The sequence below is a fragment of the Bos javanicus genome, chromosome 9, assembly GCF_032452875.1.
Source record: "Bos javanicus breed banteng chromosome 9, ARS-OSU_banteng_1.0, whole genome shotgun sequence".
NCBI lineage: Eukaryota > Metazoa > Chordata > Mammalia > Artiodactyla > Bovidae > Bos > Bos javanicus.
This window is the reverse complement of record NC_083876.1, coordinates 88,485,809-88,548,002: the sequence shown is the minus strand read 5'-3', so window position 1 is coordinate 88,548,002 and position 62,194 is coordinate 88,485,809. Positions and strand designations below refer to the sequence as shown.

The 62,194-nt window shown below is 40.7% G+C and overlaps 2 protein-coding genes across 11 annotated transcripts; one reads left to right on the top strand and one right to left on the bottom strand.

The window, feature by feature from the left end:
- Positions 1-1,555: 1,555 nt before the first annotated feature.
- On the bottom strand, positions 1,556-21,461 carry ARMT1 (acidic residue methyltransferase 1). 3 transcript variants are annotated; one of them, XM_061428312.1, is made up of 5 exons: positions 21,168-21,461; positions 17,344-17,449; positions 16,643-16,887; positions 10,156-10,321; positions 1,556-2,186 (listed from the first exon to the last, which is right to left on the bottom strand). In XM_061428312.1, the coding sequence occupies exons 1-5, from the start codon at positions 21,206-21,208 to the stop codon at positions 2,184-2,186; spliced, it is 561 nt and encodes a 186-aa protein (XP_061284296.1). In that variant the 5' UTR covers positions 21,209-21,461; the 3' UTR covers positions 1,556-2,183. The 3 variants fall into 3 exon arrangements, with proteins under 3 accessions (XP_061284296.1, XP_061284295.1, XP_061284297.1); XM_061428311.1 differs by lacking the exon at positions 1,556-2,186 and adding an exon at positions 7,964-9,409; XM_061428313.1 differs by lacking the exons at positions 1,556-2,186; positions 21,168-21,461 and adding exons at positions 7,964-9,409; positions 20,094-20,263.
- RMND1 (required for meiotic nuclear division 1 homolog) lies at positions 21,462-55,833 on the top strand. Of its 8 annotated transcripts, none has more exons than XM_061428318.1 (13): positions 21,462-21,751; positions 25,381-25,434; positions 26,564-27,078; positions 34,526-34,634; positions 36,512-36,587; positions 39,140-39,179; positions 41,176-41,276; positions 43,189-43,295; positions 44,226-44,290; positions 45,021-45,097; positions 47,453-47,573; positions 54,990-55,106; positions 55,595-55,833. In XM_061428318.1, exons 3-13 carry the CDS (start codon positions 26,572-26,574, stop codon positions 55,634-55,636), a joined length of 1,362 nt encoding a protein of 453 aa, XP_061284302.1. In that variant the 5' UTR covers positions 21,462-21,751; positions 25,381-25,434; positions 26,564-26,571; the 3' UTR covers positions 55,637-55,833. The 8 variants fall into 8 exon arrangements, with proteins under 8 accessions (XP_061284302.1, XP_061284303.1, XP_061284307.1 ...); XM_061428320.1 differs by having other exon boundaries at positions 21,625-21,751; positions 26,750-27,078; XM_061428319.1 differs by lacking the exon at positions 25,381-25,434 and having other exon boundaries at positions 21,607-21,751.
- Positions 55,834-62,194: the final 6,361 nt, after the last annotated feature.

The following is a 62,194-nucleotide window of genomic DNA, read 5'->3' as shown; positions in this document are numbered from 1 at the left end:
GAACCCCAAGCGCTCTCAGAAGCACAGGTTGAGAACTATGGTCAATAGAACAAAGTCTAACTTTTGGGGAGACACTTCTGATCTCTGAGAAACCTCACTATTGTCCTAAAGAATTTATGGGACCATACAAAGAACAGGAGACTTTAGAGCTTTTGGGTTCAAGCCCCAATCCAGACACTTACTAGCTGTGCTGAACCTTGTTGAACCTCTTTCACCCTTCGATCAAGTTAAGGTAATAATAACCTATCTCATAACACTCTTATGTTGATGTGGCATAGTATGTGAATTCTTTGGTAAAGTAAAAAGTGCTTTGTAAAATGTATGAGTAAATGTACTGTAATGAGCAAAATGTGGAGCATTATTATTATGAGAGGCAGTGTACGTGGTGGCGAAAAGTATGGATTTGGGCCTATCTACCTTGTTCAAATGCAGGTCCTGTTACTTGCTACCACTGGCAAATTTCTTATTCTCTCAGAATCTTTTATCTGTGTGTAAAATTAAACATTTATAGCATCACTTCCAGACATGAAAATCTCCAGAGGAAGACAAGGGCTACTTCCTTCCTTAAGCCCCCTTTTAAGCACAATCATTGGAAAAGGGAGTGGTACCAATACAGCAAAGGTTCAAATAAGAAGATGACTGTGCCAGGAAAAAGGAAGGGAAAATGACTTTTGTACTGTCTTTCAACAGTCTCAGCTTCAGTTTCTACTTCTGGAATCCTGTTGCTAAGTCAGACTTCTCAATGTAGAAAAATATTCCTTCATTCCATAAAGAATTTCTGTCTATAGTGCCAGCAGTCTACATAAGGGAATTTTTCAATCAATTCTTTTAACTGAAAATAAATTGCATCCTTCAGTTCTTGCTCATCAACATATTTAATTATATTCTCATGATTTGTCTTAAATTTCCAAAATGGTTAAGCTTGCAAAAGCACTTTGTCATATTCAGTAGGTAATTGACCTGCCTGATATGGAGGTGGGAGTTAACCATCTTACAGACAGGGATCAAAGGGAAGTTAGTCAGTCTTTCAATGGGTTATACAGAAATTAATAGAAAAAGAGTTTTCCATGAAGAAAAAAATGACATATATATTAACAAGTAGGAAGAAGGACCCTTGAAAGTATTTTGCACAGCAAGGAGATCAAACCAGTCAATCCTAAAGGAAATCAACTCTGAATATGTATTGGAAGGACTGATGCTGAAGCTGAAACTTCCAATAATTTGGCCACCTGATGTCAAGAGCCCACTCCTTGGAAAAGACCCTGATGCTGGGAAAGATTGAAGGCAGAAGGAGAAGGGGCCAACAGAGAATGAGATGGTTGTATGGCATCATCAACTCAATGGACATGAGTTTGTGCAAACTCTGGGAAATAGTGAAGGATAGGGAAGTCTGTCATCCTGCAGTCCATGGGATCACAAAGAGTCAGATATGACTAAACAACGAAGAAAGAAAGAAGTAGAATTTTCCACAAAGGTAAAATGCCAGTGTCTGTGCAAGAGTAAATAGGATTATCCTGCTTTGGTGTATGGCAGAAAAAACAATTAGATCAGAAAATCATGGAGCTAAAAGCAAGTTTATTGCTTATATTTTAGAACATTAAGTAACAGAATAATTGAGTGCCAGCTAAGAACTACATAATTAATTAGTAACAGAACTGGGACTGAAATTCAGATTTCTTGTCCAAGTTACCTTCTCTGAACAAGAACCCAACTCAATAAGGAAAGGTATCTGATGTGTCTCCTCTCAGATCATCATTATTAGGGTTTCAGCGGTTCAAATACCACTCCATTTGGGAACTGATGAGAAAGGAAATAGAAATAATCAAGGCATAATCTTACAGGTTGATATAAAACTATGGTTCGCTTAATTTTAAACAACTTGTCCATAATGCTATCAAAGATGAGGCAAGAGTTGGAATAGTTTATCCGAACAGATTTGGGATTTCACCAAGACAGCAAAACAGTTTTTATATCATCCCTTTGGTTGAAAGAATAAGCCAGTTCATTCTCGATAAATCACTTCCATCTGGTCACAAGAATAATTTCCCTTCAAAAGAACTACCCACTGGTTTTCAGCTGGTTGGTGGCCTGAAACATGAGAGGCATCCTTTTCATCACTGGATTTGCTGATGTTCAGCTCTTTGCACCAAGAGAAGGCTTCCTTTCTCAATGTGGTGTTCAGCCTACTGTAAAATTCCATGAATTCATAAGCATCGAAATGATACAAAATATAATGATACAGGAAAACAATCCCCATTCCCACCCACCCTCGTTTTAGATGATTATTTAAAAACATTATCTTTCACTGGATTTTTTCCTTTTCCTCCCGAGACTTCAACATATTAATAACTCACAACGTGGCTGATCATCCACACAATCTCCTGGCTCAAATTGTCACTGATGGTATATATTTACTCATTTTTAAAAAGAATTTAATTACATGGTTACAAATTACGGGAAAGGCATAGTAACCTGAAATAAAAGCCATACTTGACTTGTGGAGCCCAATAGATCAGAGCTTAAATTTTGTCTCTGCCATTGACTAGTTGAGCAGCCTTGTGCCCAGTTACTTGAAATCACTGAGACCTGGTGGTCCTATATAAATAATGGAATAAAAATCTTTGCCTCTGGGATTTTTATGAAGATATCATGCCACATTATGAGTAAAGCACTTAATCCTGTGCCTAGAACATAGTGCTCCATAAATGGTATCTTTTTTTGATTATGGGCTTCCCTGATGGCTTAGAGAAGGCAATGGCACCCCACTCCAGTACTCTTGCCTGGAAAATCCCATGGATGGAGGAGTCTGGTAGGCTGCAGTCCATGGGGTCACTAAGAGTCGGACACGACTGAGCGACTTCACTTTCACTTTTCACATTCATGCATTGGAGAAGGAAATGGCAACCCACTCCAGTGTTCTTGCCTGGAGAATCCCAGGGACGGGGGAGCCTGTTGGGCTGCCGTCTATGGGGTCACACAGAGTTGGACACGACTGAAGTGACTTAGCAGCTGGTAGCTCAGATGGTAAAGCATCTGCCTGCAATGTGAGAGACCTGGATTCGATCCCGAGGTTGGAAAGATCCCCTGGAGAAGCAAATGGCAATCCACTCCACTATTCTTGTCTGGAAAATCCCATGGAAGGAGAAGCCTGGTAAGCTACAGTCCATGGGGTCACAAAGGGTCAAACAAGACTGAGCAACTTCACTTTCATCTATAACATGCTTGCTATTCGCTGATTGTCAGTAATTATTATAAAATTGGGAATATATGTCAAAGAAATTTTGTTGAATTCTGCTTCTTGCTTCATATTTTAAACAGCTCTTTCTGATTTCTGATTTTTAAGACCTGTAAAACATTTTAAGACGAGTTCTAAATAGGAAAACATTTCAAATACTTTTTCATTTTTTTTAATTAAAAAAAATCAAACCCACACACACACACACACAAAAGCCCTGTAGTGATAGATTAAGGATGAGTCATTCCATGTGCAAATGTGAAATCTTTTCTTTCTCATTAAGGACCCCTGGAAGAAATCAAGCTGGACAATAGAAGAATTATATTAAGTGAAGTCTGAAATGGAAAGAAAAAACACAGTATGATGTATCTCCTCTTCACTTCAAAAACAAAATCATGAAAATAAACCCAGTCATGTCTTTCACCAACTTTATGAAAAAGAAAGAAAACTGAAGGAAAAGTTAAAAAAAAAAACGAGAGCATGTATTGTTAACTTTTTTGGGTCATGAACTTCTCCAAATAAAACATCTAAATTTTCGATGTAATAATAAGGCAATAATTCAAGATAGTGGGAGCAACCACAATGTAATATGGAAGGACTTGTGATTTTTGCAGGTGACAGGAACACAGATACTGCAAATATTGCTGAAATTTATGGCCAATAATCAATACTGAAGGAAATACGACTTTTCAATTAGAGATTAATAAAAAGAAAGATGAAAATTTTTTTTCACCCAAACTTATAGGTCACCTGAATTCTATCCCTGAAACCCTTGAATCCCAGTTGCAGAATTTCTGCATTGGGGATATACCAAGCCCAATGTTTATCTTCTTAAATGTAAGATAGAATTGAAATATTAGCTCCTTTAAATTTTCTGAATTATGGTGAAAATTAACTTGCTGTTACAGTTAAGAAAACCAGTACAGTTTTGCTTTTTCAAGCAAAGTTTAAGTGAAATGAAAAGCAATTATTTTTATTCTCTTACAAAGTTTTTTCTAGTGTGATTTTTCTATGTTGTTGCTGCTGCTGCTGCTGCTAAGTCGCTTCAGTCGTGTCCGACTCTGTGAGACCCCATAGATGGCAGCCCACCAGGCTCCCGTCCCTGGGATTCTCCAGGCAAGAACAATGAGACACTATTTCTTTTCTCCACTTTTTCAGAATTTTATTTTCAAATTCACCTATGTTGATATACTTCTATGATTAACCACGGTAACATATGGTTACAAACATTACATGTAACAGAAAATTTTAGCCAAGAAAGGAATGAGGATACAGTTTTGTTGTCATTGACCTTACTGTGTTTTACCAAATCCTTGTTCCAGGATAATGATTTTAAAGTTGAAACCACAAGAATGTGTGTAGTCAACAATGAAAATTATACTCTGCCAGTTTTTCTTGCTGAAATCTCTGTACTAAATAGTACAGAAGAAAAATCCAGCCACTTTCCAGTGCTAATGGATCTCCCCCTTGTGCCTAAACTTTGTACTGAACTCAAGCAGGATTGAAAGTCATCAGCATATATTGTGAATTTTTTTTTTTAAAGAAAGGCAAAAAGTGACTTTGCTTCTCATATAAAGCAATTACTCAATGTTGAGAGTTTGGGCCTAAAAGCCAAATACAAGCCTAATAGAAGCAATTATTTCAAAGGACTAGAATAATTGGGTGGCTTCAAGCAATTCTCAGTAACTGAAGACTTGCAAATCTTCGTACTGGTTGTCTGAAGATGTTCCTATCAGCTTCCTTAATGATAGCAAAGATTTTGGACAATCTATATAGCAAAATAAAATACAATCTAGCTATATCATGAAATGTTTACAGTCATTAAAAATCACATTTTGAAGAATTAACAAATGGGAAACTGGGCACAATATAATATTGAAGGTATAAAGCAGTATTCAAAGATGCATCAGATCAGATCAGATCAGTCGCTCAGTCGTGTCCGACTCTGCGACCCCATGAATCGTAGCACGCCAGGCCTCCCTGTCCTTGTGCAAAACTCCCAATTATATGACATAGATTTCTTTATTCATTTAACAAGTACTAATTGATTTCATCGATTAGACTTTCAAGTAGACCCATTTCATCCTTCAGATTGCAATTTAAATAGCATCACATCAGGGAGATAAGAAAATTACTTCAAAGGCTAGAATTTGTCACCTACCAGCCACTCACTGAACAGCTACCCCGTGCTCAGTATTCTGTGTGAGGGGAAACACGGCGGACACAGTCAGTGGCTGCCCCTCAAAAATGTACAACTAATGGAAATCAACATTTTAGAAGTGTCTTCCATAAGAACAGATTTTCCTTTCTATATTTTAAAAGGTCTGAGAGTGGGGAAAATGTGACCCAGCAAAGAAAAGCAGGAAGGTAGGAGAACAAGGTCAACGGTGGTCTCTGATGAGATGGCTGAGAGTACTCAAGGCTCCTTGTAATTTAAAGATGAAGGGAAGAGGTCAGGGTTCATGGAATATTCAGACGGCCTCTAGGGGGTGCCAGACTGTTGATAGCGTTCAGCATGACTCCCCAGGGAATCTGGCTTTGCGATTGAATGTAGTTCAAGTTGACCAGAAATAACTTCTCCTTTTCCAGTAAAATTGTGAGAATGTGACTTAGGTCATGGATTTAATAGGAGACCAAGGATTGTAAATCAAATATTTATGAGTCCCAGATCACTATTGATCAATATGAGTCCCAGGTCATCCTATCCAAAAGTCTTCCATTCCTCTACCAGGAAAAAATTATGACAAACGAGGGCTTCCCTGGTGGCTCAGAGAAAAAGAATCTGCCTGCAGTGCAGGAGACTGAGGTTCACACTCTGGGTCAGGAAGATGCCCTAAAGAAGGACATGGGAACCCACTTCAGTATTCTTGCCTAGAGAATACCACGGACAGAGGAGCCTGGTGGGCTATAGGCCATGGGGCCACAAAGAATCGGACATAACTGAGTGACTGAACACAATATCAATTATTTAAAAACGGAAGAAAAAAATTTTTTAAACAGTACAAACTTGCTTTTTCTTAGAAATGTAAAAAATATGTCTAGGCATGGAGAAACACCAAAATCTTAACAGGAGTACTGGTGGTGGTGGAATAATGTCATCATTTTTCTCATTTTCCCCCCGCCTTACTCACTTTCTATAATGTCAAGGTATCATATCAAGTATCAAGGCATCATACTGTGAGTGTCAGACACTGCATGGGCACTTTACCAAGGTAATAAAGCACACATGTGTAGAAGTAGTCACTCCTAGACGCCCCACACCCCAACTCAGTCCAGCAAAAATAGTCAAGAGTAGAGGGGAGAAAGTTTTGTGGAGTTAGAGGCTTGAGAACAAGACTCAGTGAGGGCTTGGGCAGAGAGAGCTATTAGGAAAATGAGCAGGAGAAGGAATTTTAATAAATCTAACTCTGAATTGTATTTTCCATTCACCCTAGGATTTTCTTAAAACCTAAGTAGAGTTTGAACTACATTGGTGTTGCCTTTTGCAGTGGGAATTTCTTTTCTAGAAATTAAACTTTGAGGTTGAATAACATGGATTCTGGCCATTAAAGAGTTCAAAAGGATTACTGCATTTGTATCAAACACCAAAATGCCACCTCAAATCCGGGAGGTGGGTCATCCCAAGAAATCTTGTTCATTTGCTGTTTAATCAAAAAGTAACATAAATCCATGGAGTATGTGTGTGCGTGAGTGCTCCTCTGTACCTATGCCAAACACACAGATGCTCAGTTGTGTCTGACTCTGCGACCCCATGGACTAGGACCTGCCAGGCTTCTCTGTCCATGGAGTTTTCCAGGTAAGAATACTGGAATGGGTTGCCATTTCCTGCTCCAGGGGAATCTTCCCAGCCCAGGGATCAAACCTGTTTCCTGTCTCCTTCATTGGCAGATGGACTCTACCACTGGCCCATGTGTGGTATAACCACCATTTTCTACCTATTTACCTACCCTTCTTACACATTTTTATTATAATATACCTACAAGATACTGGATCTATGTCTTGTAATATACCTGTAAGATACTGGATCTATATCTTGCTGAAAAAGTGCTGCATGAAATTTACAGACTGCTTTATCCAGGAGTTACTTCATCCTTAACCAAGTATGTTACTGTTAAGCAGTGGAAGCAATTGAAGATGCTATTTCGGGAATGTTTTCCAAGACCACTGAGCTCTTCAGTGGAAAATTCACCCTCAGTTGACCTCAGAGCCTCAGCCTCCTCCTACATGCTCCTCTGTACCTATGCCAAACACACAGAGGCCAAACTTGCTGGGGCAGAAACAGGTGGGGGACCGGGAGAAGACTCTAGGCAGAGCCCTGTCTTTTAGGCCGGATGAAGATGGTCTGAAAGTAGATTGTGGTCATGGTGGCATAACTGTGAAAATAGTAAATCTTAACAGGAACACTGGGGGTGGTGTACTGGGAGTACACTTTATAGAGTTCACCTTTAATCTTCCCTTCTTGCCCTTCCTCCACTGAAAGATAAAACCGATGAGATTTTTGATACACTTTACAATTCATTTTATTATTCTGGTGCAAGAAAACACGTCCAGATTTATTTTCAATTTCAGGTGCAAAACAAACTGACCTGAAATTTATAGTGATCGGCAATAAATGTGCAAGATTATAAAAAGTGAATTAAATCGTTGGTAGTACAAAGTGTACACAGAAGAATCTTTCCTATCTAATGGATTTTTTTTTAAGACTGCACAGCAATTCTGTTCATTTAAAACACATATGTGTTAAAATAATGTATTTCAGCTGATTATGGATAGCACAAACAGAATGTAAAGATATTACCTTTCCTCAAGTACTAATTGTTTTATTCTGTTCAATTTTGAGTTTCCAACCACCCTTTCCACAGATCAAAATACAAACGCGTGCAAATGATAGATATGGAAATGAAAGAAAACCCAGTAACAAAATTAAAAATTATAATAACTTATGAGGTAAATTTTACTTTCACGTGTTCAGATATCAGTTAAGAAATGCCTCTCTTTACAAAGCATACTTAAGATGTATATTATATTATCACTGAGCCCTTAGAGCCCCAAATCAAGTAAAATTTCACGCCTCCTAGAATATTAAATACCATGCAGCATAGTATTTTTTAAAATGTTAACTTATAAAGCAGAATTGACTTCTATTTCTGCCTAATTAAGTTCATTAAAACCATCTGAAATGATACCTTTGACTTGAAATAAGTTACTGAAATTCCAACATCAGTGTTAACTTATCTGTAACCAGTGCACCTAGCCCCAAAACAATGTAGTGGGGCTAAGCGTTCAAACGAGAAAGCATCAGAGAGTGTACAAATCACCACCGAGAAGCCAAGCTTCCCAGAGGTTTGTTGGGGCTGCCGAGTGTCGGTCAGATCTTTCTACACAACTGAAAGTTCCTACACCAAGTCAGAGTGGACCATCAAACTGAAATACTCCGTATTTCCCAGCGGTCAGCCAGTTGGGCTCAGAAGCTGTGAGCTGTTCACCTTGCCCGGGCTGCAGACCAACCTGAACCTCAGCCTTTAATGTTCTGATGCTGCACAGAGGTGCAGGGTGGAAGCCACTCAACGCCTCATGAAACGGAACGGTAAACTCCCATCTTCTGTCACCCGTCAGCTTCCTATAATTCAAGTCACCCTTGAAGAAAATTAAATGAGCCTTTTGTAGTGCAGCATGTAAATCAGGAGCGACCTGAGACATTGCACTGAATTCATGAGGCAAAGTCCAAAATATATGATCAAGGTAAACCCATCTGCCCGTTTTAACATGGTCTTCCCAGTCAACCCCACATTGGGACACCCACTTATTATTAGAATGCTTTAGTTGTTTGATTATCCAATTAAAATCGTGTAGAGTAGTATCAGAAACAAACCATGGAATCGTTTTCCCATAAAAATGGATCTTAGTTGCCAGTTTAGAGGACAACAAGAAGTCAGCTAATACTAAGTCTGTAATAAGTTCAAACCCAGAATTATCCAGAACAATATCCACTCGAGTAACAGATTCTTTTTCTCTTGTTTTCTTGCAATTGCTTAGCAATGACCAAAGACGATCCATGTCGTTCACTAAAATGAAAGGTTTTAGGTCTTCCAATGAATTCATTATATTGGTCTTCTGAGAAATATGTTCCCCACCTGATAGAGACAGATCACACTTATTTCCCCACAGTGAAATCTGAAAAAGAAAAAGCACAATACATGTACCCTTCTTTTGAATAACCAATTAAAAAAAACTCTATTACGTAGGACATAATGGGAGGATGCTAAAAATGTTCATAAAATTCATTTCTACAAAACTCAATATAAAATGTCCATCCAATCTACATTTTCTCTAATAATGCTGCATAAAAAAGCTGTGGCCTCTACTTTCAAAGCATATCCAGAATCTGGTAACCTGTACTACCAGCTTGGTCCAGACCTGAGTCGTTTCAGTAACAGAACTACCTATTTCTACCCTTGTGCCTTCAGTCTATTCGCAGAAGTAATTCTTGACCTAAGTCATGTTATGTTACTCCTCTGATCAAAACCTTCTAACAGCTTCTCATTTCAGCATGAGTAAAAACCAAAGTCCTTGTCTTTGCTTCAATGCACCCTGGCTTCTATGGGGGGTCCCTGCAGCCCCTCTCCTCTCTGCTCCTCATTTCCTGAAGCCTCTTCCCCCACAGTGTCTCCCTGCTGTTAAATGTATACCAGTTTACTTTTCAACAATTTAAATAAACAAACAGACTCAGGAGAGTTACATTTTTCTTAGGTCAATATTATTTGATCTCTCATTAAACAACATGAATATGTAGCCACGGAACATACATCACCACTGGTCAAAGTCAACTTGAGAGTAAAAGTTGCTAAGAAATTAGAAATCTACACATAAATGATCAAAATTTGTCATTAGAATATTAGAATAATATAAATTATATTTACCTGAAGAACTTTAAAAAATTCATTTTTCAGTTGATTTTCATCTAGGTCTTCAATAGTTTTCCTCAACTCTTGCAGATGAGTACATAAGGCAATGATAGATTCCTGAGATTCAAAGAAATTTTGGTCTTTCAATTCTTTAAATATATCAAAGTCATCGATTGGTGGACTAAAATAGGAAAAAAATAATAAGTGAAACATTTCTATAACTCTGTACCTTTTTTTAAACATTTGAGTAATTGCAGTTTTTTAAAGGAAAGAGAATAGTAGCAACCCATCCAAAAAATTAGTGGTGATTTTTATTAGGTATAACACAGACAAGTTACACAAAAATAATCAATTTACACTAACTAAATAAAATTAAGTAAGTTATGCAAAAATAAATACCCAAACTCATTTTAATTAGTTGTCAAATATACCGGAAGTATTAAATAATTATAGGGACTGTATCCATAATTATTTATCCAGTGGGTTTTTAGGAAAAAGGGGAAAGAGAAACAGAATTTCATGACAGTTTAACAAACATTTTTTCGGGTGCTCAGTGTGGCTCAGGCTCCAAATAACATATGGATATAAACAGAATAGTTGAATATAATATAGTAATTGTAAAGGAGTCAAACACAGAATATTACAGGAACCCAATGACTACTTGCTATAAAGCAGACAGCACTAATGTAAATCTTATTGTAATGATGACTTTTGATCATTTATGTGTAATTTCTAATTTTTTAGCAACTTTTACTCCCAAGTTGACTTTGACCAACGGTGATGTATGTTCCATGTCTACATATTCATGTTGTCTAATGAGAGATCAAATAATATTGACATAAGAAAAACGTAACTCAGAAGGTATACATACATACTAGCATAACAGACTTTACAGAATCTGATCTTCAAAATTAGCTACTTTTTCCAGGGGTCTCCTACCTTAGGATAAAAAGGCAATATTGCAGATGCAACGGGATTCATTAAAATCAAAATCAAAAACATGCCAGAATTTACACACCCCAGTGATGGCTGCCTCCCTCCAGTCAGTGAGGCGGCCTGGAAAGCTACACCTTAGCCCAAGAGCGCTGCCACTGCTCAAAGCACTTTCGGAATGCCTCTTTGGGGATTTTCCTCAGAACCTGTTATTAAATGTCCTGTCAGCGTCGAGTACTGCTCAAAGCACTTTCGGAATGCCTCTTTGGGGATTTTCCTCAGAACCTGTTATTAAGTGTCCTGTCAGCGTCCAGTATTTTCATGCTTTGGAGTTAACTTGTTTTTGGAAACAGCCAAAAGTCACTCACAGCAATTTCAGTAGAATGAAGCGTGTAGATCAAATGGAATAAAACATTTTTGGTCAAAAATGAGGAGTGACTAAATAATAATGAGACTAATCTCGTTTTGAGGTTTGTTAACTGGCTCTGAAAGAAGTTTCAAAGAATTAAAAGACTTTTGTAGCAATGGCAGCATTGCTGAAATGAATCAGTCTCTCAAGGTGAGGTAAAGGGATCAATGTATTTGGATGCATGGGTTCCACTGTGGTGGTCAGCAAACTGCAGCTTGCAGGCCCTCTCTGGCCCACTACCTGTTCTGTATGATCTGCAAGCTCAGAATGGCTTTTTTGAAGAGTTGAAAAAAAATTGAAAAAGATTTTGTGATACACGAAATTCAAAGTTCAGGGTCCATAACTCTGCTGTTCCTTCGGAACACAACCACATTCACCTACATACTGCCTGTGGCTGCTCTGGCACCGCTAAAGCTGAGGCGTCTGAGAGCCTAGAATACTGACCGACTGGCCCTTTACAGGAAAACCTGCAGATCCTCGTTTGGCCTTGTGGCACTGATTGTGGGATTTCCGCTCCCCAGCCAGGAACTGAACCTGGGCCCCTGCATTGGAAGTGCAGAGGCTTAACCAGTGGACTGCTGGGGAAACCCCTTGAGACTTGCTCCTTACACTTTAAGAGAGCAAACTCCATAGCTATAAATGATTTCAGAGAACTTAAAATGTTTGCCACTTTAGAATCTACTAGAGCTGTATGCATTGGCAACCCACTCCAGTGTTCCTGCCCGGAGAATCCCAGGGACAAGGGAGCCTGGTGGGCTTCCGTCTATGGGGTCGCACAGAGTCGGACACGACTGAAGCGACTTAGCAGCAGCAGAGCTGTATATGTGTACACACTTGACCCAGGGGTTCACTCCTAAGTATACACCCAACAGAAATACACACAGATGTTCACCAAGAATACGTGTTTGAATGTTTGGGATCCAAAGGCAGCGTGTGAGGGCCTAAAGTTCTGCCTTTTGATCTGACCACTAGGGACACAGCATGTTCCGGTAAAGACTGCTGAATACTTAAGAAATATGTACTATTCAGCATGTATATCACACTTTAATGAAAGCTTAAAAATGTCTGCCATTTTCTCCGTATTTTCATTTTTCAGTATCTGAAGCATATTTAAATTTTACATATGGCTAAAACTTTGAATCTTAATTTAGATTTGCAGACTATTCAACCACTTAACTCTAAAAAACCCAAACTATACATCTTGACAAAGAAAATTCAAAATATGTTTCAGTGTAAGGGGCAAAGTCACCAGAAACATATCTTAAAGCTAACATGTGCTTTCTGTGCATGTGTGCTAAGTTCCTTGAGTGGTGCCTGACTTTTTTTGATCCTATGGATTATAGCCCACTAGGCTCCTCTGTCCATGAATTCTCCAGGCAAGAATCCTGGAATGGGTTGCCATTTCCTCCTCCATGGGATCTTCCCGACCAGGGATCGAAGCTTCACCTCTTACATCTCCTTCATAGGCAGGTGGGTTCTTTACCACTAGTGCCACCTGGGAAGCCCCTATGTGTGCTTTGGGATCCTGTAAAAGCCAGAAAGATACCCTGGTGCCTCAGAGGTTAAAGCGTCTGCCTGGAATGCGGGAGACCCGGGTTTGATCCCTGGGTCGGGAAGATCCCCTGGAGAAGGAAATGGTAACCCACTCCAGTACTCCTGCCTGGAGAATCCCATGGAGGGAAGAGCCTGGTAGGCTACAGTCCATGGCGTCGCCAAGAGCTGGACACGACTGAGCGACTTTCCTTTCCTTTGGTTACTCTGGATGGGTCACTGACCCAGGATAGGAATTCTTCATATAAGAAACCTAACAAGTTGGACACTTAAAAACTACTTCAAGGGCAGGGATAAATTAGGAGTATTTGTATGCAGGTCAAGAAGCAACAGTTAGAACTGGACATGGAACAACAGACTGGTTCCAAATAGGAAAAGGAATACGTCAAGGCTGTATATTGTCACCCTGCTTATTTAACTTATATGCAGAGTATATCATGAGAAATGCTGGACTGGAAGAAACACAGGCTGGAATCAAGATTGCCGGGAGAAATATCAATCACCTCAGATATGCAGATGACACCACCCTTATGGCAGAAAGTGAAGAGGAACTCAAAAGCCTCTTGATGAAAGTGAAAGAGGAGAGTGAAAAAGTTGGCTTAAAGCTCAACATTCAGAAAACGAAGATCATGGCATCCAGTCCCATCACTTCATGGGAAATAGATAGGGAAACAATGGAAACAGTGTCAGACTTATTTTTTGGGGCTCCAAAATCACTGCAGATGGTGACTGCAGCCATGAAATTAAAAGACGCTTACTCCTTGGAAGGAAAGTTATGATCAACCTAGATAGCATATTCAAAAGCAGAGACATTACTTTGCCAACAAAGGTTCGTCCAGTCAAGGCTATGGTTTTTCCAGTAGTCATGTATGGATGTGAGAGTTGGACTGTGAAGAAGGCTGAGTGCCGAAGAATTGATGCTTTTGAACTGTGGTGTTGGAGAAGACTCTTGAGAGTCCCTTGGACTGCAAGGAGATCCAACCAGTCCATTCTAAAGGACATCAGCCCTGGGATTTCTTTGGAAGGAATGATGCTAAAGCTGAAACTCCAGTACTTTGGCCACCTCATGCGAAGAGTTGACTCATTAGAAAAGACTCTGATGCTGGGAGGGATTGGGGGCAGGAGGAGAAGGGGACAACAGAGGATGAGATGGCTGGATGGCATCACTGACTCGATGGACGTGAGTCTGGGTGAACTCCAGAAGTTGGTGATGGACAGGGAGGCCTGGCGTGCTGTGATTCATGGGGTCGCAAAAAGTCAGACACGACTGAGCGACTGAACTGAACTGACTGATGTGATGATGATGCCAGCTTTTGTCTCTCTAGATAAGAACTTTGTCCTGATTTTCACACTGACCTAGACAGCTGAGTGGTGTGAAGGGGATACATACAGGATTTGAGCAAAATAGACTTGGATTCAAATACAGGCTCTCCTGAGTGACTTGAGCTACTTGATTAAACTTGAGTCGGACTGAGCGACTGAACTGAACTGAACTGATGGGATTAACAGATACTACTACTATACATAGAACAGATAAGCAACAAGGATTTACAGTATAGCACAGGGAACTATAGTCAATATCTTATAATAACCTATAATGGAAAATAATCTAATATATGTATATACATATACACACACACATACACACAGATATATCTGAATCACTTTGCTGTATACCTGAAACTAACACAATATTATAAACCACTGTACTTTGATTAAAAAAAACTACTTCAGTGCTAGCTCTGCTGTAGGACAGCCCTTCTTTGTACTACCTATAACCTGAGTATCAGACAAATACCTAGATCTTCAAATATTTGCCTAAGAAATTCCCTTAGGAGAGTTTCACACCCCTGACTCACTAATATTCTCGTTTCTGAACTTCAAGCTGAATGTTGCCTTTTATCTATCCCTTTTATCAAGCTATTCCTGGACCAATGGTTAGCAGCACAGGCTGGGCAGAATCTCCCCGGGGCGTGGAAAGAAAAATCTATGTACAGGCCCCACCATGGACAAATAACACCATTAGGATTTAATATAACAATTTCAAAATGTGCATATTTAAAACCAAACCAAAAAACTTTTGCCCAACTGGGTGATAAGCAGCTGGGTTTGTAAGCTTCTGTCCTAGATTTTTCACTCTGAACTGGGCCCACTCCAGAAACAGAAACAGCATTGCTTTTACTTCTCTAGGGTTCGAACTCCTCCAAGCCTATTCAGGGCGCCACTCAGTGTTTCAACACTTCGGCAGCTTTGTCTGATACATGCGTATTTTCGAGAGTTATGAAACCATCACCCCGAACACCAGACTAACCTCAGTCCTGAAAAGATATCCAAATGCACTACTTGTTTGAGGAGGGGGCTTATCTGATTTGCACAGACCAGGCTCCAGTACTGGCTCTACCAGTTACTCACCACGCAGCCTCGGAAAAGATACTAATCTCTCTGAGCCTCAGTTTCCTCCACTGTAAAATGGAAACCACAGCACCTATGTCACTGGGTTGCAAAACAACGAGAACTGAGCCGGTATTCAGTACCTGACAGAGTCCAGTGCTTGCTAGTCTTTTGCTTGGCTCTGGGTGCCAGGTAATATGCTGTATTTTTAGTGAGTGTATTCTGCTTTTAAAGCACAAGACCTAAAACACACTTATTCAGCAAATACTAAAAAAAGTGTGACCTTATAATAATTTATAAAGATTAAAACAGAAAAAAAAATAGACTCAAGTTTACGCATGTTTCCCTAAGTAATCTTTTTATTTTACTTTCAGCGCTGGTTTAAGTGTCTTCAAGTATCCTACGCTATGTTGAGGAATGGACACCAAAGGATTCCTCTTACTCAGCAAATCTGTATTTCTGTAACCTGTGAGCTAAAAGTATGATCCACATTACATTTTCTTCTATTCTGTAAGGCAGTTCTCTATCATAATTTTCCTAGGGAAAAATTAATTAGTGTAAATAACCATAAAAAGTTATTCTGGAACATGTATTTAACTTTGAGTCCTTTTCTAATCTAGCCATTAAAAACAAGAGTGGAAAATTAAGATAGTGCATCAGAACAATGCAGTTCTATTGACTGTTCTGTTGACTTCCTTTAGCAAATTAATTCTGACATATTATCTATTTTTAAAAACAAAACATATGCTTACTTTGTCCATCTTCACTTTTTACATAAATAATTATTTCAAATTAACATTTTTTTGCTTATTAAGAACAATTTGTTGTATTCTTCAAATTAAATTTGAAGAATAATTTATTTTTATATAACTTCTAACTAATTAAAAGTTCTTATAAGAACTTTTTTATAATAAAATTTTAAATTTAATTATAAAAATTAAAAATTATAATTTATAAATTATTGATTATAAAAAATTAAACTTTTTATAATTAGTTTCTACTTCAGATATTCAATCTTAGGTCTATTCTAAGCAAGTGGATAATAACTGCCAATAATCAATTACAACAATAACATTTGCAGAAATATCTAATAACACCATTAATATCTGCTGAACTGAATTCAGGCTTCATTTGGCTTTTATTTTAAAAATTACCATTTTATAATTTTAAAGAAAGCATAAATTATCTACATTTGTTATTTGATGGTTACAAACTTACCTTTGGATAATTGCTTCATGAATTCTACGATACATGTAGCATTCTACAAATAGCCACGGTGAGAGAAACCACCTTGGTTTCCCATCACTTTCATTTAAAAGACTCTGTTGATATTCTAGGTACTGATTCCATATGTCAGTATCAACAAACTTTTCAACCAAAGGAACAATCGGTTTATCTGTTTGCAATTCATTCCGTAATTTCGAAAGAAGAGAAATTGCTTTCTTTTCAGCTTCCAGGCCTTTCTGTAAAAATATGGGTGGGGGGCAGTTTATATATATATATATAATATATATACACACGTGTATGAATAGTCTACACTAAAATCAGTTTATATGTAGTTATCTTATCTATAACTATAAATATATATATATGTACACACATATATGCATAATTCCTCTAGGGTAACAAATTTTTATGGATCTAAATTTAAGAAGGAAAAAATAAAACATTTCAAAACTACAATTTATGTCTTTCACAAACGAATAAACATTTAAATTTAGAATTCTTAAGTTGAAAAATCAAAGAACACAAACAGATCTCATTTCGACATTATCTTGCCTTAGCTAGTCTGCCTTTTTTTGAAGTTTCATGTCATGAACTTATCTCCAGGTGAAATGACCATTACCACATACGGAAATCTGCTTATTGTGTTTGTTAAACTTAACCACAAAAGAATTACGTAAAAACACAATTCTTACCTCTCCATGTTTCTCGAAAAATTCACTTTTATGTCGATGCAATGTATCAATAGCTTTGGTTAAGATCTGAGGTGATCTGTCTTTAACTGAAAGATATGCAAATGATCTAGAAAAGAGTCACACACACAGCAGATTATTCAGTAGCATTCACACTAGAAGACTGTCATCTTTCAGTTTTTGGAACATCTCATCTAAATTTAAATTCTTTTGCAAACAACTCCTGTAAAGTAAACCAGCATTGCCCAACTCCTGGAGCAACTCAAGAAAATCGGAAAACCTCTCTGAGAGTGTTAGTTGCTCAGTTGTGTCTGATTCTTTGCAACCCCATGGACTGTAGGCTCTGTCCATGAGATTCTCCAGGCAAGAATACTGGAGTGGTTAAGCCATTCCCTTCTCCAGGGGATCTTACCCACCCAGGGATCAAACCTGGGTCTCCTGCATTGCAGCCAGATTCTTTACCATCTGAGCCACCAGGGAAGCCTGGAAAACCTCTCTGGTGTATCATAAAAACTAAGCATGGTTTGTGCCTCAAATCTCAGACTATTCCCTAGAGTGTTTAATCATTCTTATCCTTCTTATTGTATTCCTTTTCTTCTCCTTAACCAGAAACTAGTCTAACAAAGTGGTAAGACAGAACCAGAATTATCCTAAAAGTCAAATAGGCTTTCCTCCTAGGTTTATTATTTACTAAATGACCTTTCCTACCTAGAAAGGTGAGGCAATGGATGTAAAAATGCCTGAAACACTTTACAGTGCAGAAGTATGTAGGGCAAGACATTTACACCCCTGCTTCTCTTTGTCTATATTCCCAGCCAACATTAATTGTTTTCAAAGGTTTTTCTTGCTGCCTTCTTTGCTTTCCCAGTAACTCCTTTCTTCCTCTCTGACCCTAAGCAAAATTAAGGCAAGTTACCATCTTGCTTTCCCAACCAGAAAATGAGAGATTTTTTAGAAGTGTCAGAGAATGAAGAAAGCTGGAGATGAGGAAAAATCTGAGTATACCTGAATCAAAAATTAAATATATTCTTGATTTTAGCCATACAAAAATCAAGATTTACAGATTATCATTGAATGTATTATTAGTTTAAGGAAATATATAGTCCGGATAGAAAAAAAATTTAGCACTGTTAAGTTTTTAAATAGAAAGCACAAAACAACTTATCAGTTCATTTATGTCTTCAGATCACCAGAGACAATGTAAAAACAGACAGCTGCAATACTTCTGTCCAACTTTCCTATGCTAACTTAAATCTGAGATCATCACACTTATAAAAACTCAAATATCTTATTCCAATTTTCAAAAATAGGATTATATGTCCTGAGTATTTCTTCAAGAGCCTTCCTCAAATGTGAACCATAAAGCTTAAAGGAAAAAAATTGCAAAAATGTTTTCTGATTCTGTGGGTTTTACAGTGAACAGGTTTTAATATCCATGAAATGAAATGAAGTCGCTTCAGTCATGTCCTACTCTCTCCGACCCCATGGACTGTAGCCTGCCAGGCTCTTCTGCCCATGGGATTTTCCAGGCAAGAATACTGGAGTGGTTGCCATTTCCTTCTCCATTGGATCTTCCACACCCAGGGATTGAACCTAGGTCTCTCATATTGCAGGCAGACTCTTTACCATCTGAGCCACCAGGGAATAGTAACTGCTCTGATCAGAATTTAACTTTTAACAATTACTACTGCTGCTGCTGCTCCTAAGTCACTTCAGTCGTGTCCGACTCTGTGCGACCCCATAGACAGCAGCCCACCAGGGGCCCACGTCCCTGGGATTCTCCAGGCGAGAACACTGGAGTGGGTTTCCATTTCCTTCTCCAATGTATGAAAGTGAAAAGTGAAAGTGAAGTTGCTCAGTAGTGTCCTACTCTTCGGGACCCCATGGACTGCAGCCTCCCAGGCTCCTGTGTCCATGGGATTTTCCAGGCAAGAGTACTGGAGTGGGTTGCCATTGCCTTCTTGGAACAATTACTACTAAGTCTTTGGAAAAACAGAAAGAACACTAAATCAATTGACATTTGAATTTTCCAAAGCAGCAGATACAAAAAGTGACAGTTCTTTGAGATTTTACTTAGTTAGGTGTTAAGTAACTCAGTCGTGTCTGACTCTGCTACCCCATAAACTAGGCTCCTCTGTCCATGGACTTCTTCAGGCAAGAATACTAGAGTGGGTGCCATTCCCTTCTCCATGCTGCTGCTGCTGCTAAGTCGCTTCAGTCGAGTCCGACTCTGTGCAACCCCATAGACGGCAGCCCACCAGGCTCCCCCGTCCCTGGGATTCTCCAGGCAGGAACACTGGAGTGGGTTGCCATTTCTTTCTCCAATGTATGAAAGTGAAAAGAGAAAGTGAAGTCGCTCAGTCGTGTCCGACTCTTCGCAACCCCATGGACTGCAGCCCACCAGGCTCCTCCATCCATGGAATTTTCCAGGCAAGAGTACTGGAGTGCGGTGCCATCGCCTTCTCCGCCCTTCTCCATGGGATCTTCCCAATTCAAACCCAGATCTCCTGCATTGCAGGCGGATTCTTCACCATCTGAGCCACCAGGGAAACAACTTAACTAGAAAGTATTGCTGTTTTTCTAGCTGCTACATTTCCTCATAGGTTTATATCTCCAAGAGTAACGTCTCAGGTCCAGGGACTTGGATGAAGGCAGATATACCTAGGACTCAAAATTTAACGATGCAGACACTCCCTATATTTGCCTGAAGCTGAGTAAAATCTTAAATTCAGGGCCTAAGGTGCTTCTCTAACCTCAATCCATTGCTGGTACGGTCAATTTTTTCCAAGTGTTCTTGAGTTATGCAATATTTTGCAGTAAGGACACAACTCAAATCTAAATTGGGCCTTCCAATTTGTATTAACAGGTATATCTGTATGCAATCTGTGACTTTTAAAAAAGCAAGACGGTACAGTCGTGTCCGACTCTTTGCGACCCCATGGACGGTAACCTACCAAGCTCCGCGGTCCATGGGATTTTCTAGGCAAGAATACTGGAGTGGGCTGCCATTTCCTTCTCCAGGGTATCTTCCCAACCCAGGGATCGAACCCGGGTCTCCTGCATTGCAGACAGACGCTTTACCGTCTGAGCCACTAGTTAAAAAGTATATTTGTATGCAATCTATGACTTTTAACAAAGCAAGACGGTACAGGTACAATGGGATTACAAATTATAATGGGATTACAAATTAATCCGATTAGCGAAAGGAAGAAACCTATTTCTCTATAGATCTCAGATCCCTAACTTTTGCAGAGAGCTTTAAGCATCCCCCTCAAAAGGTAGGTTTATTAAATATGGTTAGAGTCACGCGCTGCTACACTTCTGAAAGGGGGCATAACACGCTCAAGACAGTCATGCGTGAGTTAAAAAACAATAATAATAAACAGTATCGAACCACTTTAAAGACGCAGTAACTGTTCGATACAAATTAATGCAAGGCAACCAACATCCCTGAACCATCACTTGTAGAGAGAGGTAGGGGTAAACCGAGATTTCCAGTCGGGATTCGCAGTCCGTTCCCGTGTAGGCAGGCAAGAAGCCACGAATCACACAGCAAGGAAGCTGCAAAGACAGTCCGAGCCTGGAGCCCGGCGAGCGGCCGCCTAGCCCTCGCCTCCCCGTGAGCCGTTAGAAACCGAGCCATAGCCCCTAGGGAAGCGGAACCCGGCGGCGGACTGGAACTCGATGGCGGCGGCGGAGCAGGCGCCTCCAGCCCGCCTCCGCTTCCCTCCCCCAGTACCCACAGGTTCCCCACGAGGCTCAGCTTTCCGCTGCAGCGGGGAGGAGGAAAAGGAGCCGAGAGAGTGGCCGAGGAAAGCGACACGAACCCTACGTCCCGCGCCGACAGAGACGCCGGAGGCCCCGCCATCACCGGATTCCGCGCTCCTGACTCCAACGCTCGGGTCTCACCCGCCGCAGGAGAGGAGGCGGTGCTCGCGCGAGGGAGGAGCCGAGAAAGCGAGGGAGGAGGGTTTAAAAAAACACTTTTGAATGAGGAAACTTTATTTGGTGCCTGTATAAGAGACAAACAATGGCCGGCTCCAGGACCTAGAGATATCTTCCGGGGACGAAGGCGGGGACAGCTGAGGGCGACGAGAGGAGCGGAATCAGGAAGCGGGCGGAAGGCGGAAGCAAGCAGGGACCGGGACGTCTCAGAGACCAGGGAGCGGCTCGGGTCGCGGCGGCACGGGTCACGTGGTCCTGCGGTCACGTGGACAGGGCGACTCACGCTCCGCTGGGGCCAGGATCCCTGTGCGCCTGCGCAGTGCCGGGCGCTTGCTGGTACACCGGTCGGGATTGGGACTGGCTGCGGGGAGCGCGCCGGGCTGCGGCTGCTGCTCGGTCTCTTGTCTGCGGCCGGGCCGCGGAAGCTCGCGCGCCCTGCGCATCCCTCTTCTCGTCCAGCCGAGAGGTTAGTGCACTGCCTTGTTCTCCGAGCTTGTATGGTCCTGCACATTGGTGCCCGCCTTTGCTGCCTGCCTGAATGTCTTGGGTCACATGTTTCACCGGGACCGCGGAGGTCCCCTGCCTGTTACGGTGATCTTTGGTCGACTTAGTTGGAAGTAAAAAGCATTCCATCCATAACACATATGAATCTTTTTTTTGAGCCAGTGCACAGCGGTAACTGCAAAGATCATTTTGAGCAGCTTAAGGAATTGGAAGGCATGCTCCCAGATTAGCGCCTCTTAGCCATTGAATTGTAGCCTAGTTGATACAGTTTTCTTAGTTGGTGTGTTCTTAGAAGTAGGAAATGCATCCAAGAAATTGCATATTTAGGGATGCATGTTTCTGAATATTTCATTCAGAAAATATGAGTTGAATACGTATTGTGTGCTGGGCACTCTGGTCACAGTAGACACAGCTGAACAGAAGGCAACTCTATCCTCAAGGAGCTTATATGCCACAGGAGAGAGAGACAAAAATCTCCTTTCCTCTTCTGTTTCTTCCCGTTATAGCATTGTGACTACTTACTGTATATTTTGTAACATCAAGACTATATATTATAGCATTGTGACTATTTATTGTATATAATGGTGGTTTACCGCATATATTATCTGTCATCCCCACTGTGATGTAAGTTTCAAAAGACAGGGATTTTTGTCTATTTTATTTTCAGCTGTGTTAGCAAGTAGAACAATGTCTGGCACATGGCAGGAACTCAGTTCATAACTTGTGTGAGTTAATAAAGTAAGAACACGAAGTATTGGTAAATGATGTTAAATGCAGTGGAGAGATAGAAAGTGGAAAAAGCTAGTGCTGCTGTCTTTTTTTTTCTTCTTCTTCTTCTTTTTTAATGGTTCTTTTTGCCTATGCTGGGTCTTTGTTTGGGCTCCTCAACTTCTTTTCCCTGCAGCATGTGGGATCTTAGTTCCCTTATCAGGAATCAAACCCAAGTGTTCTGTATTGCAAGATGGATTCTTAATCACTGGACCACCAGGGAAGTCTCTGGTGTGCATTTTGAATGAAGTGGTCCAGGAAGATGTCACTGCCTAGGAGGCATTTGAGCAGAGGTCTGAAGGATGTGAGGGAATAAATAGGTTTACAGACACCTGGGAGAAGAGTGTAAGGGTAATAAGTGCACAGATCCAGATGCCAGAGTGACTGGAGCAAAAGGAGTGAGGGGGAAAAAGCTGTAGGAGACATTAGAGTCGTGGTAAAGGCCAGAGAAGGGAGGACCATGCAGTCCACGTTAAGGTCTTTGGCTTTTATTTCAAGTGAAGTGTGAGGCCATCATTAAACTTTACAAAGAGGGAAGAGAGAATCTGACTTTGTAAATTAGTAAATTTGGTTGCAATATTCAGAAGAATGTGAAGAACAGAAGCTGGGAACCCAGTGTGGATGCTGTGACAGTAATCCCTGAGCAAAACAGCAGCGTGGACCAGGGTGGTGGCCGGGTTGTTGAGGACCGGTCAGAGCCAAGCCAGTGGGACTTGCTGCCGGACTGGGTATGGAGAAGGAAGAGAAGCGCCCAGGTGGCCTGCAGGTGAGGGGCCTTAGCAAATATAGGATGTATTTGCTGCTTCACGAGTCTGGGGAGACTGTGGGAAGAGTAGGATTTGCAGGAAGGTTTCAGAAGCTCAGTTTTGAGCCTGTTACAGTTTTCATGCTTGTCAGAGTAGTTTAGGGATAAATATTTGCTATTTATCAGTGTGTAGGTAACTATATCAAACTGTGAGATTGGAGGAGATCAATGGGAGCTGGGAATGGAGAGGAAATGTGGCCCAAATTCTGAGCTTTGGTGTGTTACATTCTTGGAATGGGAAACCAGCAGGAGAGACAGAGGTGCACCCAGCGAGGATGAAAAGTGGTGAGTGAGGTAGGGGGTGGAGTGGTCCGCTGTATCCCATGTTGCTGGTCAGTGAGGGAAAACGAAGGCTGAGAAGTCTGATGCAGAGGTCATTGCTGGCCTTGACAAATGGGTTTTGGTGAAGTGTTAGGAATGAAAGCCTGACTGGAGCGGGTTCAGGGATATCAGAGAAGAAGCAATGAAGACAGGTGATAAAACTGCTTTTTTGAAGATATTTTAAAAGCTGCAGGTTCTGCCTCCCAAATATCACAGGGACTCATCCTTGTCCTCATCCTTTTAAAGGGAGATAACATATATGCGGTGATTTCAGTGTCTCCTTTGGAATTGGAAAGGCCAGGGACTTGCTTCCAGCTCTGCATGGCTGACTATAAGCAGTCCGCCCCAGTAAGCCCCCGTTTCCCCTGTGAAGTACCTCACGGGATTGTTGTGAGGTGAAGCAGAGGATTTGCTGGGTACCAAGTACTCAGGAAGCAATGTCTTAGTCTCTGTCAGTTCCTCCTCTACATTTTCACCGCAGATATGTTTCTTAGGTGTGTATCTGACTGTGTGCGTCTCTCGTGAAAAGCTCTGCCTTCTCCCTGGTGGTGGAAGCTCGTTAGCATCGGTACTCAGGATCCAGCCGCTTCGGGGAGGCAGAAGCTGCACGTTGTCAAATGAACTGTGTACCTGGTGGGGGTGGAGGGGGGTAACTTGTTGATCCCTCTGCCCTTTTGAAACCCAGTTCAAATGTCACCTCTGATAAGCCCCATCCACCCACAGCCAGAGGTTCCTTTCTCTGCACCTGAGAGCAATTGATACGTAACTCTGTTATGTACTCATCACAGTTTACCGTTTCCCCCACTAGATGCTGAGTACTGAGATTGTTGTTATGTATCTGTATTTCCAGCCCCTAGCATGTTACTTTCTTAAACAATTGTTATTGATTTCCTACCACTGCTGATGCTAAGTCACTTCAGTCTGTCGGACTCTGTGTGGCCCCATAGACTACTACAAGCTTACTTTGTTTTTTTTGCCGGCTTTGGGATCTTAGTTCCCCAACTAGGGATCCAACCTGTGCCCCTTTCCACTGAAGTGTGGAGTCTTAACCACTGGATGGCCAGGGAAGTCCCTCCAGGCTTACTTTTAAAGAACAGATGTTTTAAACTGTAAATAAGAGGGGAGATTATTTACGTACAGTATTTCTATTGGGTGTGTGTGTGTGTGTGTGTGTCTCACAACCTTTAGTCCTACTGCCATGCCCAGCCCCACCCTGAAAAGCATGTTCCCCTTCAAGAATCAGCTTGAATCTTTCTGGGAGCCTTTCCTGACTCTTCATGTAGACTTAGGAGCCTTCTATTGTAGTTCTTTGGTGGGGCCTAGGGCTGCTCCATTCAGTTATAATGAGGCGTTTGCACACGCCTGTCTCCTTCAGGAGACCATTAGCTTGATGGTAGGAACCCTAGTCTTCCATGGGTGTATCTCTGGTCCCAGCTCATTGCTTATCTTATTGTAAAGGCTGAATACTTTTTTTTGGCCTTGGCATTGGGGATCTTAGTTCCCTGACCAGGAATCAAACCCACACCTTCTGCAGTGGCAGGGCAGTCTTAACCACTGGACAGCTAGGAAAGTCCCTGAATACATTTTGAATAAAGGGGTTTAGAAGTACTAATTTCATTTTAAATAGTTGATATGCTAGTGAAGTAAATGAAGAGATCCTCATTACTGTTTTGTTTTGTTTTGTTTTGTTTTTTGAGGTCCTTTTCATGTCCTTGTAACCCTCCAGAAAGAAGGCCAGAAGTTGACTACAGGTGATGGAAACATTAAAATTTATTTTTTTAACCTTTCAGTAGGCTTCAGTTGGAGAAGGAAATGGCAACCCACTCCAATATTCTTGCCTGGAGAATCCCATGGACAGAGGAGCCTGGCAGGCTATAGTCCATGGGGTCACAAAGAGTCGGACACGACTGAGTGACTAACAACAACACACTTCAGTAAGATGTATCTGTTTTGCAAATTGTTTTACAGAAATATACCTGTTACCCAGGAAAACACTATATGTGTTTTTTTAATTAATTTATTTTTTAATTGAAGGATAATTGCTTTACAGAATTTTGTTGTTTTCTGTCAAACATCAGCATGAATCAACCATAGATGTACATATGTCCCCTCCGTCTTGAACCTCACTCCCACCTCCCGCCCCATCCCACCCCTCTAGGTTGATACACAGCCCCTGTTTGAGTTTCCTGAGTCATACAGCAAATTCCCATTGGCTTTCTATTTCACATATGGTAATGTAAGTTTCCGCGTTACTCTCTCCACACATCTCACCCTCTCTCGCCTCCCCTCCCCCCATGTCCATAGATCTGTTCTCTATGTCTCTTTCTCCATTGCTGCTGCTGCTAAGTCACTTCAGTCGTGTCCAATTCTGTGTGACCCCATAGACGGCAGCCCACCAGGCTCCCCCGTCCCTGGGATTCTCCAGGCAAGAACACTGGAGTGGGTTGTCATTTCCTTCTCCAATGCATGAAAGTGAAAAGTGAAAGGGAAGTCGCTCAGTCGTGTCCGACTCTTCTCGACCCCATGGACTGCAGCCTACCAGGCTCTTCCGTCCATGGGATTTGCCAAGCAAGAGTACTGGAGTGGGGTGCCATTGCCTTCTCCATTGCTGCCCTGCAAATAAATTCATTAGTACCATCTTCCTAGATTCCATATATATATGTTAGTATATGATATTTATCTTTCTCTTTCTGACTTACTTCACTCTGTATAATAGGCTCTAGGTTGATCCGCCTCATTAAAACTGATTCAAATGCCTTTTTATGGCTGAGTAATAGTCCATTGTGTATATATACCACAACTTCTATATCCATTCATCTTGTATGTATTTTTTTAATTTTTTTTTTTTCTCAACTTGAACTTTGAATTCTTGTCTTTTAGCTTGGGTTATGGTAATGTCAGCCAGACTTCTCAGAGCCCTGGCTGGATCTCGCCATATTTTGTCAAAAGCATGTCAGTGCCAAAGACTTATTCATCAAATGTTAAAACCACTTAAGGAATTTGAGACTGCAGCACGCACAGCCCTGACAAGAAATCAGAACTTGGATTTGTTCTTTCCTGATGCAGCAACTGGTGGTTTGAATAAGTCTCAGATCCTGCTGATGAACCAGAAAATATCAAATACAAATGTACTCCCTCCATTCAACACTGCGTGTTGCCAAGATGGAAAAGCTCACCTTCCAACCAGGAACTCTGTCAGTACTCACAGGAAAGTGACTCACAAACCAAATCTGCTAGGTTCTAAGTGGTTTATAAAAATATTAAAGAGACATTCCTCATCTGTGTCCACGGAAACAGTTTCTAAACAAGACTTTCCACAAATCAAGAGACCACTGAAAGCTTCGAGGACCAGGCAGCCGTCTAGGACCAATCTTCCAGTTCTGCCTGTGAACGAGGTAAAAACATGGGTGGTGGTAGCGCCTCTGTTCTCTGATGATCTCCCTGAACCCCTGTGTGTCCCAGCTTGGCCTCCCTGCCAGCATAGGAGAGCACCTGCTCAATGCTGCTTTCAGGGTCTTTGAAGCTTAGTAGTACAACCTGTTGGAGAATGCGATGGCACCCCACTCCAGTACTCTTGCCTGGAAAATCCCATGGACAGAGAAGCCTGGTAGGTTGCAGTCCATGAGGTCGCTAAGAGTTGGATATGACTGAGTGACTTTACTTTCACTTTTCACTTTCATGCATTGGAAAAGGAAATGGCAACCCACTCCAGTGTTCTTGCCTGGAGAATCCCAGGGACGGGGGAACCTGGTGGGCTTCCGTCTGTGGGGTCACACAGAGTCAGACATGACTGAAGTGACTTAGCAGCAGCAGCAGCAGCAGCACAACCTGTTACCTCCAAAAGGAATCAGCATCGTAATTAGAGGAATTAGTGGTAGATATAAAGGGCTTCCCAGGTGGCTCAGTGGTGAAGAACCCACCTGCCAATGCAGGCGACACGGGTTTGATCCCTGGGTTGGGACAATTCTTGGAGGAGGAAATGGCAGCCCACTCCAGCATTCTTGCCTGGCAAATCCCATGGACCGAGAAACCTGGCAGGCTACAGTCCATGGGGTCACAAAGAGTTGGATGTGACTGAGCAGCTGAGCACGAACTCACCATATGTATAAAGGCAAAATAGAGGCAATTAAATATAAAAATGTAGTTTATAAAAGGATTAGTTAGTGGCCTAAGGAAATTTTGGAAAAGATTAGTATTAAGTTCACTTTAGGAATAGTGCTATTAAAAAGCCCCCACTTATGGAGAAGGAAATGGCAACCCACTCCAGTATTCTTGCCTGGAGAATCCCATGGACAGAGGAGCCTGGTGAGCTACAGTCTATGGGGTGTCAAAGAGTCAGACACACACACACACACAAAAAAAGCCCCCACTTAAAAAAACTCAAACTATAGAAATTCTATATTAAGTTTAAGAAAAAAATTTTAAGTTAACTGTGTAGACAGGTAAGCACTTCTAAGCTGATGATGACTGTGTGGGAGCAGGTGGCAAAGGACGTGGCAAGTTAGAATTGAAAAAGCAGAGTCAAGGTCTTTGCTTTTTTATCCTTTGAAGGTTGAAGGGGGTCCCTGTTATGAGGTTTATGGGAATTTCTCTACAATATGCTTTTCCCCACTAAATGGTAAATATTTAAGGTAAAGATCAAGCCCTTCATTAACATGTGTATCTTGCATGATACTTAAAACTATGCCTGATACTTAATAAATGTTTATTAAACTGAAAAGGATGGAAGAGAAGCAAAGGAATCTTAGATGTCTGTATCATCAACATTAAAAATAGGAGTGTCAAATATTTAAAATTTAATGAGACATTCTGAATCTATCAGAAAACAGGTTAGGGTCAAAACAGGTTAAAATTTCGATTTTGAGAAGTAGACCCTGAGCATTTAATTTGGTGGGTTTTTGTGTGTGTGTGTGTGTGTTTTTTTTTACTGTGAGGTTGACTTCCTTTAAAAATGTGTACAGGCCTTCTTGTCATATCCTCAGGTTGTAAAGTTAGGGGCTGATTAGTGTTAGTCACTGAGTCGTGTCTGACTCTTCGTGACTCCGAGGACTATAGCCCACCAGGCTCCTCTGTCCATAGGCTAGCCCAGGCAAGGATACTGGAGTGGGTTGCCATTCCCTTTGACATGGGATCTTCCTGACCCAGGGATCGAACCTGGTGTCCTACATTGCAGGCAGCTTCTTTACCATCTGAGCCACCAGAGCTGGTAAATGATTTTTATTTGGATTCTAGCTTTGTTTACATTATTGTTTTGTTTCTTTCAAACCCAGAATATAAAGGGTGGGAGTTTGGGATTCATTCTACTCTCACCCTTTTCTTTGTAGCTCTTGAGTTTTTAATTACATTGTTTCGCTATGTGATCATCTGGGAAATTTAGCATTTAAGTAACTGAAAGAAAATTAAGTGTAGAAACCTGAATTATAGCAGATCGAACACGGAGGATCAAGTCCCTTTTTTCTTTTGTTATATCTGGCAACCCAGAGCAGGATCAAGTGTCTAATGAAAGAAAGTCTGACAGAGTCAGAGATGTCACTTTTTTTTTTTAATAGTTGTTGGTTGTAAATTATCAAAGAGACATGATTTCTTTGGGTTGTCCATGGACTTGAAAGCAATTTTCCTAAATTCTGTTTTTATTTTTCTTTAGAATTTTTTTTTTCTGCTTCCAGGAAAGGATTTGAAGTAGATTTTCAAAATTTAGTGCTTCCATTGAGGTAATAGAAGCATTACATTTAAAACAGAGCAAGCAGCTGACATGAACAGAGAAAGAGATATTATCAGATACCTGATATGCATAATCCAGTTGAATGTTTAGTTTTGAGAAGCCCAGTGATTAAGGAAAAAGTAGGAATCCTCCTGGGTTGTACATTTCATGTTGTCTAACAAGAGAAAAAGAAAAACATAAGAATGTCTTGCAAGAAATAACTTTTTTTCCATCACCAAATTTAAGGCATCGTTTGTTTCCTGGGTCCTGACGTAGGACATGTTACATAATGTAGTAGCTGTGACTTCAGTTTGAGTTTTGCAAAAACAGAAAGAGTATGTTGTTTCTCTGGAAGCACAGGAAAATAATAGAAAATCTTTTCTAAGAGGTTTTCTGAAGTGATCTGAGGGACTGTGATTTTGGAGCATTATTTTCTAATGATCTTAAAGGTGAACATAAACCATAGGTCGAAGACTAGCTTTTGTCTGCCCCGAGTATTTGTCTGCCCCGAGTAGTGGGCCCCTCCATTTCCTCGTGGGCATCACGGGGCTGGCCAGTCCCCTGTGGTGGCGGAGCCCTTACCTCCACTCTGCACTGAGTCAGGAAAGGACTCTACTTTGTACCAGAAAGAGACACGCTTTGTCTCGTTCCCCATGCGTGTACCTGAACTCACCCTCTACCCGCGGCCGCACGCAAACACCTGAAACGGACTGCATGAGCCTACTTACTTACCTTCTATGTCGGAGTCAGCGCTTCACCTGGTCCCATTTGCAGAGATCCTGCCCTGTTGAGATAGTCAGCCTACATCCCATTGGCTCATCATTTATCATGACAGGGACAGTGCTCCTGGGTGGTCTGTCCTGTCTTGGAGGAGGACGATGCCTGAGGATGAGGGCCTCCCTGAGCGGCATGGATGCTGGCTGGGGGGGGACACCCAGTGGTGGCTTCAGGCTAGCACCACAGAGTGTTGTGAGATTAACTAGTGGGTGGTTAGTAGTTGTTTTTCCCCACTTCGGTTTGCTTGTGTAATGAAATAGAATCAATGCGTCACTCACGATCAAGGTACATGCCGTTCTGTGATGTGTTCGTGTCAGTTATTGGTGTGGGTGCCTGTGTATGGTGTGTATGTGAAAGGGCTTCTTTGGGTTGTACAACTCACCATGGGTTGTAGTCAAAAAGCTTAAAAGCTGAAGCCTTATACTGTGCTTAGTTGCTCAGGTATGTCTGACTCTTTGCAAGGCTATGGACTGTGGCCCGCCAGGCTCCTCTGTCCATGGGGATTCTCCAGGCAAGGATACTGGAGGGGGTTGCCATGCCCTCCTCCAGGGGATCTTCCCAACCCAGGGATCGGAATCAGGTCTCCCGCGTTGCAGGCAGATTCTTTACCGTCTGAGCCACCAGAGAAGGCCATAAGAGGCTTTATAGTAGTAATGTAAAATATATCTGTTTTATAACTTTGACCTGTAATCTGTACATGATCTTAGCCAGAAGGCTGTGAAGCGATCACCTATAATCTGTATATAACAGGAAAACGTACATTTTTTACCCCCTAGTAACATAGAAGTAAGATTACCAAAGAAGAAAAACCTTAATTTTTTTTCAGTAAAAGAACGTGAATAAAAATAAACTTTCTTTTTCAAGAAAAGTATTCCGTCAGAGTGTGTGATATTCTAAAACAAGAATCATATATAAATTTCTAGCCCCATCTGCTGGAATATGTTTTCTGTGACCAGAAGAATGAAACACTACACACACAGTGGTTTTCTTGGCTTTGGTTTGGTTTTTGTTTGTTTAACATTTTAAAATAGAAAGGCTTAAATATAAGTCATAAATCCAAGAACAATTTTAGGTTGGTTTGACACATTTATTTAAGAACAAGTTGTTGATCCCCATCCTAGAACCTGAAGTTCGCTATATATTAATATTTGTATTTGATGCCCAAAAAAGAATGGTTTATTATTTTAAAAAATCCAGAAAAAGACATGTCTGAAAGTGAAAACTTCTGGCAGAGTAAAAACATCTTTAAATGATGGGGGGGTTAACATGGAGATGACACATACTGTTTCCCTTTACCAAATGGATTTAAATACAGTCTTGAAATCAAAAAGCAAAGGAAATAAAACTCCCCAAAGATAGGTCTAACAGGTCAAATTGGTAAACCTTGTGAATCGTTTATTCATAGAAGATTCGTAACTTAAACCGACTCAGGTCCCAGATGTTTAAGGAGGATACAGAAAGTAGCGTGGCGAGCCATAGAGGTTACGTAATGTTAGCTGAGCCATAGGCTGCGTGACACTGGCTGGAACTTTGAGCCAAACTAAATAGGAGATGGCGAGAGAAGGGAAGGTGACCATCTTCAGCAAATCTGCAAAGATCCTTGGAATGACTAAGTAAAAACAGACTGTGTTTAAAAATTTATAACCTGACTCTTTGGAGCTCAGCACATATTTTCTCATGGAAGTAGTGATTGAGTGCTTTGACTTATGCCATTTTTGAGAATGTAAAACAGTGTAAGTTTTTTTTTTTCTTCTTCTTCTGTTTTTTTAGCACAGATGGGCCTGATCAAAAACAAACGTGGTGGCGAAGCAGGCGCGAGACAGGAGGGAGTGGGAGGGACAGTGTCAACCGAAGAACCTGGCCCCCTCCTCGACCCTGGTCAGTTACTGCCAGGTGCAAAAGATGCTAGAAGTCTGGATGTTGTGTCAAATGGCACCTTATTATTGATAATTTGTTGAGACCTTGAACACAGTATGTGGGTGACTCTTAAGTTGGATAGTTCTCCCGGCTGCCAGCATAAGGCTCTGATGCTAGAGACAGCCAGCCAGTGCCATTTCCAGTACAGTAATGGGAAGACCCTCCCCTGGACTAGCTGGTGATCTTCTCCTTATCTCCTGTCTCCTCCTTCATGCGTCCTGCTCTTCCCACTGCAGCCTAAACTAAGCACATCAGCTCTAGCGGCCCAAGAAGGAACTCTGACGTCAACTGGCTGCCCTGGGATTTTGTGTAGCAGCCTTCTGAAGTTGTCAGGTTTTGCAGAGTAGAGCTTGCCTGCTGTGGCCTTTCCTGAGGCCTCTTACCTGGGGGATTCCTTTCTTTCAGTCACCTTAATCTCATATCCTGCCAGCTCCTCTTAATTCCACAGAGCCTTAAAAGAACAGCTAGTGCCCGCCGTTCTAAATCTTGAGCACAGAACCTGTGTCTGTACTCCAGTAAGCAGCTTTCATCTGGCTGTACGAGTGCACGTGTTTTTGTCACGGTGCCTTCTTACCTCTATAATGACTGGGAATCAGGCTCATCAGATATGTGCAACTGGAGGGTCCCACATCCATATATCTCACATTTGGCAACAATTTCAGCTTTTTTTCCCTAACTGAGTGAAAATCAATAAGAACAGTGTTTTGCTTCTGAGTGGATAGTTTACTGATTTTAGGTTTTTCAGGTCCTCCGTGTATTCTTCTGGTGCTTTTTAAACCACACGTTAGAACAGATGGAAGAGGCAAAGCAGGGTGAAGTCATTTCTTGAGAAGGGGCCAGGAGTTAGGTAACAAAAATAGGAGGAAGGAAGGAATGTATGTGCTACTTTTCTTAAATTGCATACTAGGAATATAACAGAAAGGGAAAGAAATTAGGAGCCAAGATGAGTAAATCTTAGGAATAAATTTTGATGTAATGACTCATAAAGCTCTTTTGACCAACACTGGGCCAAAGCACCATATGTACCAAAGACAGTAGACTCACTAATGTTCTGACAGGTGGATACTAAAATATAAAATTATGAACAAATGAAAATCCAGATGTAAACTACTTGATAGACTTTTTAACCCCCTTGCATTTTGATGCTTTAAGCATATATGTCCCCGGTGGCTCAGACGGTAAAGAATCTGCCTGCGATGTAGAAGCCCCGAGTTCTATCCCTGGGTCAGGAAGATCCCCCGGAGAAGCGAATGGCAACCCACTACAGTATTCTTGCCTGGAGAATCCCATGGAAAGAGGAGCCTGACGGGGCTATAGCCCATGAGGTTGCAAAGAGCTGGACACAATTGAGCAACTAACACAAACATGTATATCTGTGCTGTAATAACGGCTGTAACAAATGTTGAACATTTGTGCTTGTCATGGTTCTGAACAGTTGACATTCATCAGCTTGTGTAAACTTCACAACAACCTTGTTACTCTGAGTCTTTTGTTGTTTTTTTTTTTTAATGAATCTAATTCTCTGCCTGACCTCTGAGCACCTCTACCTCTGCCCGTAGCTTTTGAATTTTATTGACCACATTCAATGGTGAGGAATTTATTTTACATTCTATGTAGTGACCCAGCATACCTACATATATATGTGACAGAAAACATCATAAAATAAAAGTCCTGACTATGAATTATGAACTCTAATATTTTCTATTTCATTCTATTTTTTTTTTTTTTTAAGCAGGATTGGGCCAACTAAATCAACATCAGGACTCAATGACAGCTTGTGACCTACAGATGGACAAAAACACCGTGTGCTGGGCCATATGCTTGCCATGCGTGTACTGTACAGACACAACATAAATACCTACATGTACACACAAGTGAGACTCCTAGTGCAGAAGCCAAAGCACTCACCTCCAAACCTGCACTCATTCTCAGATCTGGAGAACTTTCAACCAGAGTGAAGTTAACCAGAGCAAAAACATCTGTAATTCCTTTGTAGATACAGACTAATCTCTGCCTGTTCAAGGCTAGTGGCAGATTACCAAATGACCTCAAATAATAATGCTGCTGGGAGCAAGAGCCATGGAAACTCAAGGTTGGACAGACTTTAAATAGCATTTCATCCTGGCGCCCATAGAATCCCTTAATCCTCTCTCATCTTTTGTTCAGTCTGCGCTTGAAGCACAACCGGTGGGGTTGGTTCCGTTTTCATCTAGGCCATTTCATCTTTTTGACTAGCAGGAGAAAGTTCTTGCATAGGTTGAGCTGAAATCTGCCTCCCTGTAATGTCTTGTTCTCCGTCTTTCTCGCATCCCTTGCCCGAATCTTTGAGATGTTTGGAGAAAAGGCTCGCCTGCCAGCTTCGCAGCACAGAGTCCTCCTCCCTGTAGTGTGACAGCCGTGTCAGGCGCCTCTTAGTAACCCATGTCATGCCCCTCTCCCTGGTGCAGGACCTGATGCAATGCACTGCGTTTGCAACCGCAGATGAGTACCATCTTGGAAGCCTCTCTCAAGATCTGACGTCCCATGGATACGTCGAAGTGACAAGCTTGCCTCGAGGTACATCTCCTTGAACCAGGGGCCAAGTATGTTAAAATGTATTAGAAAGTAATTTTCCTATGATAACTGTCTGAAATACATGTTTGTTTAGGTTTCATTTTCAATTTAAACAACAGTATCATAAAAGGGGTGTTAAATCTCTTTATGCAGATGACAAAGATAAGATTAAAATCAGTATGGTTCAGTCAGCTTTATTTATAGGATCAGTCTTATTTGGAATGATCAAAGGCCATGCCACTTCATTTCTGTCACATTTAAAAGTTATTAGTATTACAGAAGAACCATAAAATTAATAGAAATATTTTAAACTAACAGAATTAGTTAAAAGATAAACACAATATTTAAAAGGAGAATTAAACTGAGGGTTGTAGGGTAGTGTGAGGAACACTTTGAAAAATACATGAAAAAATAAGTGACTTGGAACACTTTGGAAAATTCATGAATTGACCTCAAAGTAGCAAAAATAGTAGGTGGAAAAACCTCGCTGCTACAGAGAAAATTTTTGAAAGTCACTGCCTGTAAGAAACAGTTGAAATGTCATGGTGCTCTTTGGCCTTGATGATCTGACCAGACTATTTGGTGGCAGAAAGAAATATAACTGACTTAGAAAAACATCTGTGTCCAGGGCCCCCGAGATGAAAACTCGCCCTGGGGTCTTCTTGGCTGATTGCAGAGGCTGTCAGCAGTGAGGTCTTGTGCCTCACAGACTTGGCTTCTCACACCATGCCCTGGGTCTTGCCTGTCTCATTTGTGGTGTTCTCCACTGTACGTGTGAACCTTGCCCTCCATCCATCGATGTAGTATCAGTACTCAGGGAAGTGTGAGTGCACTGAAGTTTAGGATTTGGTCTCCACCTGAATCCTCCATTCCTCTATCAGGAACTCTAAAGATTTTAGGATCCTAAGTTTAGGCCAAGAAATTAGACAGCAATTTGCATATTAATTAGTATGTTTATTAGTTGATAGATTAATGTGTTGTTTATAATTTATGATAGAATATAGTAAATACTACTAAAATAATATACAAAGTAACTACTTACTGGTGAATATATACGTATATATTTATATTTAAAATGTTAAAATATTTTAATAGCTACTGATGACTGCTGTGGTAGTTCTCATGATTGACTTTGAAATCAGATATGTTTTAAAACGGCAGGTGTCTTTGTCTCTGTGTGTTTTCTATTTTCCACACTGTCTACAATATAATTTAAAATTCAGCGAAATTTTGAGCAGTTTGAGAATATTAAAACTATATTATTAATAAAATTGTAAAGGAAGAGAATATGTTAATTGCTCCTCAACTTTTATTTCAAATTATTTATAAAAAGTTTAATTCTTTTTAAATTGAAGTACAGTTGATTTCCAGTGTGTTACTTTCAGCTGTAGAGCAAAGTGATTCCGTTTTATATTCTTTTTCTATTATGGTTTATCTTAGGATATTGGACATAGTTCCCTGTGTTATTTGGTAGGACCTTGTTCTTTATTCCTTCTCTATAGAATGGTTTGTGTCTGCTAACCCCAGGCTCCCAATCCATCCCTCCTTCACCCCACTCCCAAATTCTTGAACCATAGTCATACTGAAGCTGAGACTTTAATAATTATCAACTTCTAGTGATTACTGAATCAAAATGGGCAAGAATGAGTTCTAAATAGCTCTAATAATAGTGTCACAGGTTGTTGAATATTTTGTTCAAGTAATTTCCTGTGGTCTTCTCATTTTATCATGTTAAATACTTTCAGAAACCTTAGTAGAAAGTGTGACTGTGTTGCAGAGCACTTCATGGTGTGTGAAGAAATGATCACAAGCACTTTGTTGAAGGTGACCCTGAAACCATGTGTCACCTTGTGACATAGCTTTTTGCTCTTTTATCACAGATGCAGCAAACATTCTGGTGATGGGTGTGGAAAATTCTGCAAAAGAAGGTGATCCTGGTACAATATTCTTCTTCAGGTAAGACAGGAGAGCAACCGCAGTGGGAGGTGGGCTGTGTGGCCAGGTAATGTGGTCCTTAAAGGTGCAGGTATACCTCATCTCTTAGCAGTAAATGTGTTCAGGATTTGTGATTAAAATTTATCCTTTGGCTGTTATTTGAATAAGAGAGTTTGTTAGTTTTAGGCATTTGCTGGTAAATCCTCTTATAAAGTAATGAATTCCCCGCCTCGCCCCAGGGAAGATATCAGGGATTTTTCATTCCTTGTGTTCTAAGTTAACTTTCAGCACTATGTCATCTTTGTATCATCTGTGCAAGTCATTTATACCATGCATGATTCGTGACAGTAAAGGGTGCACTTAACATGTTATCAGAAGAGAGCCTTGGACAAGGCTAAAGCAGGAACCACTGTTGGAAATAATGGAGCTCTGCAGGATGCAGGGATGGAGGGAACCGATGGCCTCCCCCACGTTCTGGCCTGCCTGAGAGCAAGAGGCTGAAGGAGGCTCAGGTTGAGGTCATCAACAGAGGCCCACTCGGGTAACTTGGAGTGTGCTTATCTTTATATATAAATCTGGGTTTTCATTTACTGAGAACATGTAAGCATGGTGTTTCCCATTCAGCTTCAGGGCTCCTTCTCACGTATACATGCTACCTGCCCTGCTGTCTTTTCTTCCTTGCCATTTTCTTCCTTTTCTTTCTTCTCCCTCTGAAACTCTTCAGCTAAAGTTTTAGACCACCTTACGTCTCCAGAGACTTCAGCCTGGGACCCTGCCTCACATACATTCATTCCTTTTCTCTAAAGGTTGTTTTAACACCAAATACTCTGGAGCAGCTGAGTAGGCATGGTGATGATAGTAGAAACCATTTAAAATCATCTCATGTTATCCTCACAACACTTGAAGAGAGTCTTCCCCCCACCGCGCCTCCCCCCCGCCCCCCCCATTTTGCAGCTGAGGAAACCAAGGGTCAGAGGGATTGAAGTGAATTACCCACAGTTAAGGGACTGATAAGTGGCAGGACAGAAATACATGGAACATCCATAAAAATACAGACTTCGGTGAAGTTTCTCTGGTCTTAGTTCTTACAATTGCTGATAACTGACAGCCCTGTCTTTGTGTCTATGGGTGATTCATAATTGGGTTCAGCATTTAGTCTGAGTAGAATCACATCCCTTTTGACTCGAGTGAGGAATTTGGATTTCTGAGGTCCCCTAGATCAATGCCATCCAGTAGAAATACAATGCAGGCCACAAGTGCAAGCCACGTACATAATGATACATTGTTTAATAGCCACATCTTTAATTAAAAAAAATAACATGAGTTTAATTTTGAATAGCACTAATAAGAGCATCATATATTACCTAAAATTAATTTTACTGGTGCATTTTATATAATCCAGCATATTGAAACTATTATCATTTCTACATGTAACCAGTCCACAATTGATGAGATTTAGATCCTCCTTTTCTTCCTAAGTCTGTGAAACCTGGCACATGTTTTCCACTTACCGCAGCTCTCAGTTTGGAGCAGGTCTGTTTGAGGTACCTGTTAGTTACACGTGGTCACACAGGGCTTGAGCCCCATACCCTGCAGTTCCTGCGACCTCTCGTCTGCCTGGAGGCGCTTCTCTGAGCTAGTGCTCTGGCTGCTTCAGTACCTTCTCCAGTCAGCGTCCTGAGACCCTACCCTGGCCTTTTGCCACAGCTCACTCACTGCCTGGTCTCACTGCCTGTCTTCTTACCCCACCACCAGTCTGTCTGTCTGCATCTCTGTAGGCAGGATAATTTGACAGTAGGTAATTCTGACCACTACACTACCCTGCTTAAAATTCCACAGGATTTGACCAAACTCCTGATCACAGCAGGAAGTTCCTTCCGGGGTTGTCTCTTACCACCTTTGTCTCTACCCGCCCTCATCCACAGCCACTCACACCACTAGCTCTTTTTTCTGCGACATCGCATGCCTGCCTCACACCTTCTCCCGGAGCTGGGGTGTTTCCTCTGCTGTATCTCCTCCTCTCATTTTCTCGTTCGGCTTGGTAGTCTTGTACGAACAGTGTCCCTCCAGTGTGCCCCCACGTAGATCCTGCAACTCTTAGAATTCAGATTGCCAAGATTGGCCAAGAAGTTCTTTGGGGTTTTTCCATAAGATGTTACTGATGTATATGTCTGGCTGAGTCCCTTTGCTGTCCACCTGAAACTATCCCAGCATTGTTTGTTAATCGGCTATACCTCAATACAAAATAAAGAATTTAGAATTTTTTTAAAAAATTGAATCAGGTTATGAAACAACCTAGATACGTGAAATTATGTAGTATTACAATAATTGTTACTCTGCAAACCACTTGAGAAATCCATGAATTTTTGAGGGGCCAAGTTTTTTAATCAAAAGTTCAAAAAATAGCTTTTGTTTATCATATCCATCCAGGGGCCATCATGTCAAATCCATAATAAATCATATTTTTTTAATTGGCATTCTAGATACATTCTAGAAGCTACCTAAAGTATGGCTCTGTGTGTGGCCCTGAAGAATGTATTCCACCTTTAACCAAGTTTATTCTTTTAAATCAGGGAAGGAGCTGCTGTGTTCTGGAATGTGAAAGACCAAACTGTAAGTATAAATACAGTGTGAAAGCATTAAAACTTAGTTTTCTGAGAGTAAATTGTTAAGTAGCCCTCAATAACCTGAGCCATTGGATGATAAAATGACAGATAATCTTCAGTTTCTTTGCTCAGCATTACCTGATGTTGATCCTAACACTGTCATCTTCCAAAATTGTCATTTTGACTATAGGTTACCTACATTTTCCGTTCTCTGGGCACACACTGATTTGTGGAGAATCAGAAGAATCCCTGCTATACTGCAGATAGAAGAAGTGTACTTCTCACATGATAGCCTACAAATGAGTAGTGTTCACACAGTTAACTGGAAGCTGGCTGCCTTGAGTTTTATTTTAGATCAAGATCAAGTTTTCTAGAACATTTTCACTCACTGGAATTCATTTCTTTAATATCCCAATCAGGATTTGTTTAATACAGCCTTTTCAGGGGCAGTTTGGTAATACACATCAAAACTTTATGTTTAACTCAGCAATTTTACATCTAGAAAGTTACCAAAAGAAAATAATCACATTATAGGTGATGAATGATATACAGAAATGTTCAACACATTATTTACAATAGCAAAAATTAGAAATAACCAAAACACATAATAAGAGAAAGCTTGTTAAGTAGATCTGTAGAATAAAATCTACTGTATATCAGGTAGAATCTAGTGCTTAAAAGTCATGTGGGGAAAAAAGCCTGTTCCTGGGGATTGCCTGGTAGGCTTTCCTGGTGGCTCAGATGGTAAAGAATCCACCTGCAATGTGGGAGACCTGAGTTCGATCCCTGGGTTGGGAAGATCCCCTGGAGGAGGGCGTGATAACCCATTCCTGTATTCTTGCCTGAGGAATCCCCATGGACAGAGGAGCCTGGCAGGCTACAGTCTGTGGGATCTCAAAGAGCTGGACAAGACTGAGCAACTAAGCACAGCACAGCACATGATACAGTTAAATTAAAAGCAGGTTACAGACTATAACTGATATAATACCAGAGCTGTACTAAAAGTGTGCTTCGTATAATCCCAGCTTTACTAAAAGGAGGTACCCACACACATAGAGGGTGGGAAGAGAGAGACTGAGGAGTGGTTTCCTGGAGAAAGAAATATAGGCCAGCAATAGATGTAAGAAAAATGTAACCCAAATCGGCTGTTTGAAGTTGCAAAGATGTAAAAGGCTGACAATACTCAGTAATTTTTTAAGAATGCTTTCATAAATCTTTGGATTCTAAAATTGGAAATCCCGCCTGCCACAAGTAAAAAGAGACAGATTCCACATGCTGCAACTATCGATCTTGCGTGCCACAGTGAAGAGTGAACATCCTGCGTGTCACCGTTACAAGCGTGTGTCTTTTGATCTAACAAATCCTGAAGAAGTATTTCCACAGGCCCTGAGATACTTGCATCAGGCTGGTGCCTGTGACATTGTGTTAGTGGAGAGGAGAAAAAAGTCCCCCATGAATGGACATTTAGAATGGTTAAATCAGTTGTGGTTCCTCCGTTAAGGAGAACAGCATTGAAAATGTTTGTATGTACAGTACCATCCCATTTATATAAAAAGCAAACTAAACATACATATATTTACATGTAGGGGGACGTCTGGAAGGATATGCACCGAGTTTAATCATGATTACCTTCAGGGATTAGGAATGCAGGAGAATAGAGAGATTATCACTTTCTATTACTGTGTTGTTTAGATTTTTACAGGTGTTTTACTTAAACATTTTGTGTGTGTGACAGTTTAAAGAAAACAAGCCGTAGTGTTGCCGTGTTTCCTCTGGGCTGTGGGAGATGGGTTGTTTCTGTTTTCCTCTTTAAGGGCCCCTGTGTTTTCCAAATGTAACAACAAATGGATGTATCCTTCCAGTTAGTTTAGCCTCACCATGAGTTTGCTTTTTCCTTAAAACCTGAAGAACAAAACAAACATCATTAAATGTAATTTTTAAAATGTTACAACCATCACTGAGGGGGTCAGGATAATTTGAGGTTAATCTTCCTTTTCTTCTAGATGAAGCATGTGATGCAAGTTCTAGAAAAACATGAAATTCAGCCCTATGAAATTGCGTTGGTTCACTGGGAAAATGAAGAGCTTAACTACACAAAAACAGAGTAAGCACCTTTTTATCAAATTTATGAAACAGGCACTTGAAATAACTAGGGAAAGCAGTAGAGAAGATCAAGTCTTTATGAATTTGGAGACAAATTTTGAGGAAAAAAGCTATTAATACAAACAGAAAGCCAAAGCAATTAATATTAGTGGACAGACAATTTTTTAACTTCTCAGGCTACCCATAAACTAAAACAAGTAGATAGTATAACCCCAAAATAATGTTTCCTAAATAGCCGAAATCAGTAAAAAGTAGTGTGCCTTCGTCAGAATGAGCCTGTCAAATTATTCTAGTAGCTTTTTTTTCTTATGTAAATTCTTTTTGCTTTTTTCCTATTGATTTTGAGTATAAAAAGTATTTAGTATAATGAGGGGATGCTCTAAGGGAACCACTCACAGAAATGGAGGTGCCTGTAAGAAGTGGGGGCCTGCTGTACCTGCTCAGGTCAAAGGTATGGGGAGACAGCATCCTGGCTGATTTTCCTGTCCCAGCAAGGGTGCAAAAATGAGGAGAGATGTTAGGGTGGAGAGAGCAGGCAGTGGGAACAGGATTAAAAGGTCTTTATTCTCAAGGAGGTCCCTACCTAGTGGAACGTGAGAGTTGGGGGAAAAGTCTTGGTGCTGAGCAAGGAAGCAACGCAATCAGAGCTTTAGGGAAATTTGGAAGAGACAGCAGCTATAGAAAGAGTAGATGGGCTAAGAGCAAGTGCTAATTGCCAGCGATGAGCTTTCCTGTATCGTTTTATCTGACATAGTCGCCGGGATTGTGGCGAACCAGCTTTCAGGTGAGATTCAGAGACGCTGGGCACCTGACTCATGAGTGAGGACCCAGGCCCACGGTGGGTGCAGAAGACAGCGATGGTGTGAGCCGGGGACATGACAGATGAGGAGCCAGTAGAATTGTTGCTCATTTTATTCATTATTAAGCCCATGGCCTTGTGGTCACGTTTCCCATCAGTTCCCCTCCCATAGTCTGCCTCCAGACTGCACTGTGACTTACTAGGCATTGTCCCCCACCCACCTGTAGGTGTGCACACAAGCACACCCATCTCACAGTCTCTAGAGATTCAAGTGCTTGGCTCTGGATCCTGGAGTCAGATTTGGTTTCATCAAGAGACCATCCTTGCCTCCACCAATGCAGTGGGTGTGTGAGTCCTTTCTGTGACCCAGCTGCCTACTGTCTCACTCTGTGTGGGCCGAGCTCCTTCATAAAGCATCTCATCAGCTCTGCCCTCTGTCTCATGTCTTCTGTTCTTCCCCCACCTGAGGCTTTTAGAGTGGATTCTGCCTCCTCTCTCCCTCCTCATCCAGCTCTCTTTGTCTTTCTGGTCGCTCATCTCTTGCGAAGGTTTAGCCTGTCCTTTTCCTCTTTGCTTATGATGCTTATATCCCCAAATTCCCTTCCTTCCCTACTTCCCCAGTCATTCCAGAATTGTCTACATATGCATCTTAATTTTTCATAACTGCCCGGTTTCCCTCCACATCCCTACCGCATTAGCATCATTTTAGATTATACTGTGTATAGTTAGACATTCAGCATTTATTCACTTAGCAAGTTATTGTAACCATTTTCCCTTTTCTACTAAATATCCTTTCAAAACATGCGTGTTTACTTCTGTGCCGAATTCCTGTAGATGAACTGTTCTTGCACACTTAGTTTCTTTCCTGATTTCTTACTATTAAACATTTGACCATAAAAAGTTTTCTGTACACAGATCTTTCTTTGCATCTTTCACTATTTCCTTAGGATAAATTTCTAGAAGTGGAATTACTTGGATCATAGGGTATGAGAACATTTGTGAGACTCTTGATACAAGTTGCCAAAATGACCTCTAGAAAGATTATAAGATGACTTTTTTAGAAGAGAGAAAGTACTTTTCAAGATTTAGAAAAGGCGTTTTCTTTTTTCCTTAGGGGGCAGTCAAAACTTCACAGAGGGGAAATCCGGTTAAATTCAGAGCTGGATTTAGATGATGCCATTCTAGAGAAATTTGCTTTTTCGAATGCCCTTTGCCTCTCAGGTAAGTTACTGCTACTTATCAGAGAAGGTATCACATAGTGTTCATTTCATCCAGGAAGTTAAAAGATTTAGTAGACTTTGTCATGTTTTCACAGAGTACTTCAGCAAGACCTTATAATTCCTATTTCTTTTTTTATTCCAAAAGAATATACATATATAGAGAGAGTATAAAATACAGTATCCATGCTACAGTTATACATTCCTTATTAGTTGTATTGATAAAGCTTACCTGTCCAAAAATACTTTTATATTATTGTTGTTGCTGTTGTTATCATCACTCCCTTTGTTCTCTCCACTTCTGTCTGAGATTGCTGGTCTTAGGCTGTCTCTAATCCAGGCAGAGAAAGCTCAGTCTTGTGTGACTGGGCACAGGCCTCTTTGTAGAAAAGTACACCCTGGTTTTTCACAATAATGGGACAGAGGGTCACAGTGGCTCTCAGTTTTTCTGTAAAGATCCATACACCTGTATGAAACTGCAGAGGTTCTCCAAGAAAGGTTCCTGCCACCAGTCTATACCAGGCTGCTCGTGCATACCAGCCAGGAGGCTTTGGGACTTCTGAGCTATACCCGCTGCCCGGAGGAGCGGAAGGGAAGGCCAGGAGAGTCTGGTTCCTGCCCCAGCTAAAGAGCCACCCTTCATTCCAGGGCGTAGCTCATCCTCTGGGCTTCTGAGATGCAGTATGAGAAAATCAGAGATTTTACCCAGTGTAGCTTTGATCTGCCATCAGAGCTTGGAAACTGACTCACTTTCTTCTAGCTCTTTCTACATAGTGCCCTCTTTTGTAATATAATACGTAACTTCTAAAATGTCAGTTTCATATTTTTGGCCATCTGCTTAAACTATTGTTAAATGGCAGTGAAGGTACTATGCAGTTTTGCATTTTGTAGAAATGTGATGATAAATGTTCAATTGTTAATCTTTTTTCTCTAGTGAAACTTGCTATCTGGGAAGCATCACTGGATAAATTTGTTGAATCTATTCAGTCGATTCCAGAGGTAATTATACCAATTTTATGCTTGTTTTCAAGGATTGAGTTCTATTGGGGAAAAATACAAATTTCACACTATAATGATGAATTTAGAAGTACAACAGACTAGTAATGAATGGTAAGAAAGCTACACTGAATTTAAGCAGGAAAAAAAAAATCCAGTTACATGTAAAATTATAAAGAAACCTTTTAAAACTTAAAATTCAAATTTTGTGTGTTTATTAGTTGCTCAGTCATGTCCGACTCTTTGTGACTCCATGGACTTGTTGCCCACCAGGCTCCTCTATCTGAGGATTTTTTCAGGCAGGAACCAACCCAGGAATCGAACCTGTGTCTCCTGCATTAGCAGGCAGATTCATCACTGAGCCATCTGGGAAGCCAAAATTCAAAATAGCTTTCATTTATGGTATACTTTTAATGTAACTGAATTGAAATGAAATGTTTCCTGTCAAGGAAATTGTGACCACTTTTCTCGATTAAAGAAACAAATGTTTTGACAAGTTATGAGAAAAGTAGCAGCATGAAAAATGCGTCTATAGTTATACCAGAATTTCAAATTACATATGTTAAAAATCATGCCTGCTGTAATTAACTTTGTTTTTACATGGAGGAATAGTCATACTTGGGAAAAGAGCCCCTGGTTTTTCAGTAAGAGATTAGGAATGTACATCACAGAACATGCTAGTGAGAAGGGACACGTGTGTATGTATGTATGTATTTCTCCCCCTCCCAAATAGGCTTTAAAAGCTGGGAAGAAAGTGAAACTATCTCATGAAGAAGTTATGCAGAAAATGGGTGAACTCTTTGCCCTAAGGTAAAATTTTCTCTGTAAGTGATATACTTCATATATTCATATATTTAACAATCAGCAGAAAATATCCCTGTACAGTAAAGAGCAAGCATTTGTACCTTAATGGGAATTGCAGCTGTTTTTATTTCATTCGTTATAAGCATGAACAACTCTGACCCATTAGAAGCAGCTGGGCTGTGTTAGGACTTTACTGGAAGAAATTCTGCCTGTGCAAGAGAAACCACAATTAATCTATAATAAACCCCCATCGGAGAGCACGGTAGGTGTTCTCTGGAGGTGGAAAGACACATTCTAGAATTTGAACAATGGGAATTCTCAGTACAAGTCTGTCAGTGCATCATAACTCTGAATAGACCTAATTGCTACAGAAAAGTGATGTATCATCTTTCGCTGACTCTGAGACACCATAAGATGCCATAGGAAAGTGAAAATGCTACCAGCTAGCATATGAGACAATGCTTTTTTAATCACAGTTTTAATTTTGCACTTCCTGAACTAGCTCTTTTAGACTTATTTAGATGTAGATTTATCACATTTTATGTATTCCCAGGCATACATAAAAAGGAAAACATGAGGGAAGTAAGTTGTCTAAAGCAATGACAGCTGAGTCCCAACTGCCACCTGTAGGACATCATCACTTTTAAAGATGCCTCCGTTTTCAGAGATGTTAAAAATGGGAAGAACAGTGTCTTAAAACTGATGAAATACAATAGTGCATCATTTAAAATTAAGTTAAATTAAAAAGCCTTCAGTTTATTCTTGTAGTTTCCCTAGGATTTATGGAGTGAAACATCCTGAATTTTGGTGTTTTTCTCACCAGGCAGCATTCTCGGTGCTTCAGCTGTTCCGTGTGTGGGATGAGTGACTGGGGTTTGTCAGTAGTGTCCCTACGGGTTGCTGTTCCACGTTTTCCTTAGATATTAAAACTTGGCCTGGTGAGGAGAAGGGGGCCAGCGTTCCATCACCCATGCCTTTCTCACAGCTCAGGGACCCTAACTCAGGACACCAACAAAAATAAAAACCCCTATGTCAGGAGCATCCTGCAGCCCATCTAAAGCCTCGAGCTCGCTAAGAAGTGGGATACAGAGACTTCTCTCTCCTCTGCTCTTAATGATGCGAGCAGAATTCCATATAGTGAGTTACTATATCAAAACTCAGAAATTAGGACTAAATATGTTTAGGTTTGTGAATAGTTTCTATAGGGCCTTACTGTTCTTATCCTAAGTTTTCTTCTTTTCACAGTAAGAGTGCTTATGTGTTATTCAAAGGAATATGGTGAGTCTATGAAAAGATATAGTAGAAATGTGGCAGGTTATATCGGGTGAGAAATAAGTCATAAATTACAGATGTGGTACGATCCCACTCGTAGACAAACAGCATAAATATTCATATGCATCTTGATGTGTATACATACTACCAGACATGTAGGTGTGTGTGCACATGTGTGTGCAAAGAAGCAGATCCTGAAGGACAACAGCAGACTGTTGGCAGGGCCTAAAGGAGTTGAGTTGTGGTGTTAGGGTAAAGGGCCTAACAGTGTTTTCTGAGTTCTTCTCCAGGGTTTTTCTTTTTTATAGTGAAAAACTATTTATGTGTTACTTCTACAATGTAAATTTTCTTTTAAAAACAAGCTCAGGCTTCATTTGTAAAAGGGTAGAAATAGAGAATTTGCTTATCCAGTGTTTGATCAAACACTGGAAGGATACTGAGGAAACCAGTAGTCATGTGAATACCTATCCACACACACCCATGTGTGCATGTGTAACAAACTTGAATGAGAAAAGAAGCTTCAGATTTTTTTACATTGGGTTTTCTTTTATCTGCTTCATAACTGTCAGTGTAAATATTGAATTAATTTGGGTGCAGATTTTGAAATTTTTTTGTTTACATGTTTCTCAGAAGTATTAAAAGAATCAGCATTCAAAACTGTTTTTATCAAACACCATACAAATAAATTAAACATATTTACAAAACAGAAATAAATTCACAGACATAGAAAACAAACTTGTGGTTACCAGTGGGGATGGGGGAGATCAATTAGGAGTTTGGGATTAACATATGCGCACTGCTGTATATAAAATAGGTAAACAACAAGCTCCTACTGTGTAGCATAGGAACTGTACTCAATATCTTGTAATAACCTATCATGGAAAAGAACTGAAAGAGAATATAGAGAGAGAGACAGATATACGTATCTGTGTGTGTATAACTGAATCGCTTTGCTGTACTCTTGAAACTAACAACATTGTAAATTAACTACAATCAATGAATAAATATCTCCAAAAAAGAAAGAAAATAGAGACCATGATTTTTTAATTCAAGATACAAATTAAAAGTTATGATTTTCCTTTTTTTAAGACACCGTATAAACTTGAGTTCAGACTTCTTGATCACTCCTGATTTCTACTGGGACAGAGAAAATCTGGAAGAACTTTATGATAAAACTTGTCGGTTCCTCAGCATTACTCGTAGAGTTAAGGTATGTATTTTGCACTTCTACTGAGAGAGGAAGACACGACGTCACCTCTAAGTTGTATGACAGTGTGAAGAGAATTTTTTAATTAAGTAAACTGCTTTTGGAGAAATGTCTCTTGACTTCTGGACAGATCTCTAGATTTCCCGCTCTCGTTCTGTGTACAGTTTTCAGCTTTCATGTCAAAGGATATTCTGAATTTTACTCCAGAGGCTCAGTAAGATTGGTGAGAGTCTGGAGGCCTAGTAGTCCAGTAGATTTCTCATCAAGTTTCAAGCAAGAGTTCGTAAGGTCCAGAACTTCACTGGCAACAGTGAGAATAAGAATGAAACTTTTAAAAGAATCCTTTAAGACAGATGAAGTGGTCGGTATGGGGAGGCCAGGGAGAGAGAAGAGTAAGGATGACTGGTGTTTGCTGTGGGCAACAGGTAGAAAGATGGCAGACATAGAAAGGTTGGGGGGAGGAGGAGGAGCCACGTTTGAGATATGTGGAGAGCACAGTAGCAAGAGAACAGCCAGTTAGACCTGTCACAAGAGCGTTTAGAAGCATGGGAGCAAAGTTGAGGAGAGAGGCAGCTGATGGAATGATGGACGTGGGTGGAGGTGGTCATGACGGAGGTGAGCCCCACGGCGGGAGAGGGTAGAAAACACACCGGATGTTGGTATCGTGTGCGTGCATGGTCCTGCGACATTTGATCACGTGTAGATCCAGGTGACCACAAGGTCTGGGTACAGGTCTGTCCTGTGACCACAGAGATCTGCCTTGCCTCCTTATAGTAACACCACCATCTCTCCCCCACCGTCCCTAACCCTGGGCAGTGACTAATCTATTCCCCAGCTCTGTAATTTTGTCATTTTGGGATTGTTATATAAATAGAACTGTACCGTGTGTCTTTTAAAACGGGCTTTTTTCAATGAGTATAACACCCTTGAGATCCCTCCAAGTCATTGTCTGTATCAACCCCTGCCTTCCTGTGAGCTACCTAGACATTTGGAGGGGGTTCCATTTTGATTCATCTGTATCATTTTTTAGTATGTCTCTCTGCATAGGTATTTGGTGGTTGCTCTAGGTAATCCATTATGCATACCTTTATCACAAGCCACTCTTTTCGACATTTTGCCAGATTAAATCCTGTAAGGAAACTGTACATGTATATCCCTCTACTCTCCACTCTAAGAACTTCATCAATGTTTTAGTTTTTGCTTCGACCATCAGCATAATTCAGAAGACTCAAGAGGAGAAGGAAATTCTCTCATATTTACCCATATTTTATTCTTTCCTTTGTTCTTTTTTTTTCTTCAATGATGTTCTAAGATTTCTTTTTCTGTTGTTTGCTTTCTATTCCAAGAACATTCTTTAGCCATTCTTGCAGGGTAAGTCTGCAAATATCTAGACTTCCCCTTCATTCCTGAAGGACCTTTTTTTCCCTGGTTGAAGGATTCCAAGTGACAATTCTTTTAACACCTAAAAATTACTGTCCCACTTTCTTCTGGCCTTCATGGTTTGAGAAATCTGCTGTATCTCTGATAATCTCAGATTTTTAGTTATACTCCAGTGAGTCTTTGAGGCTCTCTTCTCTTTTTTTCTAATCTTTTCAACAAATGGTGCTAGAACAATGGGATAGCCGTATGTTAAAAAAAAAAAAATGAGCCCTAGTCTTGTCTTTACACCATTTCTAAATGAATTAGAGTCCTTTAAATATAAAAGGTAAAATTATAAAAGCTCAGAAAGAAAATATAGGGGAAAAGGCCTCATGACCTTGGGGAAGGCAAAGATCTGTTAGGACCAAAAAAAAAAAAAAAAAAATCATGAACCTTACAGAAAGAATTTGATAAGTTGAACTTCATCAAAACTAAAACTACTGGTCTTTGAAAGACACTCTTTAGAATGTGAAAGGGCAGGGACTTCCCTGGTGGCCCAGTGGCTAAGACTCCATGCTGCCCATGCAGGGGGTCTGGGTTGGATCCCTGGTCAAGGAACTCGATTCCACATGCTACAACTAGAGTCTGCATGCTGCAGCTGAAAATCCCTCTTGCCTCAGTGAAGACTGATAATCCCGCATGCCCCAGCTAAGTCCGGGTGCAGCCATATAAATAAACATTTTTTTAATTAAAAAGTAAAATAATATGAAAAGGCAGATCACAAATATATTGAGAATATTTCCTCCCACAGGTTGGAAGGAAATATTCTCCATATATAACCTGACAAAAGACTTGTCCAGAATTCTTTTCGCTTGAAAAGACAACTCGGGTTTTTAAATGGGCAAAAAGATTTGAACTGACATCTCACAAAATATGTGAGTGTTCAAATGAACGTGAGAAGATGCTCAATGTTATTGTCCGTCAGGGAAGTGCAGATGAAATGTACAGTGCGCTGTCACCACATGTGCGGTAGAGTGACTAAAATTAAAAGGACTGCCAACCCCACGTCAGGAGGGATGTGGAGCAAATGGAAGTTTCATACATGACTTGTGACAATGTACATTGGTACAACCGCTTTCCAGAACAGCCTGGCATTTCCTCAGAAATTTAACTGTGTTAACTATATGATCCAGTGATTCGATCCTGAGTATTTATTCACGAGAAATGAAAACATATATGCTTACATCGATTTGTACCTGCATCTTCATAGCAGCTTTAGTCATAATAGCCAAAAACTGAAAACAATGAAATGGCCACTAATAGGTGAATGGATAAAGAAACTGCGGGATAGCCATGCAGTGGAATACCACTCAGCAGTAAAAAGCAATTACCGATGCATGCAACAGCATGGATGAATATCGGGATCATTATGCTGAGTGAGAAAAATCTAGACACAACAGAATACATGCTACTATATTTATAGGAAATTCTAGAAGGACCAACCTGTAGTTACAGAAAATAGATTAGTGGTTCCCTGGAGCCGTAGATTTCAAAGGGGCACAGGGGTTTGGGGTGATGGAAATGTCACTTCAGTACTTCCGTGGTTATATATCTGTCAGAAGTCTTCAAACTGTATCTGCTTAGAATGGAGACAAGGGCACTTTATTGTATGTAAATTATGCCTCAAGGAAAATTTGGAAATAAAGCCTCTTTTGAGAATTCTTTAATGACAAAAGCATCAACTTTGCTGAGCAGTGGTACTTACTGGGGACGAATTTGAAAGTGCTCAAGAGTTACAGCTCTTAGATGTCTCCCCTTGTCCTCTTGGAATGAAGATGTTTGGTGGAACCCTGACTGTTGGGATGAAGTGTACAGATTATTGCCACCAAGCAAATGTAGACCTTTTCTGATAAGCAGCCTGTAGTGCTGAGTTGGGTCAGTAACAGTTGCTGAGCAATAACGAAGATAAACCAGCTGCGTGGCTAGTGTGAACTCAGACATCCTACTCCCAGCCCTTCATTCTGTTTCCTTTCTCAAATCTTGGCATCCTTTGATATTGATGCCTGCAGTGTCCTTCGCATGTCCCTCGTGGGCAGGAGTACAGGAGAAGAGCCTAGGATCACAGTCACTAACAATGAAGGTGGTTTGAGCAGGAAGCATCCTGCGTGTGTGGCTCAGAGGAGGAGAAGCAGAAAGACAGGAATGTCTTTTAGGAACTTGGGATGAACACTACATTCAACATGAAAGTCACAGCTGAAGATGAGAAATGTCAACACAGGATCAATCAATCATGAATGTAGATGTGAAGTGATGAATCAGCTAGCTGGAAGAAGATCACAGAGCCAAGTAGGAAGGGGAACCCTGGGGAAAGTGCCTCTGCGTCTTCACCAAGCAGCCGGAGTGGATATCCTAAGAGGGCACCAGGGCTCACCAGGGACGGTGCTCCTCTGAGTGGCTAGGCTTCCTCCATGCCCACTGTAGGGAAGCCAGCTCTGCAGTCCAGGAGCAGGTGGGCAGGGTCCCCTCAGTCCCACTACTGGAAGAGTCCTGGAACATGTCCATTCTGTGGTATTTTTAAGAAAAAAAAATTTATGTGAGCTCTATGCAGCTATAATGCTGATTTCTGAATCCTTAACCAAGTACCCAGGAGAATGTATGCATTGCACTTAATCAGTGCTATAAACAAGTGGAAAATAATTCGGGTAGTGTCCTGAAGAATAAAAATAAAAATATGTTTAAATTTGGCACCACCTGCCTCTCTGCTTCTGCAGTACTTTGTTCGCATTCCTTGGGGGCTTCCCTGGTGACTCAGACAGTAAATAATCTGCCTGCAATGAGGGAGACCCAGGTTCGATCCCTGGGTCGGGAAGATCCCCTGGAGAAGGGAATAGCAACCCACTCCAGTGTTCTTGCCTGGAGAATCCCGTGGACAAAAGAGCCTGGAGGGGTACAGTCATTGGGGTTGCAGAGTTGGACATGACTGAGCGACTAACACACTTTCTTGGGGGCAGCAGTTCACACACCAGGTCATATAGGTTTGGTTCCTGGTAAGAACCCCCTTCCCACCTTCCCAGTGTAGTTTCTCGAGGCAAGGAGAGAGCACATCCTAGTGTGTCTGCCTCTTCTTACAAGGATGTTAATTTAAACTCCATCTAAACTTAATCACGTCCCTTGGACTGCAAGGAGATCCAACCAGTCCATTCTAAAGGAGATCAGTCCTGGGTGTTCTTTGGAAGGAATGATGCTAAAGCTGAAACTCCAGTACTTTGGCCATCTCATGCGAAGAGTTGACTCATTGGAAAAGATTCTGATGCTGGGAGGGATTGGGGGCAAGAGGAGAAGGGGACGACAGAGGATGAAATGGCTGGATGGCATCACCGACTCAATGGACGTGAGTTTGAGTGAACTCCGGGAGTTGGTGATGGACAGGGAGGCCTGGCGTGCTGCGATTCATGGGGTCGCTGAAAGTTGGACACGACTGAGCGACTGAACTGAACTGAAACTTAATCACCACCCCCAAAGACCTCATCTCTGGATACCATCACATTGGAGGTTAGGGCTTCAGCATGAATTTGAGTGCACAAACCATTCTACCCATATTACCAGTGGTCCCTGGAAGTCCACTTTAATTTTTCTTTAGAAGCTAAAGGACTTGCCTAGAGGTCCAGTGGTTAAGACTGAGCTTCCTCTGCAGGGGGCACAGGTTTGATTCCTGGTCGGGGAGCTAAGATCCTACATGTTGCAGGGCAGGTAAGCCCACACAGTACAGCAACTGAGCCTGTGTTCTGGCAACAAGAGAAGGCTATGTGCACGCTGAAACTGAAGCAAGTCTGAGCGCTGCCACAAAGACCTAGTGTGGTCAAAATGAAAACAGTTAATGCTACTTTCAAAAAAACTGTAGTTTGAGAAATGCTAAATTTAAGACCCAAGAAGGAAACCAATAAGATGGTGTTTTATAGACAGAAATTCGGGCAGTGCAGTTTAAAAGGGAAGCATTGTGTTTACAAATAGGTTTTGAAATGTTTGCCAAAATTTTGGTGATATCTTTAATAAAGATGTTTGTCTCTAACATCCAAAGAAATAAATAACAGTAAAGCAAGAAATTCGGGCAGAGGAGAAATTGGGATTAACCATTTATATTTGAGACTTATCAAAAAAGTTTTTCTTAAATCAGTCTTTCTTAAAATGTGGGATACATACACTTGTATAAGAGATGAACTTAGGTAACATATGGACCCTGAAATAACATGTAAGCATGGAAGCAAGTAACACTTGTGTCCCATGTTGAAGAGAAACACTCTAGTTTGGCTTTCATGGCTCTTGACTGGCCCTCTGATGTGTAAGCTCACACTTCCCAAGCATCAGGCCCAACTTTGTGCAGCCAACACCATTTCACATCATGCAGATTTTCCGTTTTTTTGGCAATGATAGTTTCCTTCTGAAATAAACAGAATTTCTAAGTCTTTGACTTGAATGCAGTTGGCTAATGTGTATCACAGAAGCAGTGATGATGGAATGGAAACGACCCAAGTCCAGGAGACATCTGGGCACGATCATGCAGAGTGCAGAGCTGGAAGGCAGGAGGGACAAGATCAGGACTCTGGGAACTGTCATCCACATTCAAGGGGAGGTCCGAGAAGTCTCAGAAAAGAAGGATGTCGGAGGCAGAATTTGGTCCCTAGAGGAGAAAAGCCAAAAGGAAGCATGTTTCCAGGTGTTGTCAAACACTTGAGTTAATTGAGGTCTTGTAATCTAACCAAGAAAGGGTGTTGAAGTTACTCATGAGACATGTGAAAGTTTCAGGGGAGTTGAGGTAATATCTACAACTTCTAAGGGCTAAATTGGGTGCTGAGGAAGTGGAGGAAGAAAATGTCTTTAGTCAGAGTTGAAGGAAAATAGAAGAGGGTTGGGTCAGCATTTTGAAAAGAGAAGCAAGCTTAAGGCTGAGCATATTTATAGACCAAGATCAGGCCGCCAGTAACAATAGGAAGAGGAAGGAGGCGGCACCGTTCTAAACATTTATACAAAGTGGCAACTGCGGGGTGCCCAGGGAGTCTGGAGGAGTGGGCAAGCGTGTTACCAGTGTGGCTCCAGGTGTTCCCTGTCAGTGCTGTCGCGTCCTCTTCTTTGTGACCCCATGGACTGTAGCTCACCAGGCTGCTTTCCATGGAATTTTGCAGGCAAGAATACTGGAGTGGGTTGCCATTTCCTTCTCTGGGGTTCGCTCTCACGGTTTAATGTTCTGTGCAAAATCGTGGTAAATATGGTGCACTAGCACATTTCAGTCAACCCAGACATGGATCTGTGATTTGTCTCGAATTTCCACCGACCATACCTGCACTCTCGGCATACGTACCTCAGAAATTATCAAGTGGAATCCAAAAACTATTTTTTAAAATTTATCTTCCAGGCTCTGTAATTTCCAAAGGAAAGTGAGATAGATTAAGGAAGTATACCTTGTCAGCGGTCACATTGAAGGCTTTAATCCAAGAGTCTGTTTTCTATGACCCTCAACCAGCCTGTAGGATATCAGAAGGCAGAACCTAGAGCGTCTGCAGTTAAGCGTTAAGAGCAGTGCCATCTAGCGGTGATGTGTAGCAGGTCAAGTTTTGCGTTCGGGAATTTTTGACAGTGGGACTTAGTTTTCATATTGTAGATGGTAATCATTGTTTTTGCCATCTTCAGGCCATACTAAAAGAATCCTATTTCAAGTTTTCTTTTATTAACTGCTTAAAATTTACCAAGGGCAGTGATGAAAAACTAGGACTCAAAAACTTTTAGATCTTCCATCAAAAATCTTCCAAATATAAGAGGAGCTTTGATATGCCAACTATTTTTTGCAGTCACATCTGTGCATTACAAAATGTCCCGGTGGATTCACAGAAAGGAGACAGGTAGCACTGGCAGGTTGCCTTTGGAGAGAGCTGAGGAGCCAGAATTGAAGGGATGATTTCTCACCGCATACCTATTTGAAACTCGGAAATTTGAAGCAGGCAACTGTTATCTTCAGTGAGTTCGTTTAAATACACAGGGTACTTTCTGAGAGTTTTACTGTTGCAGGTCATGAATGAAAAGCTTCAGCACTGCATGGAGCTAACAGATCTGATGCGGAATCACCTGACGGAGAAGAGGGCACTCCGCCTGGAATGGATGATTGTCATCCTTATTACCATAGAGGTAAGTTAAAACTTTCTTGAAAGCAACTTGACAGAAGGTAACAGGAAAGAACATGACTTTGTCCTAAATACTTAAGTCTGTTTGCAGATGAGGCAAGTTGCAAGTGACTGTGGTAATATTTTAAAAATGCATTAAAGTATTATTTTTGGAAAAGTTCCACATTTTATCTGGCTGTGCTGCGTGGCCTGTGGGACCTTAGTTCCCTGCCCAGGGACTGAAAACGGGCCACGGCAGTGAAAGTACCAAATTGTAACCACTGGATCGCCAGAAAATTCCCTCATTCTGAGATGGCACTTAAGAGTTCTCACTGTAAATGTGTAACCTACAGCCCAGCAGCAAGTGCTTGTGCCTCAGATGTGCAGCTTGCCCAGTGGGAGAGACAGAGTTGTTCTTATTCCAGGAGCATTTTTCATTAATCACAATCAGAAAAGTCATCTTAAGTCTGTACCAACCAGTGATTTGTTGTAATACTTCTTTTTATTTGTAAGGTACTGTTTGAACTGGGACGAGTATTTTTTCTGATTAAGTGATGACCAAAGGAAAAGTATCGTTGCAAGAGATACTCGAGTTCTACAATCAAACATTAAGTATTCACCTGCTGAGATATCTTTTAATAGGTTATTTTTTTTTTTAAATCAAGGAATTGTTACAATGATCTCAGTTTCTAGTATTGCTACTTGAATAAAAACTATGAAGAACCCAGCATCTGGGTCTATAACACTGATAATTTGAAAGGATTTTCATTTTATGTATTTTAAAGAGCTTTGGATAATCTTGGTAAATTTGGGCATTGCTCCTAACCTACCCCAAGGAGTCCCAATCTTGGCCCTAAGAAAACATAACAAAAACTCCAGTTCTGAAATACAGAAGATAGACTTTAATGGCAGAAATCAACTTTCCATCCTGTTTTTATGTGGCATAATGAGTCTGCTCACTGGCACTTTCCTTTTATTAATCCATACTTTCCATCCTTTCACTACCAAGTTAGTCAAAATATCCTTCCCACAGAGGAACTTTTTCTCACTCTTTAGGGGAATTTAAAATACCAGGTACAAAGATTTTAATATTTATATGCTATCTTGAACTGATAAAGTCCTTTTTATCTTCAGCTTATGTTTATGCATATTCCCGCCTGCCCTACTACCCTCTCCATCACATGAATTTAATGTTTTTTTTCATGTTATATACATATCCAGAGTATTACTATTCTAAATTGGGACACTGTCACTTTACTGCCAACTGCTACACAGTATGCAAGAGAATACACATGTATCTGACCCTCACTGATGAGTAATGTATTTGCTGGAATAGTGTAGAGTTGCCTATCCTGGTATGTCTCAGGGCACTGCAGGTATCAGTCTTGAGTACCACTAAGTGCCTATGCCAGGGGTACCCAAGGACTTTCCAAGCAACATGGGCATAGATAGTTCAAGAACTGCTTTCTAGATCAAGTTCCACACACAAGTACATATACCTCTAAGCAGTTTATTGAGCCTGCTCTCCATTTTCCCATCTCACAGTGTACAGAAAGCATCTCACCCCTCTTCATTTTAGTTTGATCCACTATATTTTAAAATCTTTATGTATATTTAACCTGCATTTAAGGACTTCCCTAGTGGCTCAGCAGTAAAGAATCCGCCTGTGATGCCGGAGACGTGGGTTTGATCCTGGGTCAGGAAAGATCCCCTAAATAAGGAGATGGCAACCCACTCCAGTATTCTTGCCTGGGAAATGCCATGGACAGAGGAGCCTGATGGGCTACAGTCCATGGTGTTGCAGGAGTCTGGACAGGACTTAGTGATTAAACCACCATCATCAACCTGCATTTAAAAATTCTTTAGAAAGCCAAACAAGGTGTTTTGTTTTTGTTTTTTTTTTTGGATTCCAGCTTTTTTATTTATTCCCCTTTTAACAAAGTAGAAGAAATAATACAGGATTAAAACTGCAAAAGTAAATTGGTAGAACACACATTCACACAAAAAATCTGGATAGGAAGACAAGCTTATATACAATGAGGAAACACACGTAAATTATGGTAGTTTGTAGGTTGTATACAAAACATTTAATAAGTCAAACATGCTACACGGTGCCACTGTTTACAGCAATATTGAAGGGGAGAAAATAACACTAATTTAGGGACTGATATACCACAAGGTCCAGGTTTCACAGCATCAGTGCAAACAAGGTGTTTTTGAAAAAACATTGATTGGGTTATCTCTATACTCTTTATTGTTTCAATCGAAATGCAAAATACTAAAATGGTTTGTTTCAAATGTTAAGTCTTATAAGAGATTCATTTCCATTTCAATGTAACCATAGAGACAGACAGACAACTGGGAGGCAAAGAGAGAATGTAGAAACTGTTTATGATTGCCCTATGTCATTTTTTTACACATAAACCATGATTACACTGGAAAAAAAAAAAAAGAAAAAACCAAACAAGGACAATTTGAAATACTGGTCAACAGAACTTTCTTTAATGGAAACCATGTTATCCATCCCTCCATCCCCCATTAAGAGGACACTTTCAATAAAAACTTTCCCTTAAGCATCCATGTGTACAATTTGGGTCAACTGTGTAATAAAATTTTAGTTAACAAAGAGAGCACAAACATTTATTGCATTATGGCCATGGCAAATTAAAATTTAACACTTCAGTTTATACACAGTTACAAAAAACGAGATAACAAAACCTTCAAACATAAAAAATTTATTAGGATAACGTTTTGTGGGGGAAATATAACACAAATACAGTCTTTCAAGAAAAAGGAACATTTAATCACTTACTTCTGTTTAAATGGATCATGATGGACATCATTATGGTATTAAATTCCACTGAAACATTAAAGATTGATGTGTTATAATCTATATTTTTATTATATGACTTATAATAGTATTTTTTAAATATCAATATTCATGTCAGAAATTATATCTTTTCAAGTATTTAAATTTATGATAAAAGCTTCAACCTAAGTTATTAGGAAAGTTTTTAAATTATTTTAGGTTTAATACAAGCAAAATAGTTTTTGAAGATCACAGCTTCTCTCAGAACAAAATGTCCATGAGATTATACTAGAATATTGAGAGCCTAAAAAAATATTGATAATATTCATCAGTGGCTCCGGAAGCACTCCTCAAAAATGGCACCAAATTTCTGTCACAGAAGCTCAGTGGTTAAGACTCACCTGGGTCTGAGTCCTCAGGCCACACCACCTAGCAGCAGCATCATGCTGGGCGAGTCACAGAGCCTGTCTGGGCCTCTCTCACTTGTAAAATGGGTGTAACAGTAGCGCTACCTCACAGGGCTGCTGTGAGGGTTAACGGAGTTAACCAACCTCAAGCTATGAGAGTTAACTGTTAGTACATCTGGGTAAAAACCCACATAAGATCCTGAGATTAAATGAAGACTGACTCAGAGCCCCAGCATCCCCCTCGGAACCCCGGTTAAGGAACATGTGCGAAGCTTGAAGTGCATGCTGCATCCACATCAAGTGCTTCATTTAAATACAAAGCAGTGTCTCCACTGTTTAAAATAGACTGTCTCTTCAATGCAAGCCCAAAAAGACCTTTTAAACTCTACACATCTTACATATACCAGGTGGTATTATTTCTAAATTTTTGACAAAAATCAACCATATTCATTTCTAAATTTTTTACAAATATCAACCATATTCATTTTAATTTTATTTTAAATTCATATTTATTTTTAATAAATTTATTTTTAATGGTTGTCTACCCCTTAAGAGCAGTTTTCCCAAATAGGGTCCTCAGGCTTTCACGATGAGTGATTCCTGTGTTCCGCAATCAGAACCAGGTTGCTGCTGGGAAATTTTTTTTTTTTTTTTACAACTCCAAGGAAGAAATCCTTAGGCTCACTCAACTCAGAGCCACTAAGTTAGAGCCTAGTTATTAATTTCTACTCAGGTTTATAGATAGATTTTAAGTAACCGAGTCTCAGAAGACTTGATTCTCCAATCCAACCCATTTTCTCATGCAATCTCCTGCCTTTATCAAGTGTGTGTGTGTGAGAGAGAGGTGTGCTAGGAGAAGGTGGTTAAAGATGAGAAATAGAGGGAGGTTTTATGAATACTTCAAATCTGTTTTTACTTTTTGGCTCCCTCCATTGCTTCTGAATTGCCATTTTTTAAGGAACAGATAAGGTCACTATTCCAAACTCTTTCCTCAGCAGAGCTTTCCTCCCCAGGCTTAACAGAACTTTTCAAAGGCCACATTTTTACTCCTTTTGCACAATTTGAAACATTTCCTTAAAACAGATTTAAACATTCCTTAAAAACAAAATGTTTCAACATCCCCTTATAACAACAGACTGGAAAGCATGGGTGCAAGCCTGTACAGCTTACAAAGCTAGTCATTCTTGCACAAATTCACCCAGTACTTATTCCAAAGTTATGACATGCAACTCTGGACTCCCATATCCAGTGATAAAACATTAAGGGCCCTACTTCCATTTCCATGAAGGCAGCAGGTAACAACTAAGCAATCTGCTTGACCTATGAAGACATCTATAGAAGAGATGGTATGAAAAGCTAACAAAGGGGAACACAATAGCTACGTCAACTGAAGAACTTCAAATTTTACTTCAGATTTAGACCTCACTATGTGAACTGAAAAACTCCGAACAGAAGACTGTGGGTTAAGTATAAAATTTGACTTTTAATTTAGCTTCTATACATGAGACTTGCAAATCTGCTTGTCATCAGTTTTTTAAAACACCACTAACAGAAAAGTTCAGACCTGGGACTCCCTGGTGGTCCTCCCGCACAGGTCTGATCCCCAGTGGGGAAGCCAAGAAGACCCCACATACCTGCGGTGGGGTGTAACACGTTATCAAATACCTGATGCCTCACTAACGAAATCTGAGCTGTAAACCTCAAATTTTCTTCATGTGGCCCTTTGAGATCCTGTGTTCCCTGGCCCTGGGGGATTCTGGGAGGCAGCCAGGCTTTCAGCCTTAAGCTGGGGAAGGCCTGGGCAAAGCAGCCAGCTGTTACCTACCTTCACACCACATTTTGTAAATTAATGATGTTTTAACAGCCACTTTTTCTCAAATTAGGACTGTGCTACAACTCTACCGATCTTTAAAAAAAACTTCCCCTAACCAACCAGCTTCATAAACAAGATGATACACATACAGTTGTCACCAACTGGGGGAGCAGTTTTTCCCTATAAATTTCATCATTTACTTCACTTTCAAACATAAAAACTCCAGTCACACAACAATTCTATAAGCAAAAATTCAGACTTGCATTTTTTTGTTTTTTTAAAAGAAACATTTCAAAACCAACATCTTTAAAAATCAGTTGTACTATTAATATGTTACAACTTTTTATGACTCACACAGCTGGCTGAAATCAGTCTCAAAAGACTACATGATTCCATTTATATAACATACTAGAAGTGATGAAGGAGAAATCAGTGCTGCCAGGGAGGAGTGAGAATGGAGGTTAGCATGTAAAAGGACTGACTGGGGGGGTTTCTAAAGAGAGAGAACTGCCCTGTATCCTGAGTGGGTTTACACAAATGTAGACAAACTTCACAGACCTGTACACCAAGGGGGGGGGGGGGGGGTTACCTTTACTGTAAGATAACTCATTTTTTTCAAATCAGTGATTATTTTAAAACTTATTAACGGTCCTATCACTTACTAAGGCATTGTGTGAAGTCCCCTTACACACGTATTTTTACACTCACACAACCCTGTATTATCATCCCTATTTTAACAGAACAAACTGAAGCTCAGACATTAAATGCATAAGACATCAAAGGCCAGGCAGCGTAAGGGACAGAGTATGATTCCAACCCAGATCTGACTCCAAAGTCTAAATATTCTTAACCACAGTAACGTATACTCCCTTCTGTCTATTCGTAAACACCTATCACTGTCTCTCCCAATGTCAGGCAGCTATTAAGGTTTCTCCTATAAACGTGCAGATGAACAAAACATGACTCTGTAGCAGCACTGTCCAACGGAACTTTCTGTGACAAGTGTTCAGTAATATCTGTGTGGTCCAATATGGCCGCCTCTGTCCCCATGTGACTACTGAAGCGCACGTGGTATGGTGACCTTAACCTACACGGCCACATTTAGCTAGGAGCTATTGAAACGGACAGCAAAGTTCTAGAGAAGTAATTTACCAAGAGCAGGCATGCTCTTGGTAAGAAGCAACTTATCAAAATATGATGCCAACTTGCCAACCATAAAACAATTCAGGCAGATGTATACTGAAGAATGCACAACCCTGTACACCTCATAAAACCCTATCTTCTCTTTGAAACATCCACTCACCCTTTAAGATTCAGTTTCAACACCAGCTTCACCGCGCCAGCAGAGCACCCTGCACCTTGTGTATTAAGTATATGATTGTATTCTCCCCACTGAACTGTGGGTATCTCAAGAACAGAGCCGGCGATTGACATATACACCAGCCGTATGTGCCACCTATATCCAGAAGCTTTCTACATTTTTCATTCAGTTCTGGTGGGAGAAATTATCACTGTGGGTCGCTTCAACTACAAAGTCAGTTCTGTAGGTACTTGAGCACCAGCAGTATGTATGAAAGGAAGTCCCTGTAAGAATCCTACAGTGTGACGGGGGATACGACACATAGGTAAATAGACACCAAGAAGAGTAATTACAGGGGTATGCACAATCAGTGCTTTAGGGCAGAATTGAAGGGTCAGATGCCCTGGTTATAAACTGAAAAGCGGTCTAAGAAGAAAAAAGCCACTATCCAATTCTGTAAGAGCAAAAGTGTTAAGATGATTTACTATATCCCCATGTATTAGAAAAGCCTAATGGATTAAAAAAAAAAATTCAATGCAGGCCTTGGTAATTTCTCCTGGCTTCACTCACACTAGCAACGTCAGGTCCTCACCCAACTCCTATACCAGTAAGCCAAAACCAGTCTTAGAACAAAGCACTCTAGGTCAAAAGTTTCCATGAAAACGTCACAGCAGAAAAACACAATACAGTCTTCTTTACATGCACACCCTGATTATCCTTTAGTTTTAATGTTGTCTTTTAGGTCCTGGAAATGTGCTAACTGGAAGTTACCAAGCACAGTCTC

Excerpts from the sequence above, each read along its gene's own strand:
- ARMT1 (XM_061428311.1), bottom strand. The coding sequence starts at position 21,208 with ATGGCGGGGCCTCCGGCGTCTCTGTCGGCGCGGGACGTAGG. Across the intron at positions 16,888-17,343 it reads TTTTCGAGAAACATGGAGAG|AAAGGCCTGGAAGCTGAAAA; the intron begins GTAAGAATTGTG and ends ATATTTTTACAG. Across the intron at positions 10,322-16,642 it reads CATGAAGCAATTATCCAAAG|TCCACCAATCGATGACTTTG; the intron begins GTAAGTTTGTAA and ends TTCCTATTTTAG.
- RMND1 (XM_061428318.1), top strand. The coding sequence starts at position 26,572 with ATGGTAATGTCAGCCAGACTTCTCAGAGCCCTGGCTGGATCTCGCCAT. Across the intron at positions 27,079-34,525 it reads CAGTTCTGCCTGTGAACGAG|GACCTGATGCAATGCACTGC; the intron begins GTAAAAACATGG and ends TCCCTGGTGCAG. Across the intron at positions 45,098-47,452 it reads GGTGAACTCTTTGCCCTAAG|ACACCGTATAAACTTGAGTT; the intron begins GTAAAATTTTCT and ends CCTTTTTTTAAG.